The 72,089-nt window shown below is 32.8% G+C and overlaps 4 protein-coding genes across 5 annotated transcripts; 2 read left to right on the top strand and 2 right to left on the bottom strand.

Moving 5' to 3' along the window:
* Positions 1-5,927: 5,927 nt before the first annotated feature.
* On the bottom strand, positions 5,928-8,267 carry LOC108327620 (polygalacturonase-like). The gene is made up of 4 exons (XM_017561311.2): positions 7,744-8,267; positions 6,773-7,062; positions 6,456-6,684; positions 5,928-6,349 (listed from the first exon to the last, which is right to left on the bottom strand). Exons 1-4 carry the CDS (start codon positions 8,197-8,199, stop codon positions 6,131-6,133), a joined length of 1,194 nt encoding a protein of 397 aa, XP_017416800.2. The 5' UTR covers positions 8,200-8,267; the 3' UTR covers positions 5,928-6,130.
* A 12,575-nt stretch (positions 8,268-20,842) lies between these two features.
* LOC108324726 (pentatricopeptide repeat-containing protein At4g18520, chloroplastic) lies at positions 20,843-25,233 on the bottom strand. Its single transcript, XM_017557660.2, has 4 exons — positions 24,897-25,233; positions 23,674-24,020; positions 23,270-23,438; positions 20,843-22,884 (listed from the first exon to the last, which is right to left on the bottom strand). The coding sequence occupies exons 1-4, from the start codon at positions 25,048-25,050 to the stop codon at positions 21,107-21,109; spliced, it is 2,448 nt and encodes an 815-aa protein (XP_017413149.1). The 5' UTR covers positions 25,051-25,233; the 3' UTR covers positions 20,843-21,106.
* Positions 25,234-47,426: 22,193 nt separating this feature from the next.
* On the top strand, positions 47,427-51,550 carry LOC108321683 (putative E3 ubiquitin-protein ligase LIN). Of its 2 annotated transcripts, none has more exons than XM_017553513.2 (7): positions 47,427-48,627; positions 48,735-48,873; positions 48,964-49,928; positions 50,027-50,174; positions 50,387-50,641; positions 50,762-51,071; positions 51,239-51,550. In XM_017553513.2, the coding sequence occupies exons 1-7, from the start codon at positions 47,537-47,539 to the stop codon at positions 51,388-51,390; spliced, it is 3,060 nt and encodes a 1,019-aa protein (XP_017409002.1). In that variant the 5' UTR covers positions 47,427-47,536; the 3' UTR covers positions 51,391-51,550. The 2 variants fall into 2 exon arrangements, with proteins under 2 accessions (XP_017409002.1, XP_017408996.1); XM_017553507.2 differs by having other exon boundaries at positions 51,236-51,550.
* Positions 51,551-65,888: 14,338 nt separating this feature from the next.
* Positions 65,889-69,563, top strand: LOC108327641 (protein argonaute 2). Its single transcript, XM_017561329.2, has 3 exons — positions 65,889-66,483; positions 66,587-67,742; positions 67,877-69,563. Exons 1-3 carry the CDS (start codon positions 66,048-66,050, stop codon positions 69,297-69,299), a joined length of 3,015 nt encoding a protein of 1,004 aa, XP_017416818.2. The 5' UTR covers positions 65,889-66,047; the 3' UTR covers positions 69,300-69,563.
* Positions 69,564-72,089: the final 2,526 nt, after the last annotated feature.

The raw sequence follows: 72,089 nt of genomic DNA, 5'->3' as shown, positions 1-72,089 counted from the left end.
CGAAGATACTCGCTATTCACCAACTCAATTACCTTCCTCATGTTTTCGTCCTCCATGGTCGTATGTCTCGGAGCTTCCGAAATACTACTAAACAATGGCATTTAGTTGAAAACCCTTATAGATCTCCGCTCTATAGGGATCGAAGTCGTCGATATTTGAACCAAGAATGCATCAACGACACATTGGATGTTCGTCAGAGAGAGAAACCAATTGAGGGAACAAACATTCGCACAGGGGTGAAGACGAAGACAACACTAGCGTGCCCAACTGACGATGCTTTCGATTGCATCGTAGAGGCACTAGTGGCAAAGGTGAGATGCTACGTAAGAGGAGACGAAATCAATGAAGAAGAAAGAGCCATCATGTTGTGTGCATGTGGTTATGGCACCTCATAAAGTGGAGAAGAGGCAACCTAATTTAGGGTTTCTTACTAAAGAGGAGGAACTTGTTAAGACAAGATCGTTTAGAGAGACTAGACTTTCTAGCAACTCATGTTTTGAAGTTTAACAAAAAATACTCAATGAAAATTTTGTTCATAAAATGAAGCGTCTAATAATGGTATGTGCTAAAAGACAATACTAAATGAAATAAGTGTTTATTAGATTTAAACGTCTGTCCATAATATTGAACGAGATAAATATATACAAAGTATACAAATACTTGAAAAAAATTATGTCTAAACGCAAACATTGTCTAATACAATGGAAAAATAATCTAAGTAAACGTGTAGCTAAACATTGATGCTTAAGCTTCAATATTCAAACATGTTAAGCCATTAAGCGTCTGACAGAACGAATCATCTAAGATGTTGAGATTGTTGATAGGGGAACCTGGTTTAGCTGATCCCACAATCTTAGTAATATTTGAGTTTTTGATGATGACAACGCATAATTAATAACACATGTGTGTTATGTGTTACATGTTCTATGTTTACATGTTATATCCGTATATGAGAACGTGATTGTGTTGTTGTTGTGTTGTTTATTGCATTTCACTGTGTTATATATGTGATTTTATACATGAATGCATGACACATGTTTCTTGATGAGAAAAACCAGAAGCACTAATGTTGAATTTTAATTGCGTGGCAAAACAACAGTTTTAAGTTGATTTCATTATGGGGTGAGTCGATTAAAACTTGTGTCTTTGCACAAACCTTTTTCAAAGTGTGCTGTGAGATTTTTCAAAGAGAAAGTTTTTCAAAACTATGATTTACACTGTTACATAGTCGATTATACGTGTGTTGCATTCGACTAAGTTTGTTACTGTTTTGAAATTTTGTTAATACTTGATATAACTGTCTAACGATCATATTTTTAAAAATGTTGACCAAGCATTAAATGTCATTCAACTGCATTAATTGCGAATTCAATTAATTGTTGTGACTGCTGCTAACTGCTATAACAGAATTGTTATATTCGACTGCATTAGTAGCTTAGTCAATTAAAATGCGTCAGAGATGTGTTATACTATAAATTGACGCGAATTTGATTTTTGTAAGAACTTTTGTGAATCTAACAGCTTTTGTGAATATAACAGATTTTGTGATATTTTTCATAAAGTGCTATCTTGCAGAAAGAGGAAAAAAGCTCCAAGAATCAAGAAGTGACTGTGGTGATCATTTCCTTTTGATTTCTTGAAGAGCAAGTTTGTTGTGTATTCAAAGGGCTGATCAATTCTGCACATTTGGGTGTAACTGTGAGATCAGAGTCTACAATCTTGTGAAGATTGGATTGAGGTTCCCTATTGTGACTATAGGAAGAAGAGAGTGCGGCGTTCTCTACTTTGAGAGGTGTCTCAAAGGGTTTAGACAGCAGGATAAGGGATTCTTGCTACTGGTCTAGTTATTGTACTGCCTATATTTGATTAGAGGGTTAGAGAGGTATTTTATATTTTTGACGTGAGGTCTCTATAAAGCTTTGTTGTAAAAACCTTGATCATTATAGTGTATTTTCTTCCCGTGGTTGGAAGGACATTGGATGTAGGCAGGTTGGCTGAACCAGTATAAAAAGTAGTGTTTGAATTTTCTGATCCCTACTCTTTTACTTTTAATCGACTTTACTCTGTACTTATTCGATTAAGTTTTCGCTACATTAGAAAGTCTTTTACCTTGCGTTTCAAGAAAGCTTTAAAGGCATCACCTTTTGCAAAAAAGATTTTAAAAGACTTTGTTTTTACGTTTCACCAATTCACCGCCCTCTTAGTGTGAGAAATTGAGCTATTCCATTTTAACATAAGATATCAATATTACACACTGAACGTTATCAAATAATATATTGAATATATGATATCTCAAATGCGTCAAATGCTTAAACATAAAAAGTGTCAAACACTATAAAACTCTTAAAAGAGTGTATACTCACCTTAGCCCTTGAACAAAAGATATAGTGTCTGAACGATAGCTCTGCTAAGCATAACTAAATGATGAACTATCGTAACATTTATGAAACAAGCATTTAAAAGATCATATCGTAACACATCAAACACTTTACCTTCAAACAGTGCTTTTATCAAACAATGTTAACATGTGAAAAAGTGTTTGAAGCACGCAACGTGCGAAATGATCATTAACATTTAAAACATTTAATGTTGTACGAGAAAACGCCTCTTTGATTGCATGCTTTGCTCTCGTTGTTTATGCATGAAATATCAATGTCAACCTTTACACAAAAGCTCTACAGAAAGACGTTGAGAGATAGGAATACATTTTTGGAATGTTTTCTCAAAGCCTTTAGTTCTGAACGATCATACAAGCTACATATGAAAGAAAGCATTGATAGAGCATTGTTACTCTACAACATAGACCTAAGTCTGACCAACTACCTAAAAAGGCTATAAAGTCTATCTAGAAGTCAACTTTGTGTCCAACGGTCATCTCTCATGAAGGTTATATAGAGAGGATTCACAAAAGAGAAGATGTTATTGAAAAGAGAAGAGAAGAGAGAATATATACAAGAAAGATCATTGGTTTATTGCTCTCCAAGCTCATATCATCTAAAGCTCTTCATTCCAAAAGAAAATCTTTCAAGTTTTCATATTTCATTGTATTGCATTTATCTCTTTTTTAGAGTTATTAAAATATGTATTTATAAACAAATATTGATTGTGTTTGCATATTCTGAAGAGAATTGAAACACTTGTATCATTTAACTCAATTGAGTTAAACGTTATAGAGAGTTGTCTAGGGAAACCATAAGTGGTTGATAATACTTGTATACTATGAGTGATTAAACTCTGACTAATGAGGGTTGACTAGAGGAATCAAGAGTGGTTTATAATACTTGGGAACCAAGAGTGGTTGATAATACTTGATGTATACTAAGAGTGATTTGTACTCATTTGTAATTTTGTGTAAGATAAGTGGAACCCCTTAAGAGTTCTTAAAAGAGATTCCACGTAGCTTAGGATTATGTATGTTTTAGTAGAATTTGAGCCTATTTTTGAATTGATGTTAACATAAAATTAGAATTAAAATATTTGTAAATACATGAGAATAAAATCAATGAAATCTAATATTTACAATTGTAAATACTTTATATCAAATTTATGTTTCATGCCAACTATTGATGAAAATACAAATGGAAATTCTTTATATTTTTTTTGTGAACTTTGTCATATGATGAATTGTGATAATTGTCAAGTGTTGAGACTTTTGGAAAAAAACACTATTTAAATTTTTTTACTTCATTACTTGTCTGATTTAATACACTAGTTAATATTTTAACTTTTGAACTTTTAAGAAAAAAAAAACATAAAAGGTAAAAAGAAATATGTTCCTTTCAACAATTCAGTACTTCACTATTTCAAACATTAGAAAACTAAGATAAGGACTAAAAACTTTGATGCTACTGTAATCACTCTTTCCTTTGTACTAAATACACAGTCTGATATTACGGTAAAAAATTGTTGAATTCATTTTCCATTAAACGCAAGCATCATCATATTATTTATATTATTCTTATTTTACTTAGGCATTCATCTCTTCCCTTATCCTATTGCGACCATGTCGTTACTATCAATGTTTAGCTTGTATAGATTGCCTAATGTTTTTCTTTTTTTTTTTCCTTATAATATTATTTCCAAGACTGTTGTTCCTGATTAAGAATTTTGCAAAAGCTTTGGATATCTTGTTTTTCTCTTCTTAGACAGTATATTTTTCCTAAACTTGACTTTCTCCACATCTCACAAAAGATACAAGTGTTTTTCATTGTATATTTCAAAAGACATTTTGTTTAATGAAAAAAGATTCTAAGTCTGAGATTGCTAATCCATAATTCATCCTTTTTATTCTTGTAAGTGCTTTGTGATGAACTTTTTGCTCTTCAATAAAATAAAACTTGGTCTTTAGTTCCTCCTCTCGGTAATCATATCATATTATTGGCTGTAAATGGACTTTCCGAGCTAAAGAAAATCATGATGGGATTGTTCATATATATATAGAGTTCGATAGGTGGCCAAGAGTTTTAATCAACAATATGGCTTCAATTTTAATGAGACGTTTTCTCTTTTTATCAAAGTTGTCTTCATTTGCATTATTTTAACTCTTTTGTGCCTTTTTTTTCTGGGTTAGATGTTAACATTTTCTTTCTTAATGGATTTTTGGATGAGGAAGTTTTACATGGTTCAACACTTGGGTTTTCAAGTTAAAGATACTTTTCTTATTTTTCGACTTAAAGCTTGGTTTGACAGATTTAAAACAACTCTATATCCTTAAACACATGAAATGTGATCCTTATTTAAAAGCTGAATATAGAAGTCTTGCTTATGCTAATCACCAATGTTGTTGTAACTGAACCTAATCATGCAATCAGCAAATTTAACAGCAATATTATAATTATTGAGCCACAGCAATCAGTCTGATGATCACCATGCAATCAAGTCACTGCATCAGGTAACCACAACCACCATAGATCAAACCCTTAGATTCTTGATACAGATATCACTCACCATTTATCACATTCTTTGTAATGATGTACTCCAATTTTCACTTTCTACTTTCTTACTGTTCCACAACTTCAATTCCGAAACTCTCTCAATTGCTTGCAATTGTTTTCTTACCTCTCCTTCCACTTCGTTATCTTTTTTGTTTTTGTGCTATTCTCCTCCAACTTTGGTGTGAGAATTATGATATATTGTGAATGTTTAGTTTTAAATAAGTTTTACATAATAATTTTGTTATTTTAGAGATTTAATCCTTTATGATTTCTTGAGTTGGTTATTTTAAATTTAAAATAAATTTATTGGTAAGTAAAATATTTTAAAGATCTAATATCAGTTGTAAATCTATACATACACATTTTCTTTTATGAAATTATATTATTATTTTCTTCCATTTTTAATGTCTTTATTTTCTTTGCTAATTGCTTCATCCTCTCTTTATTGTCTCTGTCAACCAGTTTATTGATTTTTTTTTTCTCAAAGGCACTGATAAAACTTCTTTTCACAATCTTCTTTATAATTAGCAGTTAATATTTATCTCATGCCAGTAGATTGGCCTGGTTCTGCAGCCTTTTTTTGTACAAAACTTGAATTGATATTCAATGAATGATAATTAGTAGTTTTCTTCAAATTATCTTCTGTAACATGATTGAACCATGTGCAATTTCAGTGCAAAAATGGACATTCACTTTCTCTATTATGAACTACTGTATCTAATATTTAGGTTTGAAAAATGTGTTATGGGATGATTCAAAATTCCGATTGCGAAATTTTGAAGACATAAACGGTGTCAAATTCAACCCATCACACTTAATTTATTAAAAAAATCTGTGAATCAGTGTAAGTAATTTATATTTCATAGAAGAAAATTCATGACCTAGCTAATGGTAGAATCAATAGACAAAAAGGAAAATAAAAGTACCATAAATATTGTAATATATATTTCATAGAAGAAATACAATTATGAAAATGTTCATACTGGTCCATAACAATTGTAAGACCATGCACACAGCCGCACAATGGGCTACAAACGCCTCAAACTGCGACAAGCTGATACACTATTCATAAACAAAAACAAAAAAATATACGTAGCGACACACTGTATGCCTATGATCTTGTCCTATGACTCCATCTAGAATCTTGGTTTAATAGTATATTTTTTGTGCAGGATGGTGATGGCATATTTTAGGGTCTAAAAGCAACTCTGGGGTTGAACTGAACCCAACGAGGCTCCATCTGCATGGTTGCAGGAAGATACAGCACGTTGATTCTTGTATGTGAGCTTCACATCCTCCAACTTGATCCCGCTGCATGGATACTTGGAACTGCAATCAAATTTCACGGCAACCTGTGTAGCAGATGTTCCATGAATGTCTCTGTATGTTACATCACTCACTTTCACTCCAGATGCCTGTTATATTTTATTTGTGCAAACAAAAATCAACATCAGTTCAACTTGTATCAGACTATGTTTTGTTTTTTCTTTGATAATGTGTAATTACGATATGCATGCATACCTGACCAGGGCAGCCCTTGTTTCCTGGGCAGTAATTTTGGTCAATTATAACGGGGTTTTCGACATTGACCATGATAGCGTCTTGGAAAAGAACATTCCTCACAAAGCCGTTACTGGGTCTCCCCCAGGTCTTGATTCTGACGCCATTTTGAGTCCCGGTGAAGGTAACCGTTTTAACCGTCACATTTTGTACACCAGCTTCTTTGAAATCTTTCCCCAAGCTCCCAATGCTGCAAAATCCAATACAACAGTTCATACTTATGGAACAACAGAAAACAATAACATAGTAGCTTTTTCTTATTTTGAATAAAAGATGACCTTATTCCGTGTCCTGGTCCGCATGCAATGTTTTCAATCCACAAGTTTGTGGTTCCTGGGCCTATGGAGATACAATCATCTCCTGTTCGAATATTGGAGTTGAGGATGGTGACGTGAGAGGACATTTGTACGTGGATGCCGTCGGTGTTAGGACTGTTTCCGTCCGCCATGACCTTCACTCCTTGCAACTTCACATTTTGGCATCCATTGAACACAATGTGGAACATTTGACTGTTCAACGAGGTCAACCCACTAATAGCGACGTTATTCGAGTTGGTGAAACCCAACGTCTGAACACAACACAAAACCAAACGACTGTCACTTAGAATAAATTTATAAGAATTACTATTATTTTACAGACAAAGAGCCAACAGCACACCAACATGGTTATTATGTTAGTTCACTTGGCTTCTATAGTAGAATTGGTATATAAAACACACCATCAAATAATTAAGTGTATAATTAAATTCAAGGCAAATGACATCAGAGGATGATTAGGTTTTAGTATTGAATACAACTGTAATGATTGAAAAAACGAACAAAATTCAGTTAGAGACAAATTATCAACAAATCCAGAGGTCAACAGCAGCTATTGTTCTAGCAAACTAACCATACATAACCTATTATTTTATTTATATTTTAATTAGTATTAGTATATGTTAATGCTGTGACTAACTCCTCACTCCAAATTAATTTGTTAAACCTTCTTCTAGCCACCATATAACATTGCGTTAGTATTTGTTAATTATTAATTATGAGTAGTAGATATTATGGCCACTAACTCCTTGCTTGATATTTGCTTCAACTTCTTGTAGCAAACCACACTTATAGCAGTTGAAAACCGTTCCATGAGTCCCCACTAATTAAATAAAACCAAATTTCACTACTCACCAAGGCCAACTCCACCTCCAACAATAAATTAAAAAATTGAAAAAATAAAATAAAATAATGTGCATGAAAATGAAACACACCGTGGCACCGGTGGGGCAGTTTCCTTTGCCGGAGTTCTTGCAATTCCACAGGGCTGTTCCTTGGCCATCCAACACCCCACCGCGGATGGAAACCCCGTTCACACCCTCGAACTGCAACCACTTACCGGAACTACCGATGACCCTGTAATCAGAAGGAGCGACCAGAGTGCCATCAATGGTAAAGGTGATAGCTTGGTTGTGACATTGGCCACCGAAGGTGGCACTTCTGAGCAAGAACCTCCCTCGGGGCACATAAATGGAGGCAGAGCTGGTTGAAGCACAAGCCTTGGCCCATGCATTGAGGAACGCCTTGGTTGAGTCCGTTTTACCGTCTGATTTGGCACCAAAGTTGATCACATTGTAAGTGGCTCCCATAACAATGGACGAACACAACCAGCAACATAGGATGACATGAAGGACGAGAGTGGGACTAGGTTTTGGTGTTGGATTTGCCATTTTTTGGAATTTGGTCGCGTTGAATGCGGTGGTAGTGAGAAGTTGAAAGATGGAGTGGTACAAGTGGTGAAGAATATGGAATGTTGAGTGGAAGTTGAAACGGTTTGAGAGAGTATTTATAGCTAAAAATTAGGGACAACACACTGTACTGGTTGGTTTGCTACATGTATTGTCATAATAAAGAATAAATAAAATTATAATTTATTTTATTTTATTAATACTGATAAAAAATAAATAATTTAAGGTGTGAATGAAATGGGAAGAAAGTAAAAGTCGCGCCCAACTTTTGAAAGGGAGAACCTGTTTTACCGGTAAGTGCACTTTGCGTGCGTTATAGTTCCATTATCTTAATCTCCTTCTATCGACTTTAAGATTTTACACAAGACTTGAGCGTGATTGGTCACTACAATATCATGTTCATAATATCAAGTTTTGAGTTATAATAAATATTTACTTTTAATTGGATTGAAAATTAATGAATGAAATGAAAGATAACTTAATTATTTGAACTAATTTAATTTTTCTTTGTATGAATAACATATTTTATTTATTATTCATAGTTTAATTGGAGGATGTAAACAAAATTAAATAAAAAACTCAAGGATATAATATATATATATATATATATATGGTTGCATGAAAATAGAAAGAAAATTATCCAATATAAATTAATTAATGATAATTTTCTTTGGACAAAATAAGGAAATAGACCAATAACTGACGTGGTATTCGTAGGTTGCAAACATGGTGCACAGTTTAAAACCCTAAATCACGCCATCATTTCATACTCATTTTCCGGAGTTAATTATTGTAGCATATATACCGAATATATACTATAACTGAACATTGTGGCTGTTCTGGCTGTATGCTCCAATAGTTCAATTAGTGTCATATACGAACATGTGGGTATATAAGTAAGTTTCAGATTTAAAATTTTAATTATAATTTGTAAAATAAAAGCAATCCAAAAGTGACGATATAGTTTATAAAAATATAAAAAAATCTTGAATGCTCATCCTCGAATTTAAATATTTTTTTATCTCGATTCCTAAATTATATAAAACTATTAAATATATTAAAATAGATTATACTCTTATTCAAGGGTTGGAGATAGTATGATAAAAATAAGCAAAATACTAGCCATTATAAATAAAATTGTATATGTGGCGCAATGTAGCCGCGTTTGACTAATTTCGAAATGGTTCCGTGTTCGATGTCAGACTTAATTTTTGTTTCAGTCTTCTGATAATATTATACACTTTACTCCTGGGATGTTTTATGGAGCAAATAATTCACAATTTAAACGGCTCAATTTTTTTCAATACACGTGTTACTTACCAACCATTTAAAAAAGAAGGGTAAATTAAATATTACTAATATATTTGATTTAGGAATTATTAACTCTGTATTTTGGAAAACTCTGTATTTGATCAAATTATATTACTTATAAAAAAAATTGAGCTCTGGGTAACCTTTTTAGGATTCATTCTAAGTTGGTCGTAGGAATAACTTGTTTTTTCAAACGTGTTTGGTATTATTACATTGATATCGGAGTTAAGAGAATGTCTTATCCAAATTTTGTAAGTTACGATTTTGGATTTTTCTGTGACCAAAGTTTTGAATCCACTTCTCAATTCAACTCAGCAATCAACGGATTTTACTTTCTTTCTTGAATGTCATGAATTTTAAAGGTTTTAATGCTTATTTCATTGAAAATTACATAGTCAAACAATTAAAACTGAATAAATTTATTGCATTCAACAGTTAGCTATTAGGTAGTTATACACAACCACATAACTTGTTTTTTCAACTTAAAAATGCCAATAGAGTAGGGATCAGATTATGTACTCTGGAAAAAAGTATTTATGGATGAAAAACACAAAAATAAAAGTATGAATTTTGAAAAGAGTAGACATCCTAATCACCCCAATTAAAATAACTCAAAATCAAGTTTGTAAATGTAAGTCTAACATAATATGTTTCTTATGTTAGGGATAAAAAGATAAAAGGTATATTTAGTCACATAATAAATATATTTAGCATTGTCATTCAATTATACGAGAATAAAAATATATCTTTTGGGTTTCGAGTAAGTATTTTTCTCACATGAAATACAAATTATTGTATTAAATTTTACCATAATATATATATATATATATATATATATATATATTAAAGAAGAAATCTATTATTAGAATTAGTTTAAGGATATAGTTATTTAATTAAATAATGTGCATAAGATTATAACATATTAAATTAGTCTTATGTTACAAGTTGAAAGACGAAGGTGAATAAATATAGGGTAGACCTCTTCCTCTGACTATAATTACCAAGTGAATCTGATACATTAGTTTAAAACCTCAAAGTATTACGTGAATCTTTCTCAACTTTTATATCCAATAGAACATTAGTACATATTATTTAAAACTTTTTTTCATAATAAAAAAACATGTTAGATATACAATTGGACCTCTACAAACATGAGGATCTCAAATATAAATGTTTTCAGTTGAGCACTACGAGATATAAACCTCAACGCTCGAGGGCTAAAAGCTGTTAAAACACTTGTTTTAAATTTTTAAAAAAAGTCTCAAAATATTTTTTAGTACTAATATTCTTTATTAAATTAATTATAAAAGTATATTTAAGAAAAAAAATATCATTATTTTATTTTTAATATATTTTTATTAAATTAATTATAAAATTATGTTTAATAAAAAGCCTCCAAAAATTTAGTACTTATATATCTCTATTAAATTAATTATAATCTTATATTAGAAAATAAAATTAAACCAAAATTATTATCCGTGTCCGTTAACTTTATATTAGTATTAAAAATGATATTTAATAAGTTAAAATTATTTTTCAATAAATTATAATTTGGTCTAAGAAAAAAAAATTATTAATTATCTTTATTATCTTATAATTAATTTTTATTTTTATAATCTTATTTTATCTTATATGATTTCTCATCTATTGATTCCTCCTTTTCTCTCTTTTTCTTCTATTTTTTTGGGAGGGTTTTAGCATATTTCGTTCATTGAATTTTATTTTACCCTTATATGGTTATAATGTTTTTCTTTCTATCTGTGTCGGTAATGTTTTTATTCTATTTGTTGAATTTGTATTAGAATTATAAATCTGTTTCTTTTATTTGATTTTTTTTTCGTACTTTTCGATTAACGAGTTTCGAGAGCTTTTTAGCATTTATTTTAATGAGGATCTTAAATTTTTGCTTGATTAGTGTTAAGCTTTTTGATAGATGATGAAAATGAATTCTCTAATAAAATAAGTGATCACTAATACAAGAAGGATTCTTGACCCTATTGATTGATGATGTTTGTTGTCTAAATAATCGTCATTAAAAGTAGAAATGATGACATTTATATAGAAAGTCATTGTTAAAAATGGGACATACGAGAAATAATGATAATTATAAAGGGAATTGTCGTTTAAACTTTCAGAAATGACAATAGTTATATTGAGAACCGTCGTCAAATATATAGTACTTTCATAAAAAGAAAACATGCTTCTTTCTCTGATGTAACTTTCATTTGAGTGATTCTTCTTCCCCTTGCGCTTTTATTTTATTTTTCCCTTACCTTTTCATTTTGTCTTCCCCTTTCATCTCACAATCGTTGTTACTGTCAATGGTAAACCTTTGTGAGTCGCTACTATTTGCAAACTACTCTACACGAAACCTCAATTGTGAAGCATTACCGATCTCATTACATACCGCAAACTTCTTTCACATCTTGTTGTAAACCCACACCATGAAACTCCTATGCAAAACTCTGCACACTACATTGCGAAACTCCTCCACGAAGCTATCCATATTATGCTACAAAATCCTCATTGTGACTTTCCTCCTCGTCTATGGTTGGTACTTTACATTTATTCAATAATTTGTTTACTTTCTTATTTATTTTCACGATTTATAAGCAAGTAAATGATTAACTCATGGAAAACTTTTGTGCTTTTTAACACTCGAATGAAGATGTTTTTTTGTTTCACATTGGTAAGTTTGTCTTTGTTAATCTCATCGTGACATGCAACATGTTATTTTTTTATGACTTTTAGCGACGAATCAAAAATAATTATGATCTTTTGAAACTTTTGATGATGGTTGTTTTAACCATTGTCTTTTTTGTCAGACTTTTAACGACATTGAAATCTATGAGGGTTCGAAAATCATTGTTGAAGAGTTATTTTAACTGTCGTGGAAAGCCCCTTCTACCGTAATGGATAGGACATGACCAAAATCAACTCAAAGCAGATTAAAGAAACCAAAGCAAAGCAAAGCAAAAAGGACAAGGAGAAGAAGTGAGGATACGTAGTTGTGCAAAACGTGGTCAGTAGTACATAACAGTCATGACAGAATTGGAACGACACAATAAGGCATAAACAAGGTCACAAACTGTATCAGAGAAACAAATTGAACCACACTACACTAAGTTCATTATGTGTTCCTATTACAATTAGTATGGAGAACAGAGATGTATATATAAAGGGTTAGGACATTCCCAGTGCTTTATTACAAATATATTTATTCTTTCTTCATAAAAAAATATTACTACGTACCATAACTCCCAATCACGAACCAAATTTTAAATATCATCATAACAATAAATTAAAATGAGAATACACATGTAAAGTAAAGGAAAAGGAATATGATTTTTTATATAAGAAAGAATAACAAAATGTAAAAATACAAAAGGCAATAAGAATTTGATTGTAACAATTGTATAAAAAATAAATTCCCTTAATATATATATATATATATATATATATATATATATATATATATATATATACATAAAGTATATAATTATAAAATTTATTGCATGTTGCACGTTAATTTCCATCAGAAAATAGTATATGCCTCCAACTTTTTGAGAATTCCAATAATTTATAGTTAGTAATATTGTTCATTCCTACCAAATCTAGAGAGATAATAATTTCTTACTTTGAAGAGAGAATTATAGACATCCCCAATATTAAATTCAACTGGTTGACGGGCACACTATTGCATGTAGAACACGTATATATTCGTCTTAAGAAAGTCTATGTCTCTTATTCGTATATAAATAACAATTTGTGAAATATATTTTCAAACAAAATTATATATTTTTCTTTTTTTATTTGTAGTTTGTTACTGTAATAAGTGAACTCAATAATTATTTTCTATTTTTACAAATTGAAGTAATTTATCTTACATGTATACCAAATTTCTTTATCGAAATTGGAGTTCCCTCAGTAAAAGAAAATCAATATCTAGTCCTCGATGCAAACACACAAAAACCATCCTTAATTAGGTAGTAGTGTCATATTTATGTCACATGTGTGACAATCGTGAACACTAATTCTTTAACGAAAATATGACTGTGGTGAAATTTATGAATGTAAAGGAAGATATAGTGTGTAAGGAATATGGAGATATATTTATATAAAGATTAAGTAAGAAAAATTATGAATTAAATTTTTTTGTCATTTTTAATTAAATATAAACTTTTAGATTAAAAGTATCTTTTACCCTTCCTATTCATTATCATAAAGACACGTAAATTAGTAAAAAAAGTGACATTAACTTAAATAAATATAAATACTAAAAATATATAAACTATTGTCAATTTAATTAACTCTAAACCGACACTAATCTAAAATTAACATAAATATTTATTTTCATTTAAAAAGGTTAAAAATAATTAGTATACTATTATAAAGTTTGTTAAATTAAATCTATTCTCTATTATCGCGGATCAAGTCAACAACAGTAACATAAATATTTGTTTATTAAAAAGTTTAAAAAAATTACATTTTAAACTTTTAAAAAAAGAAAGTAATCTTTTACGTTATGTCAAAGAATGTTAAAGTGATTCTAATAACACTAGAATTTAAACAATTCTAATATTTGAGAATTAATTTTATGTTGCTTTTTTGTAGGGACAGTTCGTTAGCGTGACAGACAAGTTAAATGTGACAGACAACATGGATTCTGTCTAATATAAGTAATCTGGATCACATTAAGACATACTTCCATGTTTTATAGATAGTTGAGACAAATTTAAATCATGCATATCTAATGTTTAAAGGGTCTTGTTTGATTGTGACGTCACAAACAATTATAGCAGTTGTTAAATAAAATAATGAATCTCATAAGTTTCTGAAAATATATAATGCAGCAGTCACCATCTGCAATTCAAGAATATAAGAAGTTAAGTATTTGATGTATGTAATTGAAAGAATGCAAATGTGGAGGCAGGAGATGGCTCACATGTTGTGTCTGAAAATGAGCTCTGTCTTCTGCAAAGTATATAATCCACAACACACCCAAATTTCCTGTGTGTACAGTTTTTGTTAGCGTACAAAATGGTACTTCTTATACGAAGTTGTTTCATGGTTCCTTGTTCATGGCAACTATACAGTTTGTGGAGCCATGTGATTTTGGTTGACCAGCATGCAAATATAGCCCTAGTCTATAATTTTTAGGTGTAGACACATGATTCGCAGCTTCAGATGCATCCATGTTTTTCCTTCACAACTACTCATCAACATTCATTTATATTATCCATTTCATTTTTCTCGCATTATTATGCAAGTTTACACTTAATTATGGACCTACCACTATTTTTATTTTGAAAGTTTATGAATAGTATTAAAAGTCACTGTATGGCTTCATTCCTCAATTAGTTCATGGAAGAAAATAATTTATAACAGACATTCCTTGTTCATTTAGTTTGGCACGGGGAAAGAACACTAGTAAAAAAAAATAGACATTCTAATGCGTCTGTTATGTTTTGATTTTTTAAAAACCAAAAGCATAAAAAGGCGTGATAGTATTTTTGAAACTTTTGCAAATATATATACCTCAATTAAATCAGAACTGAAACTATCACACATATCGCCTCGATTATATCAAAACCGAGGTCATAGGCTTTGACGTCTCCCTCTACATATTGATATTTCAACTACCAACATGTCTAGATTGAACTATAAACATCGATTGTCTGTAGAACCGAGGTCATAGGCCTTGATATTCCTTTTGCAAACTGATGTTTTAACTGCCAAAATGTTTGGATAGAACTATAGGCTTCGGTTATCTGCAAAACCAAAGTCATAGGCCCTCACATTTCTTTTACGGACTGATGTTTCAACTACGAAAATCCCTTAACAAGATTATATATGCCTCGGTTGTCTTCAAAACCGAGGTCATAGGCTCTCACATCCTTTTTATAAACAAACGTTTCAACTACCAACCTGTCTTGGACAAGATTATATGCCTCGATTGTCTACAAAATCGAGGTTGTATCCCCTCTATAGCTTCAATTAGAGGTAGAACCAGTTTCATATCTGTTTTAAATTTATATCATTTTGTTCTCTTCATTGTCTGGACAAGACTATATGCCTCGGTTTTTTTGTGCAATTGGTGTCATAAGGGTTTTATGCCTTGGTTATAATGCCAACTAAAGTCTAAAGTTTGAATTAAATTTCAAAAATGTCATTGAAGTTATTATTTTTTAATTTTTTGGGTTACTTTAGGCCTTGGTTTTTAGTAGAACTGAGGCGATATCCACTCTATTGCCTCGGTTTTCTTATGAATCGAGATAGCTAGTATCCTTTGCTAGGGTTAAAAAAAAGAAAAGACAAAGGCTGGAATAGTTCATCTTCTTTGTTCGCCTATGCAAACTCGAACCAGCGCTATGTCATTCATTTGCTTCATTTCGCCATTTAACGGCGTGGTTTCTTTTGTTTCGGTTCTTAAAATAATGGTTTGTTTGTATTTTTGTCCAAGTTTGTTTTTACATAATGGGATTTTCTACCATTTTGAACAAAGTGTCAATTATTATGGTAGTAAATCAAAGCAAAATGACAGCGGTTGAAGAGAGAACCGAGACAGTAAACAAAAAATAAAATAAATAAAAAATACACTCTATCACCTCGGTTGCAAACATAATTGCTGCCAAAACCCTTCCTTACTGCTTTAGTCCAAAGTAACTAAGACACTAGACATTTTTTGCTTCGGTTCTTAACCGAGGCAAAAAAACATCATTTTTTATCTCCACTGGATATACATTAGTTCTTTAATCACTACAAATAATAAAAAATAATTATTGTCGTTTTCTTTCACTATAATAAAATTAAAAGATTTAATAAATATAAAATCAATCATAGTATATGGCCGTAAATATGAATTGTCATTTAATATTTAAAAATGATTGCTTTAATTAATTGTTTTAACTAATATCAGTTTGTTTGACATTTAACTAATTGTTTTAATTTTTTTTTTCCTTTTCATGGTACTTATTTTACAAGGAATATCAGTTTGTTTGACATTTTCAATGTTATCTATGTTGCCTTTTTGCAAGATTTAAGAAACCTACCGATAACGAATTTGGGTAGGCGGTGTTACACTAGATCTACATAGATAGATGCATGTTTCTCGTGTATTAATTCACACGAACACCTTTTTGTCAATTCTTGTGATTCCTAATATGTCATGCAACTGCACTTGGAAACAACTAGAATAATCACTGTTTTGAAGTGGGTTAGGTTCGTTACGAAATAATGTATTGCTTTTCTTTCAAACTAAAATCCCATATAGTAAGTCAATTGCGTGCTATATATAACATTTAAAAAAAATTAAAAGTGACGTGAAAAAGGCAAAATAGTATAAATTTTATATTCCTGAAAATACTCTAAATAAATTGTCAAAATTTTAGATTCAACTTGGCTTGTTATTAATTTGAGGGTACTCGTTCACTTAAGTAGTGACTCTTTGAAAGAATTTAAAATAATTTTTTACATGATCTCAGAGTTTGTGATTGTGTATAACTTACTATTTGAAAATGTGTTAAAAAATAAGTTTCTAAGTTCGAACATTTTTTTTTTCAAACAATAGGTTTAGCCTACAATTTTTAAATATTTAGAATTGAGTTTACTATTGATGATTGTTACGACGTGGGGATTTCTTTGTATGATGCATGAACCATGGGAGTTGCTTAATCTATCGTAAGAATATGCCACAAGTTTCGTTGCATATAACTTACCAATAAAGTTAAATCACAATAATCAAGTCAAAGCCGTTTTCGGAAATTACATGTTGAGTTGGGATTTTTCAAAGTTTTAGACATGTTATTGGCGGTGGAAGCTAACGAGAGAGATGAAAGAATATGAAAGAAACGAATTTCAACGTAAATTTCATTAAAAGCAAAATTGGAGGAATAAGTAGGCAAACATATTAAAAAAATGTTAAACTATATATAATGTCAATAGGAAGTAATCCTAGGAAGCATCGTAGTTAGAAAAAAAATTAACCAGATAAATAAGGAAATACTTATCATTTACTAGATTTTCGAAATCGTTCAATATAATTTGGTTTTAAAAAAAAATGAAATATTTCAAAATGCGATAGTATTTTTAAATTTTTTTCATAAATATAGACTTCGGTTTTAAAATAATCAAAATATATAATTGTATATGTTTCACTTCTTTATAGAATTCTTGCATATAACTTTACAAATAATTTCAAATATATCATTGGTAGTCTTTCTAAAAATATTTATATAATTGTAGATAGTAAAAATTTTGTAACTATTTACAAAAATTATAGGCAACGATTCTTTAAAGAATGGTTGTCTATAATTTTTATAGAAAATTACAAAAATGTCACTCGTGGCAATTTTGAAATTATTTCCAAAACTATAGGTAGTGATTTTTTAAAGAATCGAGACATATTCGTCTGCTATGGTTAACATTACATTCCCAGTAAAAATATTTCAATTTCGTTGTCGCTCCATCAGATCTCCACTACAAAAACAATTTTGCTCCCTTTCTCATGGCCAAACGTGAATCACACTGCCACTTTCGTCATCACTCCTTCACTCTCCTCCTTTCCTTCCTCGGCCAACATGAAGTGTGTCACCATGTTGTTACTACGAGTATCCATTTTCTTCCCATTTCGAAAGTGGTTAGAGCTTTATTCTTTCGTCTTGCATATTTTTGGTTTAACAATTATTTTTTCTTAATGCAAATATTTTTTTAATCTCTTTTATTGAATGTGGAGGTGAGAAAGATGGTGGTAGCTCTATTTGTTGGTGGGGAGCACGGTGGTTCTATGGTGATTCAAATTTAATTTGTATTCAAATTATATACCATTGTCCTATAAAAGCATTGCATAACCATCTAATTGTTCTATGTGAGCAAAGCATACATAATTTAGTTACTCATACATATGTGTCAACGTGACGACTACCCTTGAATATTCGCCACAATATCTCATATCCCTAAACAACTATATATACGACACACTAATAGAAGTCACACTCTTGTCTGCAAATAAAGCACACCCCACAAGATGTAATAAGAACGCTTGTGTTGCAAACTCCTAATGTGTTGGAGGAACAAGTCTTTGTACACCTCTCTCAGTCAGTTAAGTCTTACATGTGCCTCCACGACAATGCCTCATTTTTTAGGTCACATTTGACTGTTCTACTCCTAGTAACTCCACCAAAAGCAACACAACAATAACAAACTCAAGATGTACAAATGGACAAAATTGTCCCATATAAGGATATGAAGCAATTCATATATATCATCTAGTATTATGATTATCTCACTAATAAGAAGATGAAAGGTGTCCGTATCTCTATGTCACCTCTCCATAAAGGTTGATAACAATCTCTTATTGATTGTCATATAACCTCATAAAATCACTATACTTATAATAATATAATAATGACTATACATCTTAACCTCATCAAATAATGAATATACATATAATATTTACAAAAAATCTCATAAAATATCTAACATCATCTTCGATAAACACTTAAAAGGGACAAAGCCCACTTTGATCACCTACTTTCTTTAGGACCTCTTAATATGTAAATCCTACAACCTTAAATAAGCATCAACCACTATGTAAAAGTTAATGTACATTTAAATTATGTCTAGTATAGAACTTAGTAAAATTATATTATATAACACAACAAATAAATTAATAAATAATTTAATATTATATAAAATTATATTACATAACTCAAATATACTTATCCACTATAAAGACTATGAATAAATAATTCAAATTATGCTCCCTCCCTCAATCTCTATGTGGATGCACACCCAATTTATAGACCCAATATTCCAATACTAATCTCTTAATATCATTTGGGCTTAAGAAATAGTCACAAATGAAATAAAGCATTCATCTTACAACTAAATTATAAACAACAACTCAAACATAAGCATATAAAATTTGCACTGGGAATATAACTAATTTTGTAGGACTTTCAAAATTGGAGACATAATAAGTTATAGGATTTTAAAATTCGAGGCACAATATCAAAACCCGGATTTAAAATTGAAGGAACATTATCATCTCATATTTATAGTGTGCAAAAAACAATATATTTATAGGTTGTCAAATCCATATAATAGGATTTCTTTTTATCTTAGCTTTGTTGTCGTAATTATAAAATCTGATAAAGCTAATAGTCAACTTCGAATAAAGATGTTGGTATTGTTAGGATGTAAAAAGGATGAAAAGTATAGGAAATACAAATCTCAAGTTCATCATAGTATATACAAAACAAGAAGATGTGAGTGTCATTTTAAATTGAGAGAGGTGTGTATTGAAGGTTGTACATGAATATCATAACCATGATTTAAGATAGAGTTTAGTTGATCACCCTTCTCTTGAGAGGTTAAAAATTCTACTAAAATTGTTTATTGATATAACTAAAAATCAAATGAAACATTCAAACATTATTCTCACTAAAAGGTCATATGTAACAAAGTAATTACAACAAATAATTTGATCAATAAAAGAATTGTGATAATTAATGGATCATGCACCATGTGTGAAGTAATAAACGAATATGTAAGTCATCTATTTTTCATCATATGTGATGGGGCACATGTGGAACGAGAACAACAAATGAGTTATATTATAATTGTGCATCATTTAATGCCAAAATGACATTTCTATCAATTTTAATTACCTCATTTAATGCCAAAATGGCATGTGGATGAAAGTAATATGGGTGATTTGGAAAAAAAAAAGTAATACTATATTCATAAATAAAATAACAAATGCTCCAAAGACGTTTACAGTGGATAACTAATAAATTTCCTTAATCACAATTTACCAACTCATATTGGTGCCTTAACCTTATAACATGTTTAAAATTCATGAGGTAATTAAGGATTAGGGATTAGGAATCAGAGTTGTGGGTATACAAGGTCAGATTAAGAAGCAAAGTTACACTCATATGTCACACTTTACATATTATGCAGAGATCTGCAGTCCTTTAGCAGGAGAATGCATAAAACAACAGAACTATTAGCAAGATAAAGTGTTGAGTGGCTGAGCAACAGTGGCTGTTGTGATTTTTGGGATAATGAACCTACAATACCAGATAAACCATTTTTCTAGCAACATAATCAGACCACAGTGGAGCCTCCAACAGATCATAGTATGTTCTGTTTATTTATAGTGTAACACAAAATATCATTTTTCTTGCTTTAGGATTGTAGCTAAGGTGTGAGGAGCATAACCCAATATAAAATATAAAACACGACATAAAGATATATATGAGAGCAGCATCCTTCATCATAAATGGAGTCTTCAGAGAAAGTGTCGCTCTTAAAAATCCCTTTCGATGATGAAGTGATTGAGATATTCCTTTTCATTTTCTCATCATTGTTCATTCTTTTACATAGATGGTAGATACAAAGAGAGCAAAAGAAGCCTATCACTAGTATTTGGTGGCACAATGTTTCTAAAAAATCATTATGTATACTCCTCGTCTACTGAATATACAGTATCCTTTAGCTGCAGCTATAATCTAATTAGGTATATTCACTTGTTCTTCAATATTGATTGATGCTCCTATCTTGTAGAAGATTACTAGGAATACAAGTAATGTGAAGAAGATTCACCACTCTGTTGAATGTCTCCATGCTCAACACCTCCACAAGCACTAACAACTGTTGTATGGATATAATCATCCACCACAAGACCTTCAGCTTGCATTCTGTGCACGAGCTTCAGAGCCTCTCTAGCATGTCCATTCCATGCATAAGCCAAGATCATGGATTCCCAAGACACCAAATTCCTCTCCGGCATGTTGTCAAAAACTTGAAAAGCATCAGCAACATATCCGCATTTTGAATACATATATATTAAAGCACTGTTCACAAATACATTAGACGAGGCAGGAGACTTGCTTGCATATGAATGAATTAACTTTCCAAGCATTGGAGCTTCTAGTTCTGCACAAGCCTTCAAGGCTGATGAGTAAGTATAGGAATTAGGTAACACGCCTTCTTCCATCATTTCTTGCAGAAACTCCAGAGCCTCTTGTTCAAGCCCAAGTCTAGCACAACCAGAGATAATGGCAGTCCAAGAAACTACATCCCTAAGTGGCATGTGCTGAAGCACCTTGAAAGCATAAGAGTATTCTTTACACTTGCAATAGAACCAGACCAAAGTGCTTCCTATATACATGTTCGTATGGAAAATACGTTTGATTATCTGTGCATGAACCTCTCTTCCAATTAGCAAAGCTTTTGTTGTGCCACAAGCCATCAAGACACTTAAAACTGTCAATTTATTAACATGCATTCTTTTACTCTCCATTAATCGAAAGAAGTTTATGGCCTCTTCACCAAACCCATTTCGAGCATATCCTGATATAATAGATGTCCAAGTAGCTGTATTTCTGATTTTCATTCTATCAAACACCCCTTTAGAATCCACCATCAATCCACATTTTGCATACATATCAACTAGGGAAGTTCCTATAAAAACATCACTCTTACAGATATTCTTTATTATGGCACCATGAAGCTGTGTTCCAAATTTCAGTGCTTTATTTTCTCCACAAGCCTTTAGTGCACTACATATAGTATATTCATTAGGAAAGAACCCTTCACCTAGCATTTGTGACAACATCAACATCGCTTCATACCCAAACCCTTGTTGGGAACAGGCAGTGATCATAGTTGTCCAACATATTACATCTCGCTCTGCCATACAATCAAATGCCCGAAATGCACTTGATATATCGCCACATTTTGCATAAAAATGAACAACAGCATTGTCCACAATTATATTCCTCCATCTGCTTTTCAAAATACGAGCATGGATTTGTTTCCCCAGCTTTAAATCCACTCTTTTACCACACAAATTCATGATACAGACAAACATCTTACTGTTGGCTGGAACCCCATGTTTAACAGAATCTTGAAACAACTTAAAAGCCTCATCATCCAAGTTACATTTTAAATATCCATCAATAATAGCAGTCCATGTAACTGTATTCTTTCTTGGCATTCCATCAAACACACAACGAGCCCGATCCAACTCAACCAATCTTAAATAGCTACAAATCAAATTATTATCAACATAAGTATTTGAATGTCTAAAACATTTCAAGACAATTGCATGTACCCTTCCGACTTCTTCCACATTATAACACAATTGTAGCCAATGAGCAACTAATTCTGGATTGAAGCATTGATTTTTCTCACCTAAGTTGTCTATCTTCCAGCAGGAAGCATCTGAAGGAGACTTGATAATATCTTGGAAGTTCAATTCTGCAGCATTTAGTGTTTCAATGCTTTCCATTGCACTGTCATAGTCTTTTACGGCAGCCAAAAACATGTTCCGAAGCTTTGCAAAATCTTGTTACATAAACATAGGGTGAAAATATACCAGATTAATTAATTAGGCAAGTTTGAACTATAAATCGACTCATTACTTGAATACTAACATCAAGGACATAAAAATCCCAAGGCATATTATCACAGTTTATCAAAGGTTATGGCTAAGCCAGACAAACACTAGCCGAACAATGAGTTATAAAAGAACTTTTGGAGAGATGAGAATGAAAATGTAATATGATTTTTCTGGGGATGGATTTGATTATAGAAGACACCAACATTATAAAATATCTAAAAACTCTGAAACTAAGGGATATCATTCAGTTCTGTGGCTGACCAAATACTTGAAAGCAAAATATACTCTCATAAGAAACACTAATTCAGAATTCAAAGCATTTAGTCTCACCATTTTGTGTTTCAAGATTGTTGACAGAAGATTCAGCTAAGGTATGAAGATGCATAAAGAATTCTCTTGTGAAATCTCTACGACTCCTTGAAACAATTTCACTAATTTCAGATGGATTCTCTTTGATCATTAGGATAAGTTCATTGTGTCTCTGCAACTCTTCATCTATCTGAAGAAGAGGAGTATTAAATGACTTTGTGAATGCCATAAATAACAATTTAAAGGATTGGTATACTATTTAGACATACAACGTTTCCATTAATGACGTTTCTTTGTTATAGGGGTGGAGGATAAAAGGTTAGATAGAACAGAACTGTGTCAGATTGATTTTAATTAGTCACCACCCATATCATGATGACAGAGTGATGGGTATAATTTTCAATATCAAATAAGCAATGAAAGACCTCTTTAAGCTTCTTTCCAAGCCAGAGCAGTTTGTTCTTCAGCACTGGATTGTCTATGGCATCTGCCTTGTCCCGACAGTGTCTAAAGAAATGGGGCCTAATATTGCTCCACTTTTTGTTTAAAATTAAAAACTTTCTCCAATCGGTCTCGTGCAGCATGAAAGACTCGATTAGCTTGTCACAATCTCTAAAGATCATTTCATAGTTATCCAAGAACCCCATACCATCATCAACATCATCACAAGAACTATCACCACAAGAGGCACCAGTACATGAAAACCCTTTACTGATAGGATTCAGCACTGCTTTTGTGTCAGGTGCATTGACTGGAAAGTAATGCTGCTGATCTGCTAGATCAAGAAACAAGTTAGCATAATTAGCATAACATTTAGGATCCTCTCCTGAAACGCACCATCAATTCAAGTGAGATAAATACAATTATATTTCAAAACTATTTATTTATTCCTCATAATTTTAGTTCCTACACATGGATGAAAACTAAGTTTGGGTTCCTGGTGTTAATATCAAACAAGTTACAAGCTAAAAATTCTTTTGGCAGTGATAAACCGTTGCAAAAGAAAACCTACAGGACCTAAAACTTACCATTTTCTCATACAAGGACTAAAACTTGAAATGCAAACCATTACAGGGACCGAATGAATACTTTAACTTATTACAAATTAGGTTTAAAATAAGTTTGATTCCGCTAAATATTTGACAACTCCATATTTACAGCGGTTTTGCGAACTGTTGCCATAGAGAAGCAAATAATGCTGCTCATTTCCATGCTTGCCATGGTGTTCACCAAGTAAAACACTTTTCTGTATTTGGGATGTTTCCTCCCATCTTTTAGACTCAATCCTTCTCCAGTGATCTTTGTTTCATTTTTTCCATTGAATAAAATACAAGGGCAGCTAAAAAACATAACATTTAATGTTATCAATAAATCTCAACCGGGAAAAACGAATATTATTTATTGACTCTTTAATCACATCAAAACCGTTTTCATTAAAAAAAAAACAATTCGGGTCCTTCACCTTTCTTTTTGTTTGTTCAGTGTCACAAATCACGACAGTGAAGATAAACCAAAAAAAAAATGGAACTCCGTATGCTGATTTTACCTTCTAAGCTCTACCCAAACAACAGTACATAACATATAACGCAGAAAACATGTAAAAAAATAGTGGGGTGAGAAAACATAGAGTTGAAAAGCAGTGAGTGACCTTTGGAAGCAAAAGCTGAGCATGGAAGACGAAGTGGATTTGCAACGAACAAGGAGAAGGGTGAGGGTAACTCTGGAGTGGGTTTGTGAGTGTGAAATCTCTGTTGAAACGAAGAAGAGGAATGGAGAATTGCGGTCCTTAACGGTAACTCCATATGTCAAAGTATAGGAAGAGATTGTGAGGTTTTGTGGAGGAAGAAAAAGAGTTCTGAGCTCAGACACTGTGGTGGTGAAGAAGAATTAGAACTAAAAATGAAAAGGTTGAAACTTGCAAGAAGTTTAAAAATATCTTAAGTTTTGGGATGGAATGGATTGTTGATATTTTGTGGGAGGTGAAGTATCTAAAGAATTCAGTGAGGGGATAAGGGATCTGCATATGCAACTTAAAATTACTTCATTTAAATGTATCTTTTTCAATTTTTTTTTTATTTTTTTTAAATACTTTTACATAAATTTGTCTAAACAGGTACAATTTTTATTAATTTTTAACCTACAATAAGATGATGTGTTAAATGCATTTCAATTAACGTGATTAAATTATTTAATACAAAATATTGATTATTTAATATTTGATATACACAAACTTTTTGTTCTAACTTTTGTTATGTGTTGATTAAAAACAATACAAAAACTCTTTAATCAATATTTCAAATCATTGTTATTATTTTATTTTACTTATTTATGAAATTTGTTACTTTGTATAAAAAAAATAGATTATTTTATAGATAATTCATCCTTGTTTTTTTAATGGCAAATAAATAAATAATTAAGATAAATAATTACATATTTAATTAAGTCAAAATGCAACATTTCATTTTTAATAGGATGAAACTAATAAAAATTAAATATTTTATTGTCAATATTAAAAACAAATAATTCAAAGTATATATGGCATTATATAATTATTCAAAAGAAAGAGAACTATATTAACATAATATATACAAAGGAACTATTAAACTAATGTTTTTTCTCTAAAATTGTACACGTCAAAGAAAAAACTATCCTATGATTTAAATTGGAGGTTCTCATCCTATCAACTCTTTATCATTATATGCTAACACCATAAAAGTTATTATTGCAAAAAAAACAAATATACAACAAAAACATAAGGATAAACTAGCTGGAAAAAAACAACATATGTCTATAATACAATAAGTCATTTAATTACAACATTACATAAGTTTATAAATACAACCAAAATCTTTTAGACTCAATTTATTTAGATATGTGTACTTGAGTCAAACTCATGAAGTTATACACTTGGAGTGAATATACCATGTTTGATACAAGAAGGTCTAACACCATAGGACCCATCACAAGAGGAATGGCCAAAAAGCTCAAAGATAAATATTCTCTTCAAGGTCAAGTACTATTTGCTATCTTTGGATGGAAAATTGGAGAACAAGAAGATATGCCAAATCTGCCAAAACATGGAGAAGGGTAAAAAGGACATTTCTATACAAAAAGGGGTGTACTTATCCTTCTATGGGGCTGCATTAGTAAATGTTTTTTTTCACATAAAACTCAATTTTCACGTGTTTTAGAAGCCATACATGTAGCACATGGGTTCAGATCTGCAACGTGAAAATTGCTTGCTTAAAGCCTTGAGATTAATCTATAAAATCTCATAGGAAAAGCTTGTAAATCACTTTTGGATTGTAGTAAAGAATTTCTGCTGAAATGCATAGTAAATTCCTTCTCCAAGAGTCACTTCTTAGCTTGATTTCCATTGCAACTTCCTTCCACTCTAGGAAGCCTTCTGAGTTGTGAATCACCTCTCCAAGCTAGCCTTCATATCCATTCACCATAATCACCAATCATCCGCTGCTTCACATCCAAAACTCCTAACCAATCTGCTCATGAAATTCCAAGTCTACAGCTGCTAATGCTACTGTTCCATTGGTTTCAGCAAGCTGTCCAAGTCTCTTTGCACCTCCAATCTCACGGATCATCTTCTCTACATCTCCTAGGATGTATCAAGTGGTATTCAGAGCATAGGTTCTAACTTGAACCGTGAGATAAGTGGCTTCATCTTTCATTTTTCAAACTGTCATTCAAATTCCTGCTATGTCTTGTGGTTCTGCTAAATTCTGTTTCTGTTTCAGCATCTATGATGTGTTTAGGCTTCTATGTTTTGAGTTTTATTGATACCAGTCCTATTTGCTTGAGTCTAGCATCATTTTATTCGGTTATCTCTTGCTGTTTTGAGTCATTTTTACCATTTAAACATCATTTCTGGTTTTTGTCTTATGTCTTGTTAGTTACTTTGCTGTTTTTGTTATCAAATCTGGTTTCAACCAAGTTTTACCAAAAATCTGAGTTGTTTGAATGTGGCTACACCAATTAAGAGCAATGAATACTTCAGAAATGAGCTCAGGTGTTTAGATCTACCATTCAAACTCAAATCTGTGCAGGTTGTTCAAAGATGACAGCATTTAAGTTCTGTTTTTTTTTTTGTGTTGCACTGTTACTGTTTTATGGTCATTTACTGATCTAATGAACAACAGTTGATTGATCCATTATCTGAACCATTTGGAAGATGAAATGAGTTGATTCCAAATAGTTTGTCATGTGGCAAGAGTGTCTAAGCATTTGGCCGGGATGCATGTGTTTCCTTGGGTAAATTCTGCTTAATTGTGTGTGGTTAGTATTAGATCATTGCTAACCATCATCAACACTGAATTTCTGCATTTGTGCAACTTTCAAATACCATTTCTAACTCCTCTTTGCTGTTTTCAAATCATAATTACTTTTGAATCAAAATTTGACCATGCTAGTTGTTAAATTTAGCTGAAAGCTGGTACTGCAGTAGTGATTCTCTGTTTTATATAGTTTTGATGCATCCAATTAGTTCCAACAAGTCATCATTCATCATCAAAACATGTTTGAATCATTGGAAAATAACTAGGTGCAGTACTGTTCATTTGGTATATTTTTCTGCATTGAAAAATTGATTCTGCTGAAAATTGTGCTGGTTTATTGTCAAATTCTGCACTGCATTATTTTGCTTGATTCATCACTTTTAGATGCAGTAAAAGCCATGGTCCATTTAAAATATTAAGATAACAATTCAATAGAGATATTACATATGTTAAAAGGCACTTAGGACCATTGCATCATCAGTGTTGAAAGTTTGAAGTGTATAGTATTGTTGCTGTTAAAATCTGGTGCAGAAATCTGGTGCAATTCATTCAGGCATTTCATCAAACAATTTTATCAATTTTCAATGCATAGCCAATTCGTGTGTGATTCTAATCTAAAGTCTTTTCTTGTGTTTTAAATCTGATCTAGAACCCTTCTTAGGATCTATTTGAGGTGCCACCGTGTTTGAAAACCCTGTTATTGCTTGATTTTCGATTTTTCTACATTCTGCACACCATCTGTTTGACAAAAGTCCTGGTGTTGCTGTCACCTGGATGTGATTTTGCTGGCAATTGTGGTGGTACTTTCTGTGATTAACTGGTTTGTTGGATAGGTGAACTATAACTCAAATGGCTCATTGCAAGTGGAAGCATCAAAGGAAGTTCAATTGGTGAGGAAAGTGAATGAAGTTGAGCCTTGAAGAAGGAAAGGCCGTGACTTGCAGCAGAGTTCCATACTGCAGAAAAATTAATTCCTTTGTTTAAGCACTTTGCAGCTGAGAGAATTGTGTGGAATCCAGTAGATTCAAGTTCTTTGAGAGCAACCAAAGCTGCATACATTGTTTCCCTAGCCTATTCTAACTTTTCCTTTCCAAGTTACCCAATTTTCTTTGTAATTTCCATTGTTTTCTTTGGTTGTAAGTTCCAAATCCAAGCAAGTGAGGTGCTAGAGTTCACAAGTGCTCTTCCCTCATTTGTAACTAGACTCAAAAGAAGTCTCACAACCTAAAATTGAGTAGTGAGTGTGTCTTAGATCCAAAGTCTAAGCCTCACCTAGGAGACCTCACTTTAATGGTTTTTCCAATTTTCGACTAGATAACATATATCTTGTGCGAATAGGAAGCTCTCTTAGGGGTCCGAATTTAGAGTTAGGTTGTGTTCTTTCTTTACTTTGTGTTTTCTTTGTTGTCTTTAAGACTTAAGTGGATTTAAGAGTGATTTTGATCTAAGGACTCTAGTAAGTAACTAGAAGCATATTTGGCAAGGATAAGGCTTGGTACTTAAGCATTCCTAGTGAATCACCTCCCTTACCTGGAATATTGCTTTCAAGTGAAAAGCTCTAGTCTTTACTTCAAGAATAACATTTAAGTCCATCATAATGTCTAGAAGGCATTCTCCTAGGATTAGTGATAATGAAAAAGAACATTTTTCTCTTCAAACTTTAGTTAATGAATTCAAGGAAATAAGAAGAGAAATGAATGAAGAGAAAGTCAATAGAGAGCTTCAAAATGCTGTTATTCAAGATGAGTTGAGAATGATAAGGAAAAGTAAGTCTAGGGGAAGTCAGAGTGACAACTCTCAAGAGGGAGGGATGACCATGAGTCTGGGTGATTATTACCCTCATCAGCCTTCTACTTCTAGAAGGCATAGGAGAAATTCTCATGCACCCCCACCCCCTAAAGAAGTCAATGTTGTGTTGCCTCACTTCCATGGGAAGGACAATGTAGAGGCTTATCTTGATTGGGAGATGAAGGTGGAACAATTATTTGAATGCCACCAAGTGAGTGAAGAGAGGAAGGTCTCTCTAGCTACCCTAAGTTTTCAAGGGTATGCAATGTACTGGTGGACTGCTTTGGTCAAAGAGAGGCTTAGACATCAAGCCCCTCCCATCCACTATTGGAATGATCTCAAGTCTGCCCTTAGGAGGAGACACATTCCCTCCTACTACAATAGAGAACTCATGGATAAACTCCAAAGGTTACAACAAAGGTCTATGACAATTGAGGAATATAGACAAAAGATGGAGTTGTATATGATGAGGGCAGGTATAGTGGAGGGTCCAGAAATTACTTTAGCTAGATTTTTAAGTGGGCTCAATTTTGACATAAGAGATAGGGTTGAACTTCTACCTTATAGAGATTTGAATGATCTTGTTCAAATGTGTATAAAGGTAGAACAACAAAACTTGAGAAAATCTTCTTCTAAAAGAATTCAAGTTCAACCTACTTTTGAAAAGAAAATTTTTAAAGAAAAAGAGCCATTTAAACCTCTAGCCAAAATAGAAGAGAGACCCAAGAAAGAAACACCCTCACACACCAGAACCAGTGAAATCAAATGCTTCAAATGTCTAGGAAGGGGTCATGTAGCTACTCAATGTCCTACAAAAAGAAACATTATTTTGAAAGGCAAGGACATTTATAGTAGTGAAAGTGACACCCCAACTAGTACAAGTGAGAGTGAGGAAAGAGAGAGGGAAGAGGAAATATATGCTGATGATGGGCAACTGCTCATGGTGAGAAGGATACTTAGCAACCAACCAAGTCTTGAACACATATCACAAAGAGAGAACATTTTTCACACAAGATGTAAAATTCAAGAAAATCATTGTTCTCTCATTGTTGATAGTGGATCTTGTTGCAATTGTTGTAGCACAAGGTTGGTTGAGAAGTTGAAGCTTGATATTATACCCCATCCAAAACCTTATAAACTTCATTGGCTAAATGAATATGGGGATATAATAGTCAAGAATCAAGTGAAGTTGGCATTTTCCATTGGGAACTTCAAAGATGAAGTTTTATGTGATATAGTTCCCATGGAAGCATGTCATGTGTTATTGGGGAGACCATGGCAATTTGATCATCAAACTATCCATCATGGTCTAACCAATACCATCACTATCCATCAAAAGGACAAAAAGTTTGTGCTTCATCCTTTGACTCCTACCCAAGTGGCTAAGGATCAAGCACAAATGAAGTCCTTAAGAAAGCAAGAACATGATCAAAAGAAAAAGTCAAAAAGAAAGGAAGGTATAGCAACAAGTGTGCCACCTAAGGTCACTCAACATGAAGTCCTTTTAAACAAAAAGACTTTAATCAATACACTTCAAGTTGAGCAACCTTCATATCTTCTTCTTTGTCAAGGGACACTTACATGCACATCTAATGATTCAAAGACTTCAACTCTTTCTCCATCCATTCAAAAACTTTTGAAAGAATTTGATGATCTATTCCCACAAGAAATTCCAAAAGGGCTTCCACCCATAAGAGGAATTGAACATCAAATTGATTTCATTCCAGGGGCAATTCTTCCTAATAGGCCAGCCTATAGGACAAACCCCCAAGAAACTAAGGAGATTGAGACACAAGTCCAAGAGTTGCTAGATAAAGGCTTAGTTCAGAAGAGTCTAAGTCCATGTGTTGTACCAGTGTTGCTTGTCCCAAAAAAAGATGGGAAGTGGCGCATGTGTTGTAATTGTAGAGCTATCAACAACATTACAATCAAGTATAGACATCCCATTCCTAGGCTTGATGATATGTTGGATGAATTGCATGGAGCACAAATATTTTCAAAGGTAGATTTAAAAAGTGGCTATCACCAAATAAGAATTAAAGAAGGTGATGAATGGAAAACTGCCTGATGGACGAACGCCCGAGAAGCTGACGACCGAAGCTGTGCGAGCTCGATTCGGACTCCTCGAAGCTTCTCCGACGAGTGAAGACGCAGCGAAATGGAATAGGAAACTCGAGATTGAAGGGGAAAACGGAGATCGAAGAGTGGAAAACTTAAATTGGACACGAAGAAACCCTCAAAGGGTGAGGAGACTCAATATAAACCGATTAATCGGTTCAAACAACTGATTGAACGTTGGAAAAGAAGGAAGAACGGAGGAAATAAGGTTTGTTCGGTGAAAAATGAAGGAATAATGAAAATGAAGGAGGAAGTGAGACGAAACCCTAGAGGAGAAGATGAGATTCGGTGGAAAACCTGGATCTAGGGTTGCAATGACGGAAGCAAGGTAGAATAGAGGTTGAACCTGGAATCTGTGATGAAACCAAAGCAAAACGGTGAAGAGGATGTGGTTGATGGCCGAGGAGCTATTGAGAGAGTGAAATGCAAATGATTGTGGCTGAGGCGTGATGGAATGAAGAATGTGAGGTAGAGCGCTGACGCATGCTCTAATGAGGTGGCAGCGAAGGAGAGGTAGCGTGGAGGAGAGGCAGCACCATGGAAAATGGAATATGAGAGTGAGAAAGGTGCTTGGAAGGTGGCTAGAGGGAGTCTTTGGACTCTCTAGCCTTGACTCTCAAAAGAGAATTGTTTCTGGTTTCAGAAAACTCAATTCTCATTAATTTCAAAAATGCTAATACAAGAGAGGAGTTGGGTATTTATAGTAACCCATGCTCCTTAAGAGCTAAGCTAGGAAAAGTAAAAATACAAAAGGAGGACTACGTCAAGGAGGATTCCATCATGCCCTCCCTCTTAAGAAAAGATTTGTCCTCAAATCTGGCAATCGCCTTATGAAGAAGCTCCACACAATCTTTGGGAGCATGGCCATCTTGGAGTGGCCTTATTCTTTTAGATCTAGTTTTCTTCCTCCTGGATCAAACACGAATCTGCAATACACATCAAATATATCTTCGGTTAATATCAATCCAAGAAAGAATTTTTCTTTAAAAACAAGAGAATAAGAACTTCTAATACTTTGATTAGTAATCTTTAAAAATTTTAGAAGTCCAAATTCAATTTTATCTTGAGTTAATTGTTTTCTTAAAGATAACAATAACTCAAGATTTGAATTGTCATATTGTGAAAATGTTTTCATGACAATTGGTTTGAAAGAGAAGTCAAAAATTGAAAAGTAATCAATTATTGGAAAAGAAGTAAAGATTTGGAAACCTTCCCTTTTAGGTTCCACAGTCTTTGAAAGAATAGGATTTGTCATCAGTAACAATTTCTCCTTTTCTTTCTTCTCTCTTCCTTGCCTTTCTCTCTTTTCTTCTTTTCTCTCTTCTTCTCTTCTTAATTCCTCTCTTCTTCTCTCTTCTCTTTTCTCTATTTGTTCTCTTTCTCTCTTCTTTTCTTCTTTCCTTTCTTCCTTTTCTTTTCTCTCAATCTCTCTTTCTCTTTTCTTATCCTTGATCTCCTTAAGTCTTGCCCCAAATTCTAATTCTCTACGAAGAAACCCATGATCATTTAAACTCTCAAGAAATAATTTTCCATCATCAATGCAATCCCTAATTAGTTCTAGGTTTCTTTTAATGCTTGAAGGCACAAACTTTCTTCTCATGCAAGCTTTTAAATCATGCCAATCACGAATGGAGGACTTTCTACCTTTCCTAACATGATATTGTCTTTCATCCCACCACTCACTTGCATGCTCTTCTAACTTAGAGAGATATATGCTAAGGACATAATATTCACTCTCTTCATAAAACCAAGGATTTATTTTATCAATTTTTTTTTCCCAAGCTAGATATGTTAATGCACCTATGTCTTTACCAAAGAATGGAAGATTCCTAGCTTGTTTAAACATTTCATCAACATTATCTAACCTAGAAGACCTATATGAACCATAAGAAGACATCTTTGTTTTTAAAAGTTTTCTTAATCTAAAGGGTTCAAAACTTTCACTTAGACAAGTCCCAGGTAAGAGAGGTGAGCTAAAGAGCTGCTTAAGTACCAAGTCTTGCCTTGCCAGAAATGTCTTAGGCTACTAACTAATTACCCCTTAAACTAAAATCACCTTTAGAAACAAAGTACACAACTCAAACAATTAATCACAATTAAAAGACTAGACTCTCGGACTCTAATGTGATAAGGCTTAGAGTTTAATCCCTTTTAGCCTAAATCACCCCTAAACGTGAACACAAAATCAAACAAACAAAACACTTCAGAAACCAGCGGACTCTAATGACCCCTACGAGAAACACAAATCAAATCACACATTCATCTATCTACCTATGCTAAATTTAAAGCAAGTAAAGTTGCCAAGAGTTTGAAAGAGCACCAAGGACTCTTCCAAAGCACTTGGACTTTATAAAAGGCCCTTTTACAAAACAAAGCTAAAGCTAACAGTGGCTAACACAAGCCTATTAGAAACAACATTGAAACTAAAAGAAAGCTATAGCCTATCAGCCTATTACACATCAAATGAAACAAAACATATACAAAGAAAGCAAAACTATGTAGGCTGCTAGGGTCTGGTCCTGGTTCAGCTACAGTCACTTTTGATGCCAAATCATTGTGCTAAAAACACGTACACTGATGTTGCTGTTTTGGGCAGCTTTGGCCCCCTTTTCTAGCTTCTGGATTCCACTCTCTTTGGATCTGATTCACCACTCCTGCAAAACAGTATATAACAACATGTGGATTAGGGAATCTGATGCAAACAAATTACAAGAAGAGATACACAACAATTTAAAGTCTTCCCTTTAGTTCAGAAGACAACTGCTAGCCTGCTCCAACTAAACGTTTGCCCAACTTTGTTACTTCAATTTCTTATTGCTGGATAACTTGGGCAATCTAGCTTCTGGTCAATCCTATAATCACAAATGCACAAAACTGCTGTGAGTATTCACTTAGTTAAAACAGATTGCAAAAGAAGATATAGGGTAGTAATAACTTCCCTTTCTCTTGGCTGCACAAGCTTTCCAAGCTTTCCCCTAAGATTCTACTGCTGCTCAATTAAAGTCCAGATATTTATCAACTCTGCACACAACAACACACCTATTCTACACTTTTTTTCCTGCACTGATTCAGTTCAAATATGCACACAGAAATTACACCAATTCCAGCAAAATACACATAAAGATGGATATTAAACCAGATGCAAATGGGTGTAATTCAAGGCTGAAACCAAACTGATTGAACAATCATTCCAAGCTAATCAATCAATGGAGAAAGATTAACATGATGTAATGCAGAAATTGGTAGTTAAAACAGTGTTGTTGCAATTCCAGACATGCTCATAAAACAATCAGCACATTATTTGCAATTTCTATGTATCTACCAAGTTCCCATAGATCTTATCAAATCATAATCAGCCTTCAACAAGCCCAATTAAACCAGGAAATCAACAATTCACTATCAAAACAATGAGTATATCAATGAATTCAGCAGGCAATGTTTGAAATTAAAGTGAGTGCAATGACAGTTTAAACATTCACAAGCACAATTAGCATCACCAGCAAATCAGCAATCACATTCAAACATTTAATATCTCACTGAATTCAGTAAACAATTTATAATTGAAAATGAATGCAAGAGCAAATTAAAACAATCACAATTGCTCTAGTTTGCTCACTCAACTCCTTTTCCCTGCACAATGAACAATTACAAACAGTTAGATTAACAATGAATTCTCTATTTCAAAGTACCAAGGAATTAGGCCAAGTCAGCCTCACTAAACTCACTACACTCAGGCTTCTCTTTTGAAAGTTAAAGCACATAAATGAAAAGGTTTAGAAGGGAGATTCTCCCTTGGCAGTTCAAGGCTTGAGAGTCTTTCAGACCACCACCACCTAAGATGCTACCAAGCACACAAACCTTCCTTCAATTTCCAGAAACCAAAGTATAACAACTTCTCAATCAAGAATGGCTAGGCTAAAGTCAGAAATCAGAAACCAGAACAGAACAGGACAGCCACAAGACAATGACAGCACAGCAGATAATGAAACTGACTCAAGATCAACTCTAGATCAGATTATGAAAACAAACAAAGCTCAAATTAGAACAGCAGATCAGAGTTTACACGTGCAAGACAAAACCAAGACAACCAACAATTGACAAACAAGAAACAAAGCTTTTGATCAAAGTGAGCACTCAAACAGGATCCTAAGATCAGTTCTAGAGTAGATGTTAAAAGCAATAAAAAAAAAACCAAACAAGTTGCATTTGCACCCAATTCAAATTCAGTTCAGAATTGTTTGCAACTGTTCCATAAAATGCCTAAGAGAAAAGGCTTTTCTAATGCATCAGCTTTCATAAAAGTCAATTGCACTGGTCTGTCAGCTTTTTTGAACTATATAAATGTTTCTTTTGAATTGTTTTACATGTAAACAGAATGACCAAGCTTTTTGCTGCAATGACAACTCAATTTCAAATGCACCAGTTCCACAAATTTCAGAAAAGGCAAACAACTAGCAACTTGTGAATGAAAAATGCCAAAAATTTGGTGGTTTAAAGAGTGAAAAATGCTTAGGGCAGCTATAACTCGTGGTTTCTTTGCATCATCAGTTTCAAATATCTAAAAGAAACTTGTTTGTAAAGCAACTGGATGCAGAAACACACTATCTCAAAATTTGACTTAATCAGCCCCAAATTACTCAATGTAAGCAACTTAACCACTCAAATATTGACTCAAAGATTCAAATAGCTTTTTATCAACTAGCTAAAGTCAAAGACATCAATTAAAATTCAAACAAGACACTAAGAAGTTAATGCAAGATGTCCAGCAAGGATCTAATGCTAAACCAGATTAAGAAACGCAAAGAACATAGACACAAGCAAAGTTATGCAGATCGGCCAACTGCAAATGAGACTCTATTGGAGTTTTCTCAGTGCAACCAAGCTTTGCCAAAGCAATTCATTGCTTATATGGTATGCACATGGTACTAGCTCAATCAATCAGATGCATCTCAATCAAACAAAATAACCAGAAACAGATTAGGCACCAAATAAGTGTTGTGAACCAATGCAAAGCTGCATCTCATGTCAAACACTAAGCACCCGAGCTCTTAATGAATTTGTCATTGCTCATATGGTGTGCATTTGTGAGTAACAGCCAGGCTCAAATCACATAAGACAATGCAATCATTCAAAATTGCCAATGGAAATCTGTCAGCCAGCTTATTCATTCGAATGAGTCATAGCTTTTGAGGCTTGACAGAAATTACACCAAGGTTAACTTCAAGTACTCACGAAATTGAATACTAACCCAGTTAAACACAGATTTAAAATGACAAAATAAGAAAATAACAAGACTAAACATGACAGGATAAGATTCAGAAAATGAAAGACTCAAATAAATTGGATTCACCGAATAAAATGAAATAAGACTCAAAGCATAACAAGCGCAGATCAAGAAACCTTATCAGAATTTGGAAACCTAAACACATTAAAACAAATTTCACTGAAATAAGATGCACGAAACACAAACTAATTCAATATCAAACCAGAAAAGAAATATTGAATTGATTCAATGACGAACAAAAATTAAACACAAGACAGTAAAGGAAAATGATGAACAACTCAGAAAAATGAAACACAACAGAGATGCGAAACAGAAACGCGAAACAGAAACGTGATATTAATCGAAACAAAGCGGAAATGGAAGAACAAACTCAGAATCAAGACAGAATAAAAAAAAAACAAAACTCAAACAACGAAGGAAACAGAAACACGATACTTACCTTTGACGCGTGGACGACCAAAGCTCTGATACCACTTGATGGACGAACGCCCGAGAAGCTGACGACCGAAGCTGTGCGAGCTCGATTCGGACTCCTCGAAGCTTCTCCGACGAGTGAAGACGCAACGGAATGGAATAGGAAACTCGAGATTGAAGGGGAAAACAGAGATCGAAGAGTGGAAAACTTAAATTGGACACGAAGAAACCCTCAAAGGGTGAGGAGACTCAATATAAACCGATTAATCGGTTCAAACAACTGATTGAACGTTGGAAAAGAAGGATGAACGGAGGAAATAAGGTTTGTTCGGTGAAAAATGAAGGAATAATGAAAATGAAGGAGGAAGTGAGACGAAACCCTAGAGGAGAAGATGAGATTCGGTGGAAAACCTGGATCTAGGGTTGCAATGACGGAAGCAAGGTAGAATAGAGGTTGAACCTGGAATCTGTGATGAAACCAAAGCAAAACGGTGAAGAGGATGTGGTTGATGGCCGAGGAGCTATTGAGAGAGTGAAATGCAAATGACTGTGGCTGAGGCGTGATGGAATGAAGAATGTGAGGTAGAGCGCTGACGCATACTCTAATGAGGAGGCAGCGAAGGAGAGGTAGCGTGGAGGAGAGGCAGCACCGTGGAAAATGGAATATGAGAGTGAGAAAGGTGCTTGGAAGGTGGCTAGAGGGAGTCTTTGGACTCTCTAGCCTTGACTCTCAAAAGAGAATTGTTTCTGGTTTCAAAAAACTCAATTCTCATTAATTTCAAAAATGATAATACAAGAGAGGAGTTGGGTATTTATAGTAACCCATGCTCCTTAAGAGCTAAGCTAGGAAAAGTAAAAATACAAAAGGAGGACTACGTCAAGGAGGATTCCATCACTGCCTTTAAGACCAAGTTTGGATTATATGAATGGCTAGTTATGCCTTTTGGTCTTACAAATGCTCCAAGCACATTCATGAGACTTATGAATCACGTCCTTAGGGATTGCATTGGGAAGTTTGTAGTTGTCTACTTTTATGACATCTTGGTATATAGTCAAAATTTGCAAACTCATGAAAATCATTTGAGAGTTGTTTTAACAATTCTTAGAAAACACAAATTGTTTGCAAACTTTGACAAGTGTACCTTTTGTGTTGATAGTGTCATATTTCTTGGATTTGTGGTTACCAAAAATGGGGTTCATGTGGACCCAGAAAAAATAAAGGCCATCCAAGATTGGCCTCCTCCAAAGAATGTAGGAGAAGTAAGGAGCTTCCATGGGTTGCCAAGCTTTTACAGAAGATTTGTTCCTAACTTCTCTAGTCTTGCTTCACCCCTCAATGAGTTGGTGAAAAAAGATGTTACATTCCATTGGGGGGATAAACAACAAAAAGCTTTTGAGCTACTCAAAGAGAAGCTCACACAAGCACCCATTCTAGCTTTGCCAAATTTTTCCAAAACTTTTGAGCTAGAATGTGATGCTTCAGGATTTGGCATAGGTGCAGTATTATTACAAGAAGGACACCCAATTGCATACTTTAGTGAAAAACTTCATGGTGCCTCTTGTAATTACCCCACCTATGACAAAGAACTCTATGCACTTGTGCGGGCTCTTCAAACTTGGGAACATTATCTTGTTGCCAAGGAGTTTATCATTCATAGTGATCATGAATCACTTAAGTATTTGAAGAGTCAACACAAGTTACAAAAGAGGCATGCTAAGTGGTTGGAATTCATTGAACAATTCACTTATGTTATTAAATACAAGAAAGGACAATCCAATGTGGTGGTTGATGCTTTGTCAAGAAAAATTAATCTATTAGCCACATTGGGAGCTCAAATTCTTGGATTTAATAACTATATTCACAAGATCTTGATTTTTCTCATATCTATGAGGAATGTCTCAATAAACCTCAAGGAGGATTCTATGTGAAAGAGGGATATCTTTTTAAAGAAGGAAAAATTTGCATTCCTCAAGGTTCACATAGAAAACTCCTTGTTAAAGAGATACATGAGGGAGGATTAATGGGACATTTTGGGGTAGAAAAGACCCTTGGCATGTTGAAAGAAAAATTCTTTTGGCCTCACATGAGAAGGGATGTTCAAAGGCATTGCTTTAAGTGTATAACTTGTTTAGAAGCTAAATCTAAATCAATGCCTCATAGACTGTATACTCCTTTGAATGTTGCTTCCACCCCTTGGGAAGAGATAAGTATGGATTTTGTGTTAGGTCTTCCCAAAACTTCTAGGGGTTTTGATTCTATCTTTGTGGTGATAGATAGATTTAGCAAAATGGCTCATTTTATACCTTGCCACAAAGTAGATGATGCAAGCAACATTGCAAAGTTATTCTTTAGAGATGTGGTTAAACTTCATGGGTTACCTAAGGTAATAGTTTCGGATAGAGATACAAAATTTCTTAGTCACTTTTGGCGGACCTTATGGTCTAGATTAGGGACTAAGTTATCTTTTTCTACTACTTGCCATCCTCAAACAGATGGTCAAACTGAAGTAGTCAATAGATCTCTTTCCACTTTACTAAGGGTAGTTCTTAAAGGAAATCACAAATCTTGGGATGAGTACCTACCTCATGTTGAGTTTGCCTACAATAGAGTAGTTCATGGAACTACTACATTGTCTCCTTTTGAAGTTGTTTATGGTTTTAATCCTTTGACACCCATGGATTTAATACCCCTTCCAAATTCTATTGATTTTGTTCATCAAGATGGGGTATCTAAATCTAAATTTATCAAAGATTTACATCAAAGGGTTAAAATTCAAATTCAACAACAAAATGAGAAATATGCCAAGAAACATAATAAGGGCAAGAAAGAGTTAATCTTCAATGAAGGAGATTTAGTTTGGATTCATCTTAGAAAGGAAAGATTTCCTCAACTAAGAAAATCTAAACTCAATCCTAGAGGAGATGGACCCTTTAGAGTGATCAGGAGGATTAATAACAATGCATATCAACTTGATCTTCCTCCTGAATATGGTGTTCATGCTACCTTCAATGTATCTAATCTTAAACCTTTTGCAGGATTTGATAGTGAAGATGAAGATCTTTTGGATTTGAGGGTAAATCCTTCTCAAGAGGGAGGGGATGATACAAGAAGGTCTAACACCATAGGACCCATCACAAGAGGAATGGCCAAAAAACTCAAAGATAAATATTCTCCTCAAGGTCAAGTACTATTTGCTATCTTTGGATGGAAAATTGGAGAACAAGAAGATATGGCAAATCTGCCAAAACATGGAGAAGGGTAAAAAGGACATTTCTATACAAAAATGGGTGTACTTATCCTTCTATGGGGCTGCATTAATAAATGTTTTTTTTCACATAAAACTCAATTTTCACGTGTTTTAGAAGCCATACATGTAGCACATGGGTTCAGATCTGCAACGTGAAAATTGCTTGCTTAAAGCCTTGAGATTAATCTATAAAATCTCATAGGAAAAGCTTGTAAATCACTTTTGGATTGTAGTAAAGAATTTCTGCTGAAATGCATAGTAAATTCCTTCTCCAAGAGTCACTTCTTAGCTTGATTTCCATTGCAACTTCCTTCCACTCTAGGAAGCCTTCTGAGTTGTGAATCACCTCTCCAAGCTAGCCTCCATATCCATTCACCATAATCACCAATCATCCGCTGCTTCACATCCAAAACTCCTAACCAATCTGCTCATGAAATTCCAAGTCTGCAGCTGCTAATGCTACTGTTCCATTGGTTTCAGCAAGTTGTCCAAGTCTCTTTGCACCTCCAATCTCACGGATCATCTTCTCTACATCTCCTAGGATGTATCAATGTTCTACCGAACTATCACACATAAGGTTAGTCTTTGGCATATATAATCCTTAGAGTTGTTCTTATGAAAGGACCTCATGTCACTATCACTACCTAATCATCCTCCTCTACATGAGTATGAATGATCAATAGAGTTTAGGATAGGTTTGCAACATAGAACAATCTTTATGTTAATGCACACCCTAGTGAATCACACCTCAAATATGATTTCCTCCTTGAAAATCTTTACATTATCACCAATTCATACTTTGTTTCGTATTTATCAGATAATAACACCTTTATGATACCAATAATATTAATAAAACTAAAAAAAAAACCCACAAACACATACAAAACAGAATGACACCCAACAACATAAAATGTGAGCCTAGTGTTGGCTTCCAAGGGGCTTGACACCCAGCAGACCATTGTGGTGGACAACGCTAAGGCCCTTGGAACCCTTCTGGATGAATTTTTAGATTTATGCTCAGTGGCACAAGGTGGCTTCTAGCAACACAAAGTCAGCAAGCTCCTTGACTTTGGTTTCGTCTAGTAGAGCATAGACTCACTCAATGACAACCAAGTCAGAGGCCCACGATCCAAAATGGCATTCGAGGGTATCATCTACACCTACTGACTTGAAAATATGAATTGGCGCCTAGTGCCCCTCTACTACCACCCAATGCCATGATAGAAAGTGTTACGAATGAGGGAGTTTAACTTTCTCAAATTGGTACTTTCTACTATTTCCTTTGACTTAAATAGTTTTAAAAAACTTTGTAAGTTCTACCAATTTGTCAAATTACTCAAATTAAGACTCTCGCATTCCATCACTCATCAAAACCCATAAAAAACATATAAAAATACAATCTCACATTTTAACCACTAAAATAACACATTACCACACCATATCAACACACTCCAATCAAATTTCAATAGTGTACCATATCATCACAATCAAGATGCAATATCCAACTAAACCATAAATTAACCACATTCAAAGATACAAGCTAGCTTCTCTTACCAAATGAAGCTGCTCAAACTTCTTTAAGACACCAAAACTCCTTCAACTTCATACAATGTTCTATCCACACATAGAAACATTACAAAGATGATTAGGTCATACCGTTATAATCACTCATCAATAGAGATTCATATAAAAAGCTCTAGGAACACATGCAAGTAGAGAAAACCTACATGTGAATAAAGGACAAATTTGACCAAGAAAGGAGCGAAAAAATTAACTTATATACTCAAATGAAAAAAAAATTGATCATGAATAGAAAGAACTCGTCGAGAGGATCGCTCCTACCATCTTAGATTTTCAAACATATGAACATAAGGTGAGATAAAGTAAAGAGAAGACAAAAATCTCTAAAAATGATTTCTAGAGAGATAATGTGTTTTAAGAATCTCGTTTATAAACTTTCTATTTATACTTAAGTATTTTAATATTAAAATAATTGACTCTCATTATTTTAAAGATACTATCAATTTTAAATGTTACTTTCTATATCTTACAAAAAAGTGACCTTACTTTAATAATAAAATAAAAACCTTAATACTCACTTCTCTTATGTGTTTGAATTAAGAGAAAAATTTGAAAAAGGAAAGAGGAAGAAAATGAAAGAAAAAGAATGAAAATTCTTATTTAGATTAAAAAAATCAAAAGTGAAAAAAATATATAAAATGATTTAATTGGTATAATAAATTTTAAAAAATATATAAAATAATATATTTATAAAATGATCAAATTATATTTGTTGTTAAAAATTAATTTCATTTTGAATTGTAATTTTAATTTTACTATTATTATTATTAATAATATTTAGGTTTAATTGCTTATTTAGTCCCTAAATTCACTACTAAATTTCAACTTTGTTCCTGTTATTAAAAAGGTCTTAATTTTATCCCATTTTATATAATTTGTACCAATCAAATCCATTTAATTAATTTTACGGTTAATTGTGTGCTGACATGAAAAAAGGTCTACAATTTTTTTCTCTTTCTCATATGCTTTTCTACGTGATGCGGATCCAACTTTTATAGTACATCTGATGATGATGGGACTCCAAATACGTCACTCTCCTATATATCTATTTATTTCTAGATAGTACATTTTCTCTCATATGTTTGTAAAGATAGTTTATACTAATACAACAAGGTTTATTATAAATATATATTTATACCTTTTTCATGTTCTCATTTTCTTTCCCTTCTATTTCTCTTTTTTGCTTTACGTAATCATTAATTTAAATCCTAAATAATAATAATAATAATAATAATAATAATAATAATAATAATAATAATAATAATAATAATAGTAATAATAATAGTAATAATAATAATAATAGTGAAGATTTTGAAGAAAATAAGATTTTGGTATACGTTGGCCCTAGAAAGTTGGATTTTATTTTTTGTTGTTGTATTCATAGTATTTTTCTCTATGTTCTCTTCTATTAAAGAAAGAAGATAAAATATACACTTTCAATTTGTTAAATGAAGAATGAAATCGTTAAACAAATATTTTTAACCTTATGTGATTTTATTTTAGAGTTAATTAATATTAAACTAAATAGTGATATTTGTTAGAAGAAGAAAAGTTCTAATTAAATCTTTTTATAATGGATTATGCTGGTGTAATTAAAAGTACCGAATAATTAAGAAAGTTCGAAGTTGATTTTGATAGTTTTGCAAAATCACAATAATAAGACAAATTCTGATTCAAATCCCTTTTTGAAAAGTTTTAATGTTTGGTATGTAGTAAGAGATTGATTAAGAGGAGAAAGGAAAAAGTGGCAGAATTTTTTGTCATGCGAGCACACAATTAACTTACAAAATTAATGGAATACACTTTATTGATGCAAATTATATAAAGTGAGAACAAAATTGTAACCTTTTTAATAATGGACACCAAGTTGAGACTTAACAGTGAATTTAAAGACTAAATAAGCAATTAAACATAATATTTATATTGATTATTAATTTTATTATTCTATAAATTTATTTCACTTTCATTGAATATTGTACCTACCCTATCTAATAGATTTATCAAATAGCAAAACTCAATAAGGTTTATTAAATCTCTTTATCTTAGAATAACCTAAAAGACATCTATTGAAAAAATATTCACATATTAATGCAATTTCACCAATTTGATATTATGGTTATCATGATTGAAGATAACTTCATTATTATTATCTAAGGTAAGTATATTGTTAGGATTACAACATATGTTCAGAGTCCATGTTAATTCTATAAATACCATTTATGTTTGCAAATGAATATTTACTCAATTCTTATACTCACTACTCTATTCTCATAGATACTATAATTCTTTTATTGACTTGAACGTTAGAATTTTTTTGCAAATAGATTTTTTCTCATATTACAATCTTTAAGGGTACACATCAAAGTCCTCAAAGTCATTCTGATTACACCCCTTTACCAAGAACCGTAGTGTAGACCCTAGTAAAAACAAATATTTTTATCATTTTATCATTTTATTACTATTATTTATTATACAATTTTATTTTATTTTTATTATTTTTTATCAATATTATTATATAGATTTATTTTATTATTATACTATGTAATAAATAATTATATAATTGATTGTATTGTATAATTTAAATAAATAAAATTTATTATTTATATAAGATAATTGATTATCACATTATTTGCTGTTAAAGTTGTAAATAAATCATCTTTGAGTTAGATTTTCATAAAAAAAGAAAGGTCCAAATATGTCTTTCCCGTATTTTCATGGTCGTATTTCTGTTTAAATTAGTAGAAATAAACCACTTTTTTCATCAGTGTTTTTTCTTATCCACGAGAAGTACTCCGGCATAAATAAATACATCATTCCAAATATCACCGTCCATTTTTAAATAGGAGAATCCATGTTAGAACTGATTTTTTTTTATTAGTTTATAGATTGCCTTAAATATATACGTATTTAATGTTAAAAATATACTGTGAAACCTAACAATGTGAAAGTCCAGATTTTTTTGTTGGATTTTTTTTATTATCTTCTGTTAAATATTAAAAATATATTAATATTAGTATATTAACTTTCTTTTAATACATTTTAAAACATAAAAATTAATAAGTATATTTTGAAGTTATACCTTGATGAAATAAAAAAAATTCAAGTTTCAGACATGTTATCGAACATTGTCTTTTGTGTTGGAATTGGAACTCCATGAACTGTGCTCCTTGTTGTCCTATACTGTGTGTACCTTTATTATGTCCAAAAACAACACTACTACCAAAACCACAAAACAGTAACGATGGTTTCCATTTTCGTACCCACAATTTACTTTAATATTTAATAATAATATTTTTATATTAAATTAAATTAAATAATTCAGCGATTAATATATATATATATATATATATATATATATATATATATATATATAATTCAATAATTATATTGTATTTAGGAAATACAATAATTAGTATCACAAAAGAAAAATATTAGTATATAATTAATTCTTTTTATTTGTTAATAGTTAAAAGAGTTTTTAACAAAGAACTTTTTGTAAGTAAAATAAGTAAAATAGATATTGGATGTTTTGTAATATCAGTCCAATGATATTATTATCATCAATCATTTCTTTGAAATATTATTGGTTTTGAATCATGTATTAAAGGATTAAAAAAAGTATTATTTAAACTATTTTTTACATCGATTTTTAAATGATACGAGACTATTGAGATTGGTAGAAACATAAGTTTCTGATAATTCAAGAGAATGATTGATTATCCTTAATAGAGAGTTTATTAAAGAAACTGATGGTTCATCTTAGACTCCCTTATTGACCCCAAAATTGATGTCAACGTTTCAATCTCTGATTATCGAATGATATTATTAAGATAAATTACTTATCACCTAAGATATTATTTGTTTTAGAGACTAAAAATTTATTATCATTTTATTTTTAAAAACTATCTTGAATGAAAAAAAAATATTTAAATTACCTTAATATTAACTCTTAAACAATATAAACTATAAGGCTTGAAAAAAAAAATTAATTACTTAAAACTAAACATATATACGTATATAATGTTGTTTGTAAACACGAACAAGAGGAAAGTTATTATTATGATGAAACATGAAAATAATAAATAAATATTTGAAGTTCTTATAAGCTTATTTTCAATTGATTGTTTGATAATATTTTTTATTTATTAAATAAACAAATTTTTATATTATTTTCTTTTAATTTTTTATTGATTAGATATTATCTTTGTTTCTTTTTACCACAATTTTAAAATTAGTATAAAATAATAAAAATTATTTATTATTTTATATTAACTATAATATTATTTTATTATCATAAAATATATTATTAATAATGAATACAATAAGATTTGAATACCTAATAAAAAATTGAATGAAAATTTAATAAAAAATATACCAATTCGGGACATATTTAAAAGTTAATCAAATCTAACTAAAATTATATTTGAATATTTATGATTAAAATAATAAAAATAATAAAAATATTAAGTGGTTTTAAATTTAGTTTTTATATATTGTTATAGTAAAAAAGAAAACTTAGTAAGTTACGAAGTTACGAGTTAAAAGACCTTGAAAGATTCAGCATACATGATTGATTGATTAGCCCAACACTTTTCTTGTCTGCATTTCTGTTCCTATGTCTCTTACTGTCTCCACTCTCATTCCTAGCTGTCTTCTCTTCTCTACTTTTTCTTCTTTCCAATTCAACACCAAACTGAAAGAAATGGAAACAGAATAGCGTTTTCAATACATGGAAATGCCAAAAAACAGAAAATGGAAGAATGACTGTTATTATGCACTTTTTTTTTTCAAAAGATGAACAAATAACATAAATGCAATGTATAACAATATAATACATTATCATTGTTTTTTCTCAAATAAATCTTTTTTAGAAAAATTACATAAATAAAATTTTCTAAAGCCTTCATGATAACTTTTAATAATTGTCATGTAACTATTTAAAGAGAAATTAGCGTTTTAATAAATATATCTGATAACTATTAATAAATTAGCCTTTTAATAAAAATTTTTATTATACTAAAAGTAAACTATAAATCGATTACTTATCCTTTCATGTATACAAATAGATCTTTCTACTCCTTACACCTTAAAATTTGACATCGAGGAGTCAAATTCTAAATTATATATAATTATATTTTATGATTAATTGTCAGTATAAATTTGGTAAACACTCAACTCTCTATATCAAATTATAATGGGTCTATTTGGGTTCAGTGTGTGTAATTTAAAAAAAATATATATATTTATTTGAGAAAAAATTATACATGTTACTTTTAATGAAAGTATTTAACTATGAAGAATATATATAATTGATTAAGTATTATAATAATAAATTTTTAAATATAAATAAATTTGTCTTTCTTTTGAACTAATTTCTATTATTTTCTACTCTCTATTTTCTTCCTTTTTTTTTACTTTTTTTCTTTCTTTCTTTTTTAACACGGGCGGTTTCTCTCTTCTGAAGAAACAGTTGATTTGTATTCGTTGGCTCTGAATTCTAAGAAAGTGGTTTTACTGAAAGCTCAAATTTTTCTTTCTTTCTTTCTTTCTCCCATTGCCATTGGAGATGACTTCCCTGAGAGAGCTTCTCACAGAAGAAGGCTTCTATCAAACAACTTCAAACCTCAACCCTTTGAAGCCAAAATTCAAATTCTCACCACAAACACCAGAGATAATAATAAACTCACTCCCTCTACACATATGCAACGATCGAAAAAGCCTTGATTGTTCCAACAACAACTTGGACAACTCCACCATACGAACTGGGTCTTGGTCTTTTCAATCAAACTCTCAAAGGGTTGGTTCAGTTTCTGAAATTTGGAAGAATTCCAAGTCATTGCTATCACCGGGTTCCAGAACCGTGGGACCTCCCATGAATGAAGTAGCCACCAGAGCAGTGGTTTCTATCCTCAGTGGCTACATTGGAAGATTTTTGAAAGATGATCATTTCAGGAAAATAGTGAGAGACAAGTGCAGTTCCTATTTGATCAGAAGGAGAAACGGTTCTGGGTCAGAAGATGAGGTTCTGGTGAACATGAAACTAGCCATGGAGAATATTTACAAGTTGGTGCAGGATCAAGGGACAAGGAAAGAGATAAAGATGGAAAGCTTAAGGAACTCCATTGAGCTTTTGACCATAGTTTCTTCATTGAACAGTAAAAGTAAAACATCAAAGGAAGCTGGTTCAACTTGTGGAATACCCAATTCCCATATCTCTGCTTGTGCTCAGCTCTACTTGGCAATAGTTTACAAGCTTCAGAAGAACAACAGGATTTGTGCTAGGCACCTTCTGCAAGTGTTTTCTGATTCTCCATTTTTGGCTAGGACTTACTTGCTTCCTGACCTTTGGGAGCACGTCTTCCTTCCTCATCTTCTCCATCTTAAAATTTGGTATGCTGAGGAACTCGATGCACTTTCGGCTTCGAGTGAATGTCAGGATGCGAAGGATAATACAATGAGGACTTTGAGTAAAGTGTATGGGAAAAAAGTGGATACAGGAACTGCTTTGTTTGCTTTGTATTACAAGCAGTGGCTTAAAGTTGGGGCAAACGAGCCTCCTCTTCCTGTTGTTCCATTGCCATCAAGACCAAGTCGAGGATCATCAAGAAAAATGTCTTCTGATTCTTTTGTTTTGAGTTCTTCAACCAACAAAAACTTGTAAGTAACGTGGATATTTTGCATTCTCTGGTTCATTCATTCTAGTTATGTTTTCACAAGAAACAAATAAGGTAAATGGTAATTTGTGTTTTGGTTGCTTGCAATAGATACAAGGAAGTATTTGGCCCCAAACTAGAACTGAAATCTACCGCCCTGGCTGATCAAAATGGATTGCTGACAATCAAATGGGGCTCAGGGAATGATGAAAATTTGTATGGAGATGACTACAACCGCAGTTCACTTCAGGTAAGTTTCAGTATCTTCATTGAATGACAGATTTAAAATATAGAATGCATTTGAAACATATAATGGCCTTTTATTTCTCACCTTTGGCAGAAACAAGACTCTATATTCCTTGGAAAATCTTCAACGTCAATTGACAATAGTTATGCTGAACTAAAGCCAGGGTCACAGAGATTGGACTATTTCCAATGCTTTTCTTGTAGGAGTATGCAAGCAGAAAGCTTGACGAACAGCAACTACACATCCTGCAATGGTTCATTTAGAAACGAAGCAACCGCTCTTTCAAGCGAATTTGTTCGAGCTATTACAACTATATGTTCATCAGATGTTCTCAGTGAATGCGAATTTGCAATTCGTGTGATTACCAAAGCCTGGTTGAACTCTCATGTTGACCCTCTAATTGAAGAAGCAGTGTCACAATCTAGTGTAGTTGAGGCTATCCTGGAGATACTGTTTGCCTCAAGTATAGATGAAATTCTAGAATTGGCTATATCAGTTTTAGCAGAACTAGTAGGGAGGAATGATGCAATTAGACAAATTATATTGAGCTGGGATCCACAACTAGATATCTTTGTGAGACTTTTAAGAAGGACTGGCCTGTTCCTAAAAGCTGCCGTTCTGCTTTATCTGTTAAAGCCACAGGCAAAACAGATGTTATCACCAGAATGGGTGTCTCTTGTACTTCGAGTGTTAGAATTTGGAGACAAAGTTCTAACCCTCTTCACGGTTCAATGCTGCCCTCAAGAGGCTGCAATTTACTTTATGGACCAACTTCTTAATGGTTTTGATGAAGATAAGAATTTAGAGAATGCTAGGCAGGTTGTTTCTCTTGGGGGATTGACCTTTCTTATGAAAAGAATTGAAGAAGGAGAGATTCACCAGAGAAACAAAGCTGCTTTGATTGTTTATAGTTGCATTCATGCTGAAGGAAGCTGCCGGAGTTTTCTATCTGACAATATAAAGAAGAGCTCTTTACTAGAACTCATTATTCTCGACAATAGTAAAAGTTGCAGTGGATGTGCCTTTGCTGTGCTAGCTGAGTTGCTCTATCTTGAAAGGCACTTTTTCCCTACCTAACTTTTTTGATGATATCTTTTTATTCTTCTCTTTGTTTCCTTACTAAATTGTGCTGACATGAGTCTCTTGAAATTGTCAGAACCACCAAGATTTTAAATTTCTTAAGGGGACTTAAAGATGGATGGGGTGGCCTAAACACAATGCACATTCTGTTCATCTATCTTCAGAGAGCTCCACCTGAACAACGGCCTCTGGTTGCAGCAGTATTATTGATGCTTGATATTATGGTAATTCTTTCAGCCTACTAATCCTTGTATGGAAACATTAACAATATTGTTCGGAGAAAAACATTTCGGTGAATAATTTTCCAAGCTGTTCTATAACCAATTGTTTTGTTTCCAAAATCAAGCTCTTAGACTGTTTAACCGTCCATTAGTCCGTAATATATCAAGTTTAGTTTGTTGAAGAGTTCACCAATGGAAAAGCAGTTGTTTTGCAGGAAGATCCTTTCAAAGAGAGCTTTTATAGAGCAGAAGCAATTGAGGCAATTATGGTTGCTTTAGATTGTCAAGTGTGTAATGATATAATACAAGAACAATCAGCAAGAGCTTTACTCTTGTTAGCAGGACACTTTACTTATACAGGAGAATCATTAATGGAGAGAACTTTTCTACACCAAGCTGGCTTTCAAGAAAAGTGCATGGAAGGTTCCTCATATGGCAAGGAAATTGTTGTTTGTGATTCAGCTCACAAGGTAGTTATTGGATTATAATTATGCAATTGTAAAGTTTCATATCCCTAGTTCTATAAACATGAATCGCTTTTAGTATCACTTGCAATTCAAGATATTGATTGGTTGCATGTTGCTGATCAGAATGAAGAGGACAATGAAGCTGAAACATGGCGAAGAAAAGCAGCCTGTGTCTTGTTCCAAAGTGGAAACCAGAATTTACTAAAGGCACTTTCAGATTCTTCAATCAATGGAGTCCCAAGTTTAGCACGAGCTAGCCTTGTAACAATTTCTTGGATGAGTAGCTACCTTCACTTAGTTGATGACAGAAAGTTCCCACCAATGGCATTCTCAATCCTCACGCCACTGCTACTAAAATCCTTGAATTATGATAAAGATGTTGGGGCAAGGGTGTTGGCTTCATATTCATTACTATGCCTTGTAAAAATTTCAGGTATGAACTATGAAACCTTGAACTATGAAGGGACCAGTTGCTTCAGTTTTGCTCTCAAACTTTTAGATTTGACACAAGAAAAAGTAATGGGATTTTAATCAGAATTTTGTATCCTTGTTTAACTCTTCTCTTTTGATATGTCCTTTGTTTTGGCAAACTTGTAGCAGGATGTGTCTCTTTCCTGGCATCACTGGATAAAGATTCAATCAAACATCTTGAGAATCTCTCTCTTGTTACGTGGACTGCCAATGAGCTAATTGCAATCATCTCCAAAAGCAGCTTGCAGTACAAAACAATGAAAAGCAAAGCTCATTGTTGAACTCTTCCGTGTGTTTATTTGTTCATTCTCTTTCAAACACGCGTGATTGTAACCTCCACCACCCTTGAATTTGCATAGCTGATTAGTTTGAGTGGCAATGTTTCTAGCAAAAGTCTACTTGTTTCATTTTATGACAGCTTATGATCTCACAACCTGAAAAGCTTGTTCAGCCAAAGAAAGAAACAACTAACACGGGAAAACAGTAAAATAGTGTTGCGTGCTAAATCATATCCAACACAAGAAGTTACCCATTGATCATGGTATTATCTTTTGGTTCCTAGATTACAAAAAGTGTCCTTATGTCAATGTCTTTCTACCATCACCCCACAAAAGGAAAAGGAAAGAGGACAAAAAAGAGATGAGAAAAAGGGGGGCACTTTATTAAGCATTTTGCATGGATAACAAACTTATCTCTTGCGTGCGTGGTTGTGCATGTGCACCTTCATGCTGGAGGCTGTGACAGACTAAAGTAACCCCCCACCCTCTCTAAGGAAAAAGGAATCTCTTGGCAAAAAACTATTCTCATGCGGGAATAGAAGACAAACATGTGGATGAGAATGTGATCACTCGTTAGGAACTTCACGAGGCCAGATAACTGTTTTTCTAAGCTCATAGTAACTTCAAAATTAAACCCATGCCATACACACATAAACACGCAACTATTAAACTTTGATTAGTAGTCAGGCTGGTCAAGAAATTCATATTTTTTTCTTTCTTCAGTGTCCTTTTTCGAGACAATACTAATACAAAAAAATAAGACTTTTTAAGCATTTTATTTTGGACCTTTTAGGTATAATACAAGTCCGCTGACATAATTTTACATCAGTTCCTCTAAATGATTGATATAAATTTACCTTAGACCTTAAAAGGATCGATGTCAATTTATGTCGATTTTTTAAGAAAATCGACGTAAAAAATTTCGTATCCAATACAAAAAATTATGAAATGAATATCTCTGAACTTTACGGTTTGCATGTTAAACAAAAAAAATTGATCAAGTTGAGGAAAATTTATGAAATAAAGAAATCAAATTTAATACAAAAATTAGATTATTCCTAAAGAAGAATTTGAGTTGTATAGGTTTAAGGATATTGAAACAGAAGTTCTTCCTTCACATAAGTAACTTCGAATCTATACAACTTAATCTTCTCTTGTTTTTACACTACCTAACATGAAACCTGTAACTTAGAATATATTTTTGTTCGTCACTCCTCTCCAAGGTTACTAAAAACTCGGAGTTGAAAGTCTTATATTGAAAAAAAAATGAAAAGTTGAATGATATATAAAAATAAGTACCCACAAACCTTAAGCGTATAGGTTTTTTCAACTCATACCTCAAATAGTTAATTTTCTTAATTTATTCAAGTAAAAAAATTTCAACAATTATTTCAAAATTGACAATTGAAGTGTTTTTTTAAGTGTATTTATCTATTTTTATGTAATATAACATTTTCCCTTAGAGATGAACTAACTTTAATTTTAAGAATATGGTAAGAAACCATACTCAATAAAATAAACTATGCAAAGTTGAATGGTTTATAAAGAATTAACGTTATTCTTTACAAAAACCTTAAAATAATAAAATAATAGATTTTTTATTTTTATATAATGCTCTATTTTTTTATTTGTATATAATGTGACTCGTTCAAATTTTCAATAATCTCAAATGTTTTTTCTTAAACCGTATTTGTGTATTTTTATGTAATATAACATTTACTCGTACATAAACTCACTTTAGTTTTAAGAATAAGAAAATATGGTAAGAAACCATAGTTCGAATTTTCAACAATGTCAAGTGTTTTTTTTAAACCGCATTTGTCTATTTTTATGTAAATATAATATTTACTCGTACATAAACTGACTTTAGTTTTAAGAATAAGAAAATATGGTAAGAAAGCATAGTGAAGAAAGTATGCAAAGCTGAATAAGTTTTTGGGACACTTAGATTCCAACTGTTAGTTACTTTCAGGCCAAAAACAAACATGCATCGCTGGAACAGAGGTGAAGTCCTACGTCATCTATACATTGATGTTTTGGCTCTCTGCATATGGCCTTTGGTACGATTTATAAATCTTGGCATCTAACGTAATGCTAATTTCCCACACGTATGAAGACAAACCAAGTTTCTTCAAACGCTTTCTTTCTGTATAGCCGGTTGATATAAACTACTTTTCCCCCATTGAGTGAATAATCCATATATTACAGCAACAAAATCAGTGTCAGTATTTTTATGATGTCATTTGTCTTCTTTCAATATGCTAACATGGTTCTGTAACAAAAGAAATGTGTTAGAAATAAACTTTTTGTGATTATTTACATTTGTCTTGAAAATTAAAAAATTTTATACGAATCACATTTTACTATGTAATTCTCCTACGACTATATAGTGTATGCATTAACAAATCACGAATCATTCTGTGAGATATTTAATATCGCATGACTAAGAAGATTGACCAATGAACACAAGTTTTGTCCTTGAAATCTTCCCCCAGTGGCAAGAATAGTTTATTTTGGTACATTTATTCCTTCTCGTCTTTAAGCAATGAATTAAGCAGGAAATGACAGGGTTTTTGATTGGGCAAACTCCATGATGTAGCCATGTGCTTGCAGTGAGTGGCCACAAGTGTATCTTCCATTGTCTTTACCTGCATTAGAGAACCCCATCTCCAAGAAAACAATGAAAACAGCCGTATACATAGCAAAAAGAGTAAGACAAGAATCCAAACTCGAATTTTGCATGAAATTATATGACCAATCATCATCGTTTTTCAATGTGCATGGTCCCCATTCTTCACTCTGTTCACATGCCACTCTCAGTTCTTGGTTCCAGTAGTGTCTCGTTTGAATAATAGTGACGAACCAAACACTATTCAAAGTTCAAACCCTCTCTTTGCACCAGAAAGTAAAGGGTACGAGAAATGAGGACTGGAATGTACCACATAACATTTCATCCGGTTAAGGGAAAACTTGAAAACCATTAATCTAAAATATGTAGTTCAAATGTAATGTAAGATTCCATTAGAATAGCATAATCCAAATAACTGTTGCAACGTTGTACGGAAATGCCTTTTAAACAAATGATATTGAGGATAAATCCAAAAACTGACCTCTACTTGATTCCTCACTTTCGACCTTTTTTCTTTGACAGAGAGAAGAAAGAAAACTTATGTAGCCTCCATTATTTAGCGGTGAAAATCTTTTTCATCGTGCGTTTGATTTATTCAAATTTGATTTTAGAAACAATAAATAATTCTCTCTTTCATGTATGTTAAGATACCATAGATTAATAATCAATACATTCGAATTATTCAAAATTTAGGGGTTCCATCAAGATTTTACAGTTAATCTAACTCTAAACCAGAGCTATAGGATTTACAAAGATATAATAACACTTTGGCAACATAGAAGGATGAGAGAAGAGGCAAAGGGTAGTTTCGGGAAATCAAAAAAGAAAGACAAAATAATAAACTAAAATCATTGGAGCCGTTGATTTAAAATAACAACAATCGAATGATGTAATGGGGTTTAAGGTTTCTCTAGCTATGTCTCTACCCAGGACACTTTGCTAAGACTTTTTCTTTACTTGCGTAAGAATTTTAAAAAACGCAAACTTTATATTCAATATCATGTATCAATTAAATCTTTGTTGAATGATTAACAAAGCGTCCAAAACTGAACAAAACATTAATATGTGTTTATAAGCCATGGTTCAGCTAATCAAACATTATTTTAACATTGTAGAAATCCGGTGACTCTCACTTAACAGACACCTAAAAAAATTATATTTATTTGACCCATTCACTCCGTTTTTTAAACGAGTTGCCTGATACTAGACCAAATTTCGTCTGATTTAAAAAAAAAACTAAAATAATATATATATATATATATATATATATATATATATATATATATATTAAATTGAGACTTTATTACGTGGGACTACCAACATGTAACAAAAAAAAAATTAAGAAATAAAAAAAAAACACAAACGAGCATGTGACACTTCTTTAACATCATTTCTATATCATTAACTTGATCTGCATAATGAAAATCCATGTGCAAAATGAAAAATCCACTAGCAATCCGTCCTTTACCTACAAGGTATCCGTTTCAAAAAATTCACAGATATTTTAAAACACATAATACCCGTGAATACCCGTAAATATTAAAAAATATGTATTTTATATATTTTAAAAATAATATTTAAATAAAATTATAAAAAATATATAAAATTTAATATAAATAAAATAAAATATAAATTAAAATTTAATTTTAATTAAATTTAATATAATAAAATATAAATTTATTTTAATTTAAATAAAATAAAATAAAATAAAATATGAATAGTGTTTTAAAACTTTTTCGCAAATATGTCTAATGAATTCACAAAAGGTAGATGATTTAAATAAAATGTTTAGATGCTAGATTTTATAAAGAACATGTATGGAAAACGTTTCAAAGATCAAAGAAATACAACACAAATTTTATACTGGTTCGCCCAATCTAAGATATGTCTAGTTCTCTTTTAAGAACTTTTAAGGGGTTTCACTAATATTTAAGAAGATTACGCAAGTTTTACATCTTCAGGTTTACAATGAGTATTAACACCACTCCTAGTTTACCTATTTAACACAACTAGTCTGAGTTTAACCACTCCTGCTATCAAACCTAGACAAAATTGTTTAACTCAACTGAGCTAAACACCAAGTATTTTAATTCTCTTCAGAATGTATAACATAATGAGTGTTATGAGCAAATACATATTGGTAACTCTCAAAGAGAGAATAAAAAAAATACAATAAGATTTTGTAAAGGTTCTTTCTCTTAAAAAATAGCTTTAGACACTATAAAGTAACAGTAAGCTTGTATAAGCATTCAAGAGTTCACTATTGTATCATTCTTGTCTTCTCTTCATGCAACTGTCTATTTATAACTTTCTTTGAAAAATGTCCATTAGACACAAAAGTTGACTTCATGTAGAGCTAGTAGCCTTTTTAGGTAGGAAGTCAGACTTAAGTCTACATAACAAAAGTACACTACTTTGTCATAGATTTTTATCAAAACATAGCTTATACTATGAGTCAGAGCAGAAGGCTTCAAGGGAAACATTCCATAATATACTTCATATCTCTCAACGTCTTTATCTTATGTGTAGTGATTTTGATCAAGTCTTTATACTTTTGTGATATGCACAAATATCAAGAACAAGGTATATAAGTATCAAAACACTTTATCGTACATGCATTACATGTTCAAAATATTTTATCATTTGTTAACTCATTAATAAATGTATTATTTAGCAAAACATTCAACATATAATAATCAAATAGTGTGAAACATTATATGCTTTATATTCAAAAAGTTGTTTGTGATTTATAACATTTAGCGAGTTTCCTTGGACGATACATTTTTTAAGACACTTGCTTGATTAACATTGTTTGAGTAAATCATATTTTTAAGCTTTAGAGAGATGCTTATTTTCGTAAGATATTGTTTGTAAAACGTTGTCCATTTAGACAATATAAGTTTGAAAGCGCTATTCTATAATTCATTAGATAATTCTTTATAAAAGACATTTCCTTTCTTTAGACGCTTTTTACAAAACTTTTTCTTTCACACAGTATAATTTAGAAAACATTATTGTAAGCTTGTTTTTTTCTAGAAATGATCATTAGTGTAAAATTGGGCTTTAACGTCACCCCGTAGACGTCGAACCACAAAATAACCAACGTAAATTATTGACCGGTGGCATTTTAGTAAATAAGTGGGCATATAGACGTCTGTTAGGAGGGGCCCCGACGTCTATAATATTATAGATGTCGGGGCCCTCCTAACAGACGTCTTAATGCCTGACAGGTAGGTGAAAAGTCATTTTTTTCCACCTTAGAGACATCTGATCCCGCCACCCCGACGTCTATATTCGATTATAGACGTTAGTGCCCCTCCTAATCGACGTGTATATGTCTGACAGGTAGATGAAAAGTTTTTTTTTCCGCCGTACAAACGTCGGATCACGCCATCCGACGTCTAAATGGCCTGATGAAAAGTTATTTTGGACGTCATATTAGTGAGGGCCCCGACGTCTAGGCCAGAATAGACGTCGGTTCACCTAGGGAGCCGACGTCTAGTTTGCTGTTAAATCAGACATCAAACCCGCTGTTACGAGCAATTCATCGTCTTCCTTCTTGACTTTTCTCTCCGCGGCATTGCTTTTCCAGGTGCATTTTTGTCTCTTTTGAACTGTTTAAACGTACATTCCGATTATATTAGTCTTTGGTTGATTATCTTTCATTTGAACCGATTAAAATGAGTTTTTGTTGTGTTTTGGTGCAGTTTTTCTCGTGTCTTTGGGTAGCGTTGTGCCACATTCTCCCTTTGCTAGTTTCCTCGTAAGGAAAGCTTGCGTCTTTTGGATGTCTTATAGCGTTTCAACCCAAAACCGAACTTCAGTCCTTGCCTAGTTCTATTGTCACCGTTCGTTTTCATTGGCGGTTTTAATGGAACTAGGCAAGGACCCAGATTCGGTTTTCGGTTGAAATGCCATATGAGATCCAAAAGACGCAACCTTTTCTATGACGAAACTAGAAAAGGAAGAAGGTGCTACTACGCTACCCAAAGACACGAGCTGCAGTAGATGTCAGTTAATGTAATGTCCGACGTCTATGGAACCCTTTAGACGTCGGACATTGCATTGTCTGACGTTTATGGAGCCCTTTAGGCGTTGGGGTCATGCAGTAACCGATGTCTATAAAGATGTCGGGCCTGTTTGAGTCCGACGTTTGATTAACGTCACCCACAAAGACGTCGGTAATGGAGCTGACGTTAAAAAGCCAAAATAACAGACGTTAAATGCCCTTTCTGCACTAGTGGATGTACCAAAATTTATTTCTCTTAAACACTTTTTAAAGAAATATTGCTTTTAACATGATATTTCGTTTAATGTTGTTTATTTAACTTCGAAACTTGAGTTGCTAGTGTTGGAAATCCAAGTGTGAGTCCAAGTCCCACATTGGATAGAAATGAGAAAGTAGAGCAGTATATAAAGGTGAAAGACTCATTAACTCATTGCCTTAAGGTTTTGGGTAAAGAGTGGTGTCGAACCCTTATATAGTTGACTCAGATGTTATTGATGTTTGTGTAACTCACAAAGAACCTCCTCCTTGATAGAGCCAATAGCTAGACGGTCTAGTCTTTAGACGATCTTGTCTTAATAACAATTCTAGCAATTTTCTTGAACAACATCCCTAGTTTTCCATTTTTTGAACCCAACACTTTGAACATAGACACTTAATGGCAAGACCATTAGCAAAATTCAAAAAAAGTTCAACCCATTTGCATATTCAGTGCTGTTTCGAGGTTTAGAAATCCACAAGAAAAAAAACATTATTTAGCAAGGGGATTATACAAAGAAAGGGAAATGGTGGTTACAAGAAGATTGTGAAAACCTTTCTGGCATAAATAATGGTGAGGGACAATGCTGACAGTTTTGAAACACTTAACCACACGTTTAAGCCAATTTTGCCTTCCTTTGGTGCTAATGCATAATATAAGTGTGCAATTATTAAAACAACTATAAAATGTTGAATATGAGTGGAAGTTGCATGTTAACTAAGTTAAACAACTACAAAATTAAAAATCACAATTGGAAACCACATTTGACAGCTTGATAACTCTGGTGTAGACATGAAGATTTTCTTAATGCTAATGTTGTATGCTATGCAATTTATGGAAAAATAATGAACTAAACTAATTGATAATAATGAGAATGAATGGAAAATACTTTCTAATTATGCAAAGAATGCACAAAACCTAAAACCTCACCTTGAACCTCAGGTTAGCAGCATGACAACACCAACTTTGAACTCTAGAATTAGCTTACATGTACTAAAATGGCCTAACTATTATGCTAATGATGCAAACATGATTTATGCAATTGAAATTTAAACTAGCTAATTGATCTAAAATATTAGCAAAACTAAAAGTCCTCAATTAGGTAAATTGATAAAACAAAACTAGAAATAGATGCTTAATATGCCAAGACTGAAATAAAATCAGAGAATGAAGGCAACTAAACCAACAAGTCTAAATGATGCTAGTCAATTAAAAGGATACTAGAAAATATAATATGAATGCAAAACCAAAAATCAATCATTACTTAAAACCTGAACAATGTAATTGAACTAGCATGATCTCAATTTTAACAATAAAAAGTAAAATAAAGCAAAATTGAACATATAAGAATTAAGGTACATACAAAACACAACTCAGAGAATGTTCTTTCTGAATTAAAACATGATTTTAATTGGTGAACTCAATATTAACTTTGCTCAAGAAGATATGTTGTTAAGTAAGGCCCACTTTCGGGTGTTAGGATTCTAAAACAGAACCTTGATTACACAGAGTTTACAAGTTCAGTTCACCCAATCAAAATCGAGAATCCTAATTCTAAAATAGCAATCCAAGAATAAAAAACATAAATAAAGCAATTATAACAGCTTGAATGTAAACCAAAGTATTAGAAGTGGACTTTAAATCTAACTCAACCCCACAAAACCGGCTTGTAAGGTGAAGTTTGCACCTCACTTATATATATTATAATGTGGCCTTATCTCTAGTCGATGTGGGACTTCCAACACACACCCTTTACGCTGAGGTATAGACATCTCGTGTGTGATAGTAGAAATTGGGTGGTCGGATAACAGCCCGATAGCGGGTGGAATAGAAGAATAAAATGTCCACTTAGAACTCGCTAGGATATGCTCTAACCATGGCTCTGATACCATATTAGAAATTAATTTCTACTATCACCCACGAGATGTCTATACCTCGACGTGAAGGGAGTGTGTTGGAAGTCCCACATCAACTAGAGATAAGGCCAAATTATAATATATAAAGTGAGGTGCAAACCTCACCTTACAAGCTGGCTTTGTGGGGTTGAGTTAGGCTTTAAACCCACCTACTAATATGGTATCAGAACCATGGTTAGAGCATATCCTAGCGAGTTCTAAGTGAACATTCTATTCTTCTATTCCACCCGCTATCGGGCCGTTATCGGACCACCCAATTTCTACTGTCACGCACGATATGTCTATACCTCGGCGTGAAGGGGTGTGTTGGAAGTCCCATATCGACTAGAGATAAGGCCAATTCATAATATATAAGTGTTGTGGGGTTGAGTTAGGCTTAAAAATCCTCTTTATAATACAAAAACTAGTAAACTTGTGCACAGGATAAGCAAAATGCAATGCATGAATTAAAAGATGAAGAACAAAATTAAATTGTAATTGGTTGAGAATTTCAAATGTAATACAAAACACAAAAAGAAGGCTAGATCATTAACATGGTCGGAAACAAAAATATGTGGAGAGAACTCAATTAGGAACCAAAAAGAATAATATTCAAATTTATTAAATCATGGCAGTTCAAAAATGAAACTCTAGTGTTTTCTAATATGTTTAGCTTCAAAAAACATATTTAATAATTATTTAATGACAAAAAAAACACTCTGAGAATGCCCCAAATAGAATAATGAAACTCTAGTGAATATTATTGCAATTTAAGTCACTACTTTAGTTGATTTCTTTTACTGATTTTTGTTTTATCCTTAGTAATTTATTTTATTTCATTCAGTTTATTGCATTTTTATCTTGCTAATTCCTTTATTTTCTAGCTAGTTTATGTTTTTCACAATTTTACTTCCTTGCTATATTACTTTAATGCTCCTTCATCTTCAACATTCTCATTTTGTTATTGAAAAGCAAGTTAAGATTTCAAGTATTAAAATTTCTAAATTATATGAGGCTTTCTAGAATCTATTTATTTGGAGAAATGCACGAGTTATTAATTTATATTCATATGAAAAGACAATACAGTGAAATGATAATTCAAGATATAAATAGACTTTGTATTGATCATTGAATTTTAATTCCAATAATATAATTTAGATTGAAAGAGGAAGTATTTGCTAGTCTCATTAAAAAGATCCACAAATGGAGTTTATTTGGTTCATTAAAAATATTTGAAGATTCATCAAACTAAATTTTCTAAAAACAATAATACACCAAGTTTCTCAAAGACTCGAACACTTAATATGCTTGTAAAGGGGTCAAGACACGGCGATACTGGTTCTAATAACTACCATTTTCATCATATACACCATATCTAAAAAACCTAGTTGTGGCATATGCTGAAAAAAAAAAAAACCTAGTTCTGTGTAAGAACAAGAAAATTACCTGGGTTCTTAAAGTAGTGTCGTTGTACTAATACAAAAATCGCATACAACGTCGAATATTTTAGGTTTTTAATGTCGAATTCCCGAATGACGTCATATCAAGAGACATTAAATTGATGTCGAATTTAAAAAATTAGACATTAAATTAATGTCAAATTTTGTCAATATACCACGTTAATCATTCTTTTTAATTAATTGTGATCCTTTTTTACAACTCTACAAGACCTAAAAAGCAAAAACACAACAAATTTCAGTTTTTGGTATTTTATAAAACAAGAACTATGAACGTGTAGTGTAGTATCAATAATAAACAACAATAACCAACAAAAAACAAGTTCAGTCAAACAACAACAAACAAGTTCAACCAAACAACAACAACAAACAATTTTAACAAAAGAACAACAAACATTTTCAACAAATAAGTTCTTCAAAACGAAAACGAAAACTAACCTTCAAAAGAAGATTCGTCGAAATAAAGAGTGGGAGAGAAAGCAGAATGCACCTATAAAGGATAAGAGCACGAAAATAATAGGTCAAAACAAACGAAAATCATACATAAAGTAGTTAATTAACATGCATTTGTATCAAATGAAAGAAAGTTTACATGTGATGGTCGTCAAACTTCGTTCGAGAAAAGTTTGAGAAGAGAAGAGGGTCTCGCGCGCTAAGATAAAGTGAATGAACTTTCAATCTCCCGCTCAAATTTTTATTGAATTCACTAACCTTTTGACGTCTAACGCTGGGGCATTTGACGTTTTATATCCTCTTAGTCGAATTACAATTCTAAACGACGTTTAATAATTATATTTATTTACAAAAATGCCACCGGTCATTTTTAACGTTGGCTATTCAGTGGTTGGACGTTGAACGCGTGACGTTATGCATTGTTTTTGTACTAGTGTTGAAAGGGGTTTGAAGACATTATGAACATCACAGATACGATAGTAAAATCACAAAAGCAACAACTATGACTCAAAATGTGGAACAAAGCTAATTGGTCTACCTTACAGTGATATTTAAACGCTTTAGGAAAAATACTAGTGTAGAAAATGTCTTTTACGTCATTGTTTAGATGTCCGATCTCCGAATATCCAACGTAAAAAATGACCGGTGACATTTTCGTAATTAGAACAAGTATTTAGACGTCGGCTATGGAGGGGCCCCAACGTCTAAATACTCATATACGTCAGCTACCTCCAAATGGACGCCAAAAAGATACAAAAAAGTTAAAAAAATATTCATTTTTATTCCTATTTGGATGTCGGGGTGCAGGGGGACTGACGTCTATAATCTATTTAGACATCGGCCACCCATATTAGACGCCTAAAGGGTCAACCCGGAATCCAAAAAGTCACTTTTTGACACCATTTAGACGTTTGATCCCGCCAATCTGACGTCTATAGGCTATTTAAACGTCGACCCCCTTCCCTAGACGCCAAATGGTCTGTGAAAATTGACTTTTCCTTTGTCATTAGGCGTCTATCGGTCAGCCCCGACGTCTGAATAGGGCTTAGACGTCGGCCACCCCCATCCTGGACGCCTAAAGTGTGCGCAAAAATTAATTTTTAAATGCTTTAAACGTCGGTTAGGCAGGGGAGCAGACGTTTAAAGCAATTTAGACATCAGGGATGAGGGTGACCGACATCTAAATGACTGCTATTACTAAACCCGCGCGCGAGGCAACAATTACGCGCACTCACTGTTCATCGTCTTCCTCGCGTTTTCTCTCCACGAGCTACGTTTTTCAGGTTCGTTTTCTCACTTTTGCACCGTTTAAAATTAATTTTACTCCGATTACATTAGTCTTTGATGAATTATCTTTCATTTGAACCGATTAAAATGCGTTTTCGTTGGGTTTTGGCGCAGTTTTGCTCGTGTCCTTGGGCGGCGTTCTTGGGCGGCGATTTCTTGCATTTGCACTCCTCCATTTCCCTCCACTACGTTTTTAATCTGTTAAGAAAATTAGCATTCTTGTTTAAAAGTTTTTGTCTATGCATATTATTGGCTTTTAGGTATGCATGTTATTAGCTTTTGGATATGCATGTTATTGGCTTTTGGATATTCATGTTATTGGCTTTCGGATTTGCATGTTGTTGGATTTTGGATATATGCATGTTATTGGCTTTTGTGTCTCACTGGCAACTGATGGTCATCATTCCCAAACAATGTAAAATTATATGGTTTTGTTCGCTGCACAGGAAGATGAAAAATGACTTGAGAAACATGCTTCAGGGTAAGTGTTTCTCTTTTTATGTTTCAAATTCATGTTGACCTTCAATTTTTATGATAAATATAGTTATATTAATATTACATTGTGTTTTCAATGTAAATAGAGTTATGGGTAAATACCGAAGTCAGCTAGTTCAAATCCTGTATCCAAAGGTTGTAAGTCATTTATAGTTCTAATTCATTTTCTATGTTATTAAATGATCTAAATTCTTGACTATTTAGTTTGTCATTTTAGTGTAACAAGTAGTTAGATTCATGGGAATGTGGCTACTATGTCATGTCTTGGATTAAGATATCATTCGAGCTGCCATTACAGATGACTGGAATGAGGTAATGATGCTTACCTTTAATACATTACAAATCAAATTCATCTTTGAACATATATGAGAACATAATGAATTTTTCTTCATTTTGTAGCGCTTCAAGAGTACATCTCCTATACTAGAGGACGCAATTAAGCAGATAAGACAAGAGTGGACAACTTATCTTTCGGCGTTCTTTTCATGGTTCGGGGAAATTGAGGAGAGGCCTTTAGGGCTGTATAAGGTAACAGGGAAAGCGAAAGAGGCAAAGAATGAAAGAGGCAAAGAATGAAAGAGGCAAAGAATGAAAGAGACAAAGATGAAAAAGGCACAGATGAAAGAGGAACAGATGAAACCTAATGAGGAGGGGCCTTTGGAGGTTGTTGCACAGATGAAAGAGGCAAAAAATAAAACCTAATTTAAATCTAAGGTAAAAAAATAATTTCAATTTTTTAACGGCTAACGGGTATCCGCGGGTCGAATAGTATAATACCCGCACCCGACCCGTTTATAAGCGGGTATTAAAATACTCACTTCTCGCAACCCGTGGATAGTAAATATCCACGGATATCAACTATCCGTTGCGAATTTTATCCGCAGATATCTGCGGACGCGGATTTTTTTGCCATTCCTAGCTGCTATCAGTCAGACGTCTATATAGACGTCTAATCTATAGTGTCTGACGCCTATATAGATGTTTGATCTGTAGTATCCGATGTCTATATAGACGTCTGACTGTGTTGTCTGACGTTCCATTTACGTCATCCATAAAGATGTTAGAGTGAGATCAAACGTAAAAAACCCAAAATAACAAACGTTAAAAGCTTTTTGCACTAGTGAATATAACACATGAAAAGTGACATCTTAATATATGGATTTATTCATATCTCCAACATGATCTTTGCTTTTTTTTTTTGTTTTTTTAAAGTACCATTGAAGGGTATTATTTTATTTCCAAAAGACTAATTTGATTATTTCCTACTTAAAAGTATCATGAGAAAAAAAAATCTTTGCTTTAAAGACTTTAGTTCACATAGTTGTTGTGTATAGTATATGTCTCCCTTATATTCATATGTGGGAGATATCAAACATCAAATCTTTGTGGTCGAATGTCTACTAACATATGGAAATGGAAATGTCGTATTCCTCTAGTCTCAACTTAAAAACCACCCTGCTTAAAACCAACATTACGTAAACACAAAACATAGCCGTAAATATAGAAACATGGAATGACACATGAATGCGAAGGCATGTGTCCCCATGAACTTTATCCCTTCTCCCAAGCTCTATTCCAAAAAAATAAGAAAACAGTTAGTCTTAATATCTTTTTATATATATACAACTTGAATCCTTCAATCAAGACTCTCTCAAAATATTTTCTTAGAATAATTTTATTTTATCATTATCACACACTTTTGGAATCACCTGTGTTCTTTAAAAAGTCGATGAATTCAAAATATTAGAGATATTTATTAAATTTTAGTAGTTGATTGAATAAATAAGAAAGTAATACTCTAAACATGCAAGTGGATTTGATGATTTACACAACTAAAGAGTTAATTTAAACCATTGACCAACAATTGAATTTCATCTTATTCCACATCAAGGGTATCGAGATATCAGTCAAAATAAACTAAAACGGGAGAATGGAGTTTGTTTAACCAATGACGACAAAGGGTATATCAGACAAACCTCTTTAACTCCGCCTCCTTCTCTCACCTTTTTACTATATCGTACAAACTTCCCTTTGATATGTCCGCTATCAAACTTAAGGTCATTTTTGTAATTTCGTTTACCTTTCTATAAATACCCCTTGCAGTTACTGCGTTCGTTAGCGTTTTACTTCATTTGACTTTGTTCAGTCAGTTTTTTCGCTCCCGATTTCTCCAATTCCAATGGAAAGAGGCAGAGGCAGTTACGGTGGCCGTAGCAGTTACCGCGGCCGTGGCAGTTACCACGGTCGTGACAGTTACCACGGTCGTGACAGTGGCACTTACCACGGCCGTGAGAGTGGCAGTTATGGTATCGGTGAGGGCAATGCTGGGTACTACACTTCTGATGGTCGATACGGCAATACTGGTCGTAGCAGTTACGGCGGACGTGACAGTTACGGTGGCCGTAGAGGAAGGTTCTACCAACGTCCCCAGTTAAGTGGTGGCAATGAAGGCAGGTCTCCTTCCCAACCACAGCCAAAAGAACAGTGGCAACGGAAGTTAAATCCTTCTTCTTCTTCCCGTGGGGAATCTTCAGAACCACATGCTTCTCAACCTCGACCTGAAACTGAAACTGAAACTGGAATTGAAACTAACAAACTGACAATTCAAAATCCAGGTATTGAGCGCGCCTTTCTTGCTATATTTATAGCTTAAAAAATGCATCAATCTTTATAATAAATGATAGTAAGAATTCAATTTATATTTTCAATTTGTTACAGACGTCGGATCTTTGAGGATATCAGAGGAAAAAGCAGAGAGCATCAGACCAATGCGTAGGCCTGACAAAGGGGGAAAAATGGCAGCTAAGAGAAACACCCTTGAGGTGAATTATTTCCTTGTTCAGTTTGATGAAAAGAGAGTAATATTCCACTACAATGTGGATGTGAAGGCCAAGGCTCCATCCATGAACAACCGGCCTCAGAAGATTTCCAAGTTTCTTCTGTCGTCGATTCGGGATAAGCTGTTCTCCGATCACGCGTTCCCGACTTCGGCGTACGACGGCGACAAGAGCATATTCAGCTCGGAGCGCTTGAAGGAAGGAACCTTCGATGTGGAGGTGGTGAAAGGTGGGGAAGCAAGAATGCTTTGGTATTCGGTCACTCTTACACTTGTGAAGGACCTTGAACTCCGCAAGTTGAGAGATTACTTGAGTGGAAAGGTTCTTGGAACTCCTGCAGATGTTTTACAGGGCTTGAATTTGGTGGCGAAGGAGAATCCCAGTAAGCAGTGTGATACGGTTGGGTGCTGCTTCTTCCCCAAGGATCATCCCATAAGTCCGGAAGACTCTAAAGGGATAATTGCAACTGGAGGGTTTCAGCAGAGTCTTAAAACCAGTTCTCAGGGCTTGTCCTTGTGCGTCGACTTTTCCGTTCTGTCGTATTTTGGGGAGGAGAAACCGGTGTTGAAGTTTCTGCACGAACAGATTGAGAATTTCGATTTGAGGATGTTTCCCAAGTTCAAGAAAAAAGTTGAGGATTTACTTGTCGGGTTGAAAGTTAATGTAACCCACCGGAAGACGAAGCAGAAATACACTATCACAAAGTTGACACCCATGGTTACGAGCAAGATCAGATTCCCTGTGTTGGACAGTGAGGGGCGGAATCCAGCAGGGGAATGTAGTCTGATTGATTACTTTTGCAGGAAGCATAAGGTGGAGATTCAACACACGGAAATTCCTGCCTTGGATTTTGGAGGCAACAAGATGAATTATGTTCCAATGGAGTTGTGCGTCTTGATCAAGGATCAAAGATGCCCCAAAGAGAACTTACTGAATACAGATGCTGGCAATGTGTTGAGAAGAATGTCACTGGCTACTGCAGGAGAAAGGCGAAGAAAAATATGCACTATAGTGGAATCAGAGGAAGGACCGTGTGGGTAAGTGAATTTGAACCGGGTTAGTAATTGTTGCAATGAATTTAGCATTTGCAAAAATTGCAAATCATTTGTGTTGACAGTTTCTTTTCCTGAATTTGTTGGAAACAAAGGCCTGACAGAATCTGTTTTGACAGAGGTGGTGTTATGGAGAGTTTTGGCATGCGTGTGGACACTTCCATGACAAAAGTGACAGGACGCGTAATTCAGCCCCCAGAATTGAAGATAGCTAATCGAAAGGGTGGGATTATTAGAATGACACTGGAAGTGGGGAAACCTCAGTGGAGTCTGAAGGGAGGATCAATGGTGGAAGGCAAGCCGTTAAAGTGTTGGGGCATTATTTATTTTTCTGATTCCAAGTGCCAATTTAAAAGCGAACAGTTCATTAACAATCTTCGTAAGAAGTGCGGATTACTCGGCATTAGAATGGAGAAGCCAGCTTGTTCTCAAGAATTTCCTATGTCGACTCTTCGCAAATACGATTCGCTGTGTGAGGTACTTCAAAAAATTGATTACCAGGTTCAAAAGGAACGTGAACAACGGCTGCAGATTCTTCTTTGTGTGATGGCCGATAAAGATTCAGGTTACAAGAGCCTAAAGTTGATCGCCGAGACCAAGGTTGGGGTGGTGACACAATGCTGCTTACGTTGTCACGCTAATGATTCGAAGGATCACTTCCTTACAAATCTTGCCCTCAAGATGAATGCAAAAATTGGAGGAAGTAATGTAGAGCTCATGAATAAGCTACCAAACTTTGACGGCGAAGGTCATGTTATGTTCATAGGAGCTGATGTTAATCATCCACCTTCCAGGGACACCAACAGTCCATCAATTGCTGCTGTAGTTGCCACTGTTAATTGGCCTGCTGCAAATCGCTATGCTGCACGTGTTTGTGCTCAAGGTCACCGGGTTGAAAAAATTTTGAATTTTGGAAGAAGTTGCCTTGAACTAGTTTCTTATTACAATAAGCTGAACAACGTGTGGCCAGAAAAAATTGTTATCTTTCGAGATGGCGTGAGCGAAAGTCAATTTAACATGGTTCTGACGGAAGAGCTGCAAGATTTGAAATCAGTGTTTGGTGACTCAAATCACTCGCCAACCATCACTCTTATTGTTGCACAAAAGCGACATCAAACTCGATTTTTTGTGAAGGGTAAAAGTTTCAATGTGCTACCCGGAACAGTTATAGACACAGAGGTGGTACATCCTTATGAATTTGACTTCTACCTTTTTAGTCACAAAGGGATATCGGGTACAAGCAAGCCCACTCATTATCATGTGTTATGGGATGAACACAAATTTACATCTGATGATTTGCAGAAACTTATATACGAAATGTGCTTTACCTTTGCAAAGTGCACTGGACCAGTATCTTTGGTTCCTCCAGTGTACTATGCTGATCTAGCTGCATACAGAGGCCGGGTATACTATGAAGCAATCAATGAAGCCAAATCTGATCGCTCTGCCACTACTGGATCTTCTTCCTCAGTTTCTGCTTTAAATGATGAAGGCTGTTACAAGTTGCACCCTGACGTCGAAAACCTTATGTTCTTCATTTGAATGCCTTCCATTTGCTCTTTAGCTCAACTCTGCTCTCTTTCCATTGGGACAAACCGCTTCCAATAGGTTAGTTTGTGCGTGAATCTAACGGCTCAATTCAAACTATCATGTTCTCTCTTTGTTACACTACTTGTAATTGTGTCATGTTTCTCTTGTTTTACTCTAAAACACACTTATACAATAAAAAATAAAATAAAAAGGAATAATATCAAATCAATCTAAAATATTTGTTTTTGTCGTATCATTTCTCTAAATAAAAGGTATCAGCGGGTTTGATTTAGTCTCTCTCAAATCTCCCTTTTCTTTGATACGGTTGGTAATTTGGAATGTATAGTTTTATCTGGATATCTATTATATTTGATGTATTATTATGGTCGTTTTTACTCTCCTAAAAAGCTGAGCCATTAATAACAGGACATAATTAAGAAAGCCTTAAAGTATTAGAGGCATACCTCGACCATGGCTCCAGCCCGTATTTTGGAATTTTGTTTTTCTAACACTATCATCAATGCTTATTATTTTATTTTATTTTAGCTTTTAGAGTTACTATTTATATCATTCTTATTATTATGTGTTATACAAATTTTTGTATTTTATTTCTTTAGATGAAAACAATTTGAATTAGGCTCAGTTAACTGGAATGTGTATCATTGATATATGAAATCTTTCAATTGAGAAGATTCATCGAGCCGAGACAAAGAGAAAAAAAAGTCTATCTATTTTTTCAGTTATTCAATTAAATCAATTATTTGTTATTTGAGACAAAGAGAAAAAAGGTCTATCTATTTTTTTAGTTATTCAATTAAATGAATGATTTGTTATTGGAGCAGCTAGCAACAATTATCTTATATGAGAAAATTCATATTTTTCTCAATAATGTCTTTGTGATTTGATCCAATAGCGCTTGGTTGGATAGGAACAAATTTGATAAATATTGATAACTCTCACATAAAATACTAGAAGAGAAAAATCCTTTAGATGATGAACTATTGATTCTAAGCCATCTTTGGCAATGCATCAACAATTCAAAATGTTTTTCTTGCGTATTCTTGATAAACCAGTGTTTATATATAGATATAGGAAAATATGTTTGGGAAGTAAGAAGTTCCCTTGACATCTCTTGAGAAGAAAATGTTCTTAATTGACCATTATACATTGCTAACATCATAAAATAGAATCAATAGTTCATCTATTCCGAATCAAATGTTCTTGAGTAACTGGTTGAGTTGATAACATAGCTAACATAGTGATAAATCCCGCTAATAAAAGGAGTCTTATGCAGAGTCCATCTATTCCGAATCTCAAGAAAAAGTCAAAAAAATGGATCCATTTATAATTTTCTGTCAATTGGATTAATGGATAATCCAATTCGAAACGATAACAAAATGAATAATAATACTTTGACACGATTTTTTATTTAGATACTCAAATGACACGCTATGATTTTCACTAATATTACAAATTACTGACATGGTACCGTGTCAAATTAATGGATTTGACACGTTGGCATGTCAAGGTAATGATATTCTAACAAAATACATAGGTTATTAGAAGAAAATTTATGAAACATGTACAATAAATATATGGGATTTATATTTATTGGAATAATAGTCTTCCATTAGATTAGAATTGGATCGAGGAACTAAATTGAATTGATATTTTTATTTTTTAATTAATTAAAAATAATTGTTTTAAAAAACTAATTATAAACTAGTTAATTAATTATATTAGTAAATAAATATATAAATTAATTTTTAAAAAGTAGAAATATTTTAAATAAATGTTTAAAAATAAATATAAATAAATAAATACATAAAATATTTATGAAAAGTATATGTAAATAGTTATAAATATTTTAAAAAATTATCTATAAATAAATTTTTAGATAAATAGATTTAAAAATTAGATAAATAAATATTTAGAAAGATGTGTATTTTAAAGAAATTTAAATTAGCAAAAGTTTTAAAGGAAAATTTTGTGAAAGAAAATGAATTTTTGTAAGAAAGTAATGAAATATATGTTATATAATTCAATTTATTTAGTACTGAAAAATATATTACTTTTTTAAAAATAGTATATGAATTTAGAGAAATAAAAATGTGAATAACTAAATATATTAAAATATTTTAACGAAATATAAACTGTATTTTAAGGTACACATATTTTAAAATACATTTTGAGAATTTTTTTTATGCACAAATGATTTCATTTGGAATAATATTACTAAGTGCAAAAAATAATTTTTATAATGACTATTTATACGGATTATAATTCACTAAGTATAACAGTAAATAAGATAATACCTTTTACAACGACTATAATTATAATAGGTATAAAAGGTGAGCATGATGATATTCTTGTAATAAAAAAGAAAACTTGTTATACTAGTTATAATTATAATCAGTATAGAAAGTGGACGTAGTGATATTTTTGTAATAAATAGGTTTAATCATTCGTCAGGTCCTTATTTGGGGCAAGAATCTCAAATTGGTCATTTTCTTTTTCGGCATCTCAAGTGGGTCCTTATTTTGTAAAAATTGCAACAATTACACCCCTACCGTTAAATTGGACCCAACGTCGTTAATTTTCCATTGACGTGACATGGTGATGTATATTTTCAAATGACGTGGACTTCATTATTTGGTTTACATGATTTGGACGTGTCTATTTTATTTTATTTTTAAAAAAACAAACTGGAAAGAATGAATTAAACATCAGGAATGCTTCTTGTAACCACCCAGAACCAGAGGTGTAATTGTTGCAATTTTCACAAAATAAGGACCCAATTGA

This window comes from Vigna angularis, chromosome 1 (assembly GCF_016808095.1).
Source record: "Vigna angularis cultivar LongXiaoDou No.4 chromosome 1, ASM1680809v1, whole genome shotgun sequence".
Lineage (NCBI taxonomy): Eukaryota > Viridiplantae > Streptophyta > Magnoliopsida > Fabales > Fabaceae > Vigna > Vigna angularis.
This window is presented reverse-complemented; position numbering and strand designations above follow the sequence as displayed.

Excerpts from the sequence above, each read along its gene's own strand:
- LOC108327620 (XM_017561311.2), bottom strand. The coding sequence starts at position 8,199 with ATGGCAAATCCAACACCAAAACCTAGTCCCACTCTCGTCCTTCATGTC. Across the intron at positions 7,063-7,743 it reads ACTGCCCCACCGGTGCCACG|ACGTTGGGTTTCACCAACTC; the intron begins GTGTGTTTCATT and ends TGTTGTGTTCAG. Across the intron at positions 6,350-6,455 it reads ACAAGGGCTGCCCTGGTCAG|GCATCTGGAGTGAAAGTGAG; the intron begins GTATGCATGCAT and ends AAAATATAACAG.
- LOC108324726 (XM_017557660.2), bottom strand. The coding sequence starts at position 25,050 with ATGGAGTTACCGTTAAGGACCGCAATTCTCCATTCCTCTTCTTCGTTT. Across the intron at positions 24,021-24,896 it reads CTCAGCTTTTGCTTCCAAAG|ATCAGCAGCATTACTTTCCA; the intron begins GTCACTCACTGC and ends TTGATCTAGCAG. Across the intron at positions 22,885-23,269 it reads CAATCTTGAAACACAAAATG|ATTTTGCAAAGCTTCGGAAC; the intron begins GTGAGACTAAAT and ends TTATGTAACAAG.
- LOC108321683 (XM_017553507.2), top strand. The coding sequence starts at position 47,537 with ATGACTTCCCTGAGAGAGCTTCTCACAGAAGAAGGCTTCTATCAAACA. Across the intron at positions 49,929-50,026 it reads GAGTTGCTCTATCTTGAAAG|AACCACCAAGATTTTAAATT; the intron begins GCACTTTTTCCC and ends TGAAATTGTCAG. Across the intron at positions 50,642-50,761 it reads TTTGTGATTCAGCTCACAAG|AATGAAGAGGACAATGAAGC; the intron begins GTAGTTATTGGA and ends GTTGCTGATCAG.
- LOC108327641 (XM_017561329.2), top strand. The coding sequence starts at position 66,048 with ATGGAAAGAGGCAGAGGCAGTTACGGTGGCCGTAGCAGTTACCGCGGC. Across the intron at positions 66,484-66,586 it reads ACTGACAATTCAAAATCCAG|ACGTCGGATCTTTGAGGATA; the intron begins GTATTGAGCGCG and ends AATTTGTTACAG. Across the intron at positions 67,743-67,876 it reads TCAGAGGAAGGACCGTGTGG|AGGTGGTGTTATGGAGAGTT; the intron begins GTAAGTGAATTT and ends CTGTTTTGACAG.